The sequence below is a fragment of the Triticum urartu genome, chromosome 7A, assembly GCF_056163025.1.
Source record: "Triticum urartu cultivar PI428250 chromosome 7A, HENAU_Tu73, whole genome shotgun sequence".
Classification (NCBI taxonomy): Eukaryota; Viridiplantae; Streptophyta; class Magnoliopsida; order Poales; family Poaceae; genus Triticum; species Triticum urartu.
Genome location: NC_141879.1, coordinates 743,013,379 through 743,085,467, shown reverse-complemented (window position 1 = coordinate 743,085,467; position 72,089 = coordinate 743,013,379). Strand labels below are relative to the sequence as shown.

General features: G+C 46.4%; 2 protein-coding genes and 2 pseudogenes across 2 annotated transcripts; all 4 read right to left on the bottom strand.

Annotated features, from left to right (window-relative positions):
* Positions 1 to 31,042: 31,042 nt before the first annotated feature.
* Positions 31,043 to 32,299, bottom strand: LOC125519572 (uncharacterized; annotated as a pseudogene).
* A 15,821-nt stretch (positions 32,300 to 48,120) lies between these two features.
* LOC125519571 (uncharacterized) lies at positions 48,121 to 49,288 on the bottom strand (annotated as a pseudogene).
* Positions 49,289 to 49,464: 176 nt separating this feature from the next.
* LOC147962619 (uncharacterized) lies at positions 49,465 to 50,944 on the bottom strand. Its single transcript, XM_087534247.1, has 2 exons — positions 50,870 to 50,944; positions 49,465 to 50,310 (listed from the first exon to the last, which is right to left on the bottom strand). The coding sequence occupies exons 1-2, from the start codon at positions 50,942 to 50,944 to the stop codon at positions 49,465 to 49,467; spliced, it is 921 nt and encodes a 306-aa protein (XP_087390373.1).
* Positions 50,945 to 55,831: 4,887 nt separating this feature from the next.
* On the bottom strand, positions 55,832 to 57,069 carry LOC125519570 (uncharacterized). Its single transcript, XM_087536079.1, has one exon. The coding sequence runs from the start codon at positions 57,064 to 57,066 to the stop codon at positions 55,897 to 55,899; it is 1,170 nt and encodes a 389-aa protein (XP_087392205.1). The 5' UTR covers positions 57,067 to 57,069; the 3' UTR covers positions 55,832 to 55,896.
* Positions 57,070 to 72,089: the final 15,020 nt, after the last annotated feature.

The following is a 72,089-nucleotide window of genomic DNA, read 5'->3' as shown; positions in this document are numbered from 1 at the left end:
CGGCAGTGTTTTTCCATCTGACGGCAACGGACGACGCCGTCAAAAGCGCCGACGAGTCATGGGACGCCACGTGGCAGAGGTACTACGACGGCTTGGCTGTCGGCATAGGTTGGAATCTATGCCGACGGCCTAGCCGTCGGCGTACCTCTGCCACGTGGCGTCCCGTGGTGCGCCTGGTGGCAGTGCTATGCCTACGGCAAAGCCGTAGGCATAGATGGAATCTATGCCGACGACTTTGCCGTAGGCATAGCACTGCCACGTGTCTTTCCTTGGTTTCTCCTGGCGGCAGGGCTATGCCTACGGCAAAGCCGTCGGCATAGATGAAAATCTATGCCTACGGCAATCTATGCCGACGGCTTTGCCGTAGGCATAGATCTGCCACGTGGCAAGCCCTGGTAACTCCTGGGCTTATATATGCCGACGGCTTTGCCGTAGGCATAGTTTTTTTTTATTTTTTTATTTTCCCTGTTTTCTCTTTTTCAATTCATTTGACAGCATTTCAAAGCAGAATAATATGGAATTATGCAGAAATATGACAGTTCATCATCTAAACATACTCAAGTTCATCATCATCATCTAAACATAGTCAAGTTCATCATCATCATCTAAAGATCATCACCGGCGGAAGTTCATGAACATAAAAGTAGTGCAAGACATGGAACATCATAAAAGTAGCAACATGAAAGGCATGGCACGACGGCCACATGCACGGAATCATCATCGACATCAAGCAAGACCACCTCCGCCAAAACCACCACCACCAAGACCACCTCCGCCAAAACCACCACCACCAAGACCACCTCCGCCAAAACCGCCACCGCGGCCACCATCACTCTGCCAGATCGGAGTGACTGGGGTCGACGGAGCAGTAGTCGAGCCACCGGTCCCCTACATGTTTCAGAAAAGATTCTAGCGGTAAATATGATATGATAGTGTTGAATGAACGAGAACTAGTTTGCCAGTAGTTAGGCAAATGTACTAATCGGACCATCACTGCCTAGTGCCACCCATTCATCGAACGTGGGCACGTGTGGGGGTTCTCCCGCAGGTGGTGGTGGGGGTCCCATTTGTGGTGGATCCGTGCGGTTACTCCAAGATGCCAACATAGCTTGGATGTTAGTTAAACAAGCAAACTAGAAGGTCAGAATGAATGAAAGTGCAAAAATTTAGCTTGGTTTTAAGAGGGCAAAACTAACCGCCATCATCTGACGGTTGTAATCATCATTTGCCTTCACTCGTTGCAAGTACTCTCGCACCTCGAGATTCCTATGCTCGACAAAGGCCTTATATGCCTACATAATTTAGGTTGTTTCTAAGTGAGCAATGCTGAAAATGAACTGAGAATGCTAGAGAGAAAAAGATAAAGGGGAAGTACTTACAGCATGCTGGCGGGCTAAGGGAGTCTGTGAACGCCCCGTACTCTCTAACTGGCTCGGGTTGGTAGACCAAAGCCGTGTGTACGAGATCGAAGGAGTTATCAAGCCATCGAAACACGGATACCGGCCATGTGACTTCCCCTGGATGGCCACCACCGCCGTGTCGTCAATCTGAGACTGGGCGACTTCAGGAACAGGAACATCTGGATGCAACTTCTGATAGTGCTGAGTGTAAGACTCCAGGTGCTCCTCGGTCTTGCCGTAGTACTGGCTCTCGCCCTCCTTGGGATGACTGCAACATCAAACAGAAGTTAGCCATACATAAGAACATGACGGTAAAGAAGAACAAAAATGCATCATGCATATAGATATACCTTCATGGCCTTGAAGCCCCAGTGGTTCCTGTTTCCTTGGCCGTGTGTCCCGTCTTTTCCACGGTTAGCCCGGGCCTTGATGCTCTTGGCAGCAAACTCTGCATCGTCGCCGAGCCACCTATCCACCAAACTCGCCCATCCGTCATGCCTTCCATAGCACCAACGAGGAACAACCTATGCAAATTTTGGAAGCATGACATATGAGCACGAAACATATAGTTGACTGCTTGAAACAATGATAAGTTAGTAATAGTTACCATCATGAACTGCTCCCTATTCAAGGTAAGTCGTTGCCTCTGCGCTTGAGTTTTGGTCATCTTTTGTTGCAGGTAGATGTGGTAGTACTGCGAGACGGCAACCCAGCGCACCTCGTACTGCAACTGATGAGCTTTCTTCTTCGCAGCCGCAAGCAAGACCACGTCGGCTCTGGCCTTGTGCTCGTCAAGAACTCTATAGAGTTGCTGCAATCATGCATAAACCAGAAGCAAACAAGGCATGAGTTGAGTGATTCAATGGTAAACTATGAACGAAACTGAAGACAAGTGATTCAGAAGAGAACTTACCCAAAATTTGGTGATCACGGCCTTAGCGGCCGTCCCGTACTCCGCGTTGCTGCAAGCCTCGTAGTGGGCCCAGCTCGTGGCCAAAACCCACAGCTACGGGTCCCTGCCTGGCCACGGGCAGAATAGGCCAGGCCAAAACTCCTTCAATAGGACAGTGATAAGGCCGTTCGGTTTACGGCCCTTTCCGCGAAGGATCCAGTTTCTGCAAAAGAATCAAATGATTGCCATGTGTACAATAAGAAAATGTTGTCATGTGTTGAAAATATGATTGAGAGGCACTTACTCTGTCCCCACAGGTTCAATGAGCCACTTGTGCTCCTCAATAGAAGGTGGTGTAGGTAGTTCGGCATTACCACGCAGCCACCCCTGCGGAGCACCCGGTGGCAAGTCAGCCCACAACTCGGGATCAACCTCCCCTCCACCCTCCTCACCCTCCTCCTCACCCTCCTCCTCGTCCTCCTCCTCCTCGCCCTCCTCCTCCTCACCCTCCTCCTCCTCGCCATCAGGAACATACTCCTCCTCCTCAGACTCAGAAGGTGCCTCTGTATAGGAGGGCATCGAAGAAGACCCTCCTATTTCGGACACTGTCCGGAGTTTTTTGCCCCGGCTGCCTCTCCCCCCACCTCCTCCTCCTCCTCTAGGGTCTCCTCCCCCGACCCCTCCACCTCCCTGTGAGGTGTCATCCTCGCGTAGTCGGGAGGGAACCTTGTGGGCTCGTCCACTCCGAGTAAGTCCTTTGAATTTACTGAGGAAACTGGCGCCGCTGGACTTGCCCATGATTAGCAAACCTGCATTGAGAAGAGAATAAACAATTAGTAAGGATATCAATTAAACAAGCATACAGGAAAAACATTAATACCAGAAGAGCACATTAAGCATACTATTGTAATGATCATTAAAAGAACTTACATTTTCTAGAACCCATATGAATCATCACTATTGTAATCTATTTGTGGACCGGTCTCATCATCACTATCACGCATATCTTCTTCGTTATCTGACGGAGGTGGAGGCTCTTCCTCATCGTCAGCATCTTCATTTAACTTTTCAAGCATAATTATGTCTCTTTGATTCACAACTGCCTCACCATCAATCTGTGCGTCGTCGCCGTTTGGGTCCAGGTCAACATAACCCAAGTCATCATCCTCGTTGTTTCGGACCACTTCATCATGTTCCTCTTGATAGAACACTCCCTCGTATGTCATGGGGTTTATGTTGTAGTAATCATCATCGTTCGGGTCCGGTAGCTTACCATGCGGCGACACCTTGAACACAACTTCCCAACCCTTTAGGTACTCTTTCTGGCATGGGTAAGGCAGATAATATACTTGTGTGGCCTGGGTAGCGGCGAAAAAGAGATCAGCTCCGGCATAGACGGTTGATGGTTTAACTTCAACTAAACCAACAGAAGGCGTATGTCTCAGACCCTTTTTGGGGTCAAACCATCGGCATTTGAACATAGTGAGACTTAGGTGTTCGCGGCCACGTTTGAATGTAAGCTCGTATATTTTTCCTACCCTTCCGTAGTAATCTACTTTATTATCTCCTTAAGTGAAGACTCCGGTATTTATGGTTTTGGGATCAGGCCGACTGTTCTGGTGCTCCTCTGTATGGAAGCGATACCCATTCACATCATATTTTTCGCATGTCATGACAACAGGGTCAAAACCCATGGAAACCCATCTCAATTCTTCATCCATTGATTCGGTCGGATCATTTCCCAACAAGTTTAATTGAAATTATAGGATGCATGAATTTAATTGAAATTATAGGGTGCATGAGTTTAATTGGAAGTGTGAAAAATTACTTTCTCCATGAACCACGCAACGAAATTTTTCCTTCCATCAGCACCCTTTCGGAGAAGAGCAAGTGCCTCCGCTTCAGTAGGAGGCAGCATTCCCGTCCATTCTTCTTCAACGAATCGACTACAATAAGAAAAGCGTTATAAGAACTAGGCAAAGTGAACATAACGAATTGACTAAAAGAATGGTGCAAAGGTATTACCTCATCCACTCATCCTCAACTTCCTTGATGTTGTGCAAGATATAGAACATGACATCCTCCCACTCATCTCGTGGCATGAGATAAGGTTTCGAGCATCCAGCCCTACCACCTTGCCCGATGAATAGAGGCAACTTGGGTTTATTCTTGGGTTCTTCTGTATTGTATCGAGACGCCTTATTGTGCAACGTGGGAACATGGTCCGGATAGTAGGCTGTCCTGAGGTCTGCCACCTCCTCTAGGATAACTGCCTCAGCTATGGAAGCCTCAATCTTAGCTTTGTTTCCACATTTCTGTCTCAGATGCTTGTTCTGTCTCTCAGGGCCGTACTGCCAACGATTCTGCACAGGGCCCCCCAACAATACCTCGTTTGGGAGGTGCAAAATGAGATGTGTCATCGGAGTAAAGAAGCCTGGCGGGAAGATCTTCTCTAGCTTGCATATCAACTCCGGCGCCTTCTTGTGCATTTCTTTTATCTTCTCAGGACATACTTCTTTAGCACAAAGTGTGCGGAAGAAATGGCTTAACTCCGCAAGCACACGCCAGACACGCTCGGGAACATAGCCCCGAACCATCACCGGCATAATCCGCTCAATCCATACATGATAGTCATGACTCTTGAGCCCGGTCACTCTGCCCGTTGAAAGATTGACCCCCTTACTTATATTCGACGCATAACCATCAGTGAACTTCACGACGTGTTTCAGCCACTTGAATGCGTCCATCTTATGATCCTTTTTAAGTACGAAGTCAGCATCTGGCTTGAACCAAGATTTTCGACTGCCTGTGGGAGGCTGCATGTGTAGACGTGGTCTATCACAAATATTCTGTTGATCAACTCTAGCATTAACATTATCCTTTGTCTTATCAGGAATGTTGAGGATCGTGCGAAAAAGGGACTCTGCGACATTCTTTTTGGTGTGCATCACGTCTATGTTGTATGGAAGTTTGAGGTCCTTAAAATAGGGAAGCTGCATGAAGGGGGTAATGTGAGTCCAATTGTGCGTCTCACCATATCCTTCAAAAAAAATTCCCTTTACATTTTCCTTTGCCCTCGCCCTCGTCTTCGCCTGTGGCTTTGCCTTTGCCTTTACCTTTCCCTTCACCGGCAGGCTTAAGAGCTTTCAGCTGAGCAAGCACATCCTCACCAGAAAACGTTGGAATCTCGTTTACTTCATGGACAACTTTGCCTTTTGTGAAGTTCTTCTTGTCTTCCCTATCAGGATGGTCTGGAGGGAGGAACTGTCGATGCAGGTCAAATGCAACATACTTGCCACCCTTCTTTAGCCAAATAAAAATCAAGGCCTGCATGCACACTGGGCAAGGCATCTTTCCACTTGTACACCATCCGCAGAACAGGGCATAACCGGGAAAGTCATGCATGCAATATTGTAGCCAAACTTTCATCAAGAAATTTTTCTGCAGATGTCGGTCGTATGTCAACCTCGGGAAGTACCAAGAATGGTGAAAATCATCCACCAACGGTTGCATAAACACACTCAAATTCTTCCCCGGATATTCAGGCCCCGGAATTATAAGCGACAGGAACATGGTCTTGCGTTGCATTATGGCGCCGGGAGGGAGATTGAGCAGAATAACAAATACGGGCCAACAGCTGTATGGATTAGACGACATACCATATGGCTTGAACACATCACTTGCTATAGCAATTCTGACATTCCCAGCCTCGGCTGCTTCCTCTGGGTACTCTATATCGAATGACTTTCATGCTTCACCTCCTGATGGATGTACAATTTTTTTTTGGATTGTACCTTTTCCCTTCCTTGTGCCACTTCATCATTTTGGCAGACTCCTCGGTGATGAAAAGGCGCTGCAGTCTTTTTATAAAATCAAGATACCGAAGAACCTTCACAGGGATTTTTAGCTGCTGCTTCTGACCATGCTTATCGACCACCTCAATATACCGAGAGGAACCGCACTTCCTACAGTACTTGTCATCCGCACACTCATGCCTAAACAAAAGGCAATTCTTTGGACAAACATGTATTTTCTCATAGTCCATGGAGAGCGCCTTCATGATTTTCTTCATAGCGTACATGGTTTTCGGCAGTTCATGGCCCTCAGGCAGGCTGTTAGCCCATGCTCCCAGAAATGCTTCGAAGCAACCTCGGCTACAGCCGTACTTAGCCTTGACTGCCATCAGTTGCGAGATGAGGCCGTACTCAGCACAGACAGCTTGGCACCCTCATAGAGAGGTTTCTTTGATGAGGCCAAGATTTCCAGGAAGTCCTTTGCGGTTTCCTCCGGCTCCTCCGGTTCATTCGCTGAATGTGACGGAGGTGTCGGCTGTGCAGCAAAGACATCATCTAGCATGTCTCTAACCCCATCGTCCTCATAACCAGCGACGCGTTGTCGTATCACATCCTCTCTACCACGGTCCCACTGGGCAAAGTTTATCGGCATATTAAAGTTGGGCATAAATCCATGCGTGCGAAGGTGCTTAGTCATCTCACTCTTATCTCTGCGGATACGTCTCTAATATCTGGCACACGGGCATTCTGGCACCATCCTCATTGGACTATGGAATATCTCTTTCAAAAACACATCAGTTTTCTCGACCCACTCTGTTGTTACTTGATTCCGGCGGAAAAAACCCACTATACATCCACTGATTATCTGCCATCTCTGCTTTATTGGAAGCCACACAACAAAATTAAGGATTCATTTAAATTACTCACATCAATATTTTATTTTTTACAAGGTTGATGAGAATCGACATTTAATCCACCTACATCTCTAATAGGTAAAGATGGGTCCTAATCCCACCCGAGAATGTGTAGATTGAGTACGTTGTCCATGCTCTACCCCATTCCAAGACAAAATTTCGGCAGCACCTCCCCGCTGTTCTCCAAATACACGTCTCGGCAAAATGCCGAGAGAATGTGCATCCGGAGAACAATAGGGAGGCGCCGCCGAAATCCTGTCTCGGAACGGGGTAGAGCATGAACAACGTACCCAATCTACACATCCTCGGGCTGTCCGTGGAAAGCGCTGGACAATCCGAAAGAGCTGCGGTGATAAATATGCAATTGAATGCATATTTATCGATGCAACCCTTTCGGACGGGAGACCTAGGTTACGCGACTTGATGTGAAAATTTAATCTAGTGACATGGAAAAGAAGTGGACGAGGTCATGGAATTGTTGCTCACCCTCCGATGTAGAGGATGTAGTCGATCAAAGGAGGGACGATCGTGGACCAACACTTCCAACGTCGACGGTCACTCCACGAAGATGGAACACCACAAATCTTGTTAATTCGACCAAGTGCAAAAAAATAGGTTAAGCATTGACACTTTAAACTATGAAAAAAATCATATTTCATCAAGTGTCAAATATTGTCCTTCAATTTTTTTTAGCAAGATAATCATGATTAAATAACCACTCATCATATGCCAATTTTGGAGCACATCTCACACAACTATTTTAGAAACTAAATGTCACATAGCAAGGATTTAGACACAGCTCCACCTCCTATCCATGCCATCTCTAGACGTCAACAACTCAAAGAACATGACACAAACATCAACTAAAAAATTTGTTTTGCATGCATATGTGAATACACTTAGGGGCTGAATACACCATCCATTAATCTCACATGCATATATTGTCATAATCCATTATATATCATATTGGTACAAATATTAGGCTTATGGACATAAAATCTAGAAGAGAACAATGCTAACAATTACATCACTTGTCTTTGTGAAGATAAGTTACACATGTCCATACATAGTAGTTATTTGCAGCAAATAAACATGAAACTATGAATGTCACAGTAGGAAAAATGAAAAAAAGAGCATAGCTCACCGGGCAGAGGGGCGTCACGGCGATGGAGGGGACAGGAGGGACGGGGCTGGTCGTGGTCGGTCGGAGAAGCAGAGGAGGCCGCTGACCGGAGCTAGCACCAGGGCCGGCCGGGCAGGGTCGCGGGATGGCTGGAGCCGTGGCCAGGCGTGCTCGGGGAGGGGCCGAGGCGAGGCAGGGCCCGGTTCGTGGCGGGGCAGAGAGCTCGGGTGGAGGCGAGGCGTGGAGACGAGATGGCGACGATGTGGGTGGAGCGGCGACGGGCGGGCGGGCGGCAGAGAGCTGGCGTGGCGGCGGCGGCGCGAGAAGGGGAGGGGAGGGGAGGGGTGGAGCGGCGGGGAGGGAGGACGGGCGAGGGAAGGGGAGAGTGGCGCGGGTGGAGCGGCGGCGGGTGGGCGGAGGGGAGCGTCACGCGTGGCGCGGAGCAGCGACGGGCAGCGGTGGCAGCGTGGGTCGGGCTCGGGGGCGCGCGGGATCTGCGGGCCGGGGAAGAACGAGTGGAGGGGGTGACTGGGGACAGGATAAGGTAACTATGTCGACGGCTAAGCCGTCGGCATATATTAATCATGCCATGTGGCATATATGCCGACGGCTAAGCCGTAGGCATAGGTGTATTTTTTTATACATATTAATTACAAACTAGCCGTATACATGTTAATTACACACGTGGCATATAGTATTAACTGTCTTCAAATATATTTTTAGTGTATATTATTTTCATACGCATTGAAAAGTTTCGTATATATATAAAATACTTGTACGTACATATTAAATATTTTCAAATACACGTTCTTGAATTTTTTTGAATGATACATGGTATAAAATTATATTAAAAATGATACATGGTATACATATTTTTGACATGCATGAACATTATTTAAAATGTACCATACATTTTCTTTAATGGTTTGAAACATTATTTTTAATGACATGATCTTTTTTTATATTGTACAACAATTTTTCTAAAACATCACGTATATTTTTTTCTGAACCGAATTTTTTCTATGGTCAGCAACATTTCTTTATGATATAAATTTTTTCTATGGTCTCGCGAAAGGTGATATATAGGAGAGCAACTGACTGAGGGGTGCCGTTACCGAGTACATGATCCGGTAACTATGCGAGTGCCTGATCCGTCTACTATCGTGTCATCGCCGTCCGTGAGGGGGGGCCATGCCCCGGAGACGCGTGCCACCTCTTCGGACATGCCACCACACCACCCCGCATGTATGAGGGCCCGGTGCGACGCTCCGGTGGCATTGCTACCCCCCAGGGCCCCCGTCCCACCTAACCCTGTAGCGTTTGACCACGGGATCTACCCCTTTGACTTTGCACGGACGGGCTTTGCCAGCGGACCTCCCCGCCCGGTTGTGTTAGGTCAGCCCATAGGAACACTTTGGAACAACAACCGGGCCAGACCCACAGCAAGATCCCCTCCGTGTAGACCCGACGCGTCCGTTTCCCCCTCCAAGTGCCGGCGGCGGCGCCGTCCGTGAGGGGGGGCACACCCCGGACACGCGTGCCGGGCGTTTGCAACCGCCACAACACTTCCAGACTTGTGAGAGGCCGCCTACGCAAGATTTGGCGGCATGCTAGCCCCCGGAGGCCGCCGGCCACAGCCATAGACGCGCGAAGGGCAATCCGCGTAGAGGGAATTTTTCGGATACATCTCCATCACCAAAAATTATGAAAAAATACCATCGTTCCTATAGCACATGTGCCCACGTCGTGCAAAAAAACTCATGATTTTATCGCGCTCCGAGTATTTAATAATATTCACGCCGCATCGTTACCGCAGAACGTCTACTACCGTGTCATCGCCGTCCGTGAGGGGGGCCCACGCCCCGGAGACGCGTGCCGCCTCTTCGGACATGCCACCACACCACCCCGCATGTATGAGGGCCCGGTGCGACGCTCCGGTGGCATTGCTACCCCCCCAGGGCCCCCGTCCCGCCTAACCCTGTAGCGTTTGACCACGGGATCTAGCCCTTTGACTTTGCACGGACGGGCTTTGACCAGCGTACCCCCGCCCGGTTGTGTTAGGTCAGCCCATGGGAACACTTTGGAGCAACAACCGGGCCAGACCCATAGCAAGATCCCCTCCGTGTAGACCCGACGCGTCCGTTTCCCCCCTCCAGGTGCCGGCGGCGGCGCCGTCCGTGAGGGGGGCACACCCCGGACACGCGTGCCGGGCGTTTACAACCGCCACAACACTTCCATACTTGTGAGAGGCCGCCTACGCAAGATTTGGCGGCATGCTAGCCCCCGGAGGCCGCCGGCCACAGCCGTAAACGCGCGAAGGGCAATCCGCGTAGAGGGAATTTTTCGGATACTTCTCCATCACCAAAAATTATGAAAAAGTACCATCGTTTCTATAGCACATGTGCCCACCTCGTGCAAAAAAACTCATGATTTTATCGCGCTCCGAGTATTTAATAATATTCACGCCGCATCGTTACTGCAGAACGTCTACTACCGTGTCATCGCCGTCCGTGAGGGGGGGCCACGCCCCGAAGACGCGTGCCGCCTCTTCGGACATGCCACCACACCACCCCGCATGTATGAGGGCCCGGTGCGACGCTCCGGTGGCATTGCTACCCCCCAGGGCCCCCGTCCCACCTAACCTTGTAGCGTTTGACCACGGGATCTAACCCTTTGACTTTGCACGGACGGGCTTTGACCAGCGGACCTCCCCGCCCGGTTGTGTTAGGTCAGCCCATAGGAACACTTTGGAGCAACAACCGGGCCAGACCCACAGCAAGATCCCCTCCGTGTAGACCCGACGCGTCCGTTTCCCCCTCCAGGTGCCGGCGGCGGCGCCGTCCGTGAGGGGGGGCACACCCCGGACACGCGTGTCGGGTGTTTGCAACCGCCACAACACTTCCAGACTTGTGAGAGGCCGCCTACGCAAGATTTGGCGGCATGCTAGCCCCCGGAGGCCGCCGGCCACAGCCGTAGACGCGCGAAGGGCAATCCGCGTAGAGGGAATTTTTCGGATACTTCTCCATCACCAAAAATTATGAAAAAATACCATCGTTTCTATAGCACATGTGCCCACGTCGTGCAAAAAAACTCATGATTTTATCGCGCTCTAAGTATTTAATAATATTCACGCCGCATCGTTACCGCAGAACGTCTACTACCGTGTCATCGCCGTCCGTGAGGGGGGGCCACGCCCCGGAGACGCATGCCGCCTCTTCGGACATGCCATCACACCACCCTGCATGTATGAGGGCCCGGTGCGACGCTCCGGTGGCATTGCTACCCCCCAGGGCCCCCGTCCCGCCTAACCCTGTAGTGTTTGACCACGGGATCTAGCCCTTTGACTTTGCACGGCCGGGCTTTGACCAGTGGACCTCTCCACCCGGTTGTGTTAGGTCAGCCCATAGGAACATTTTGGAGCAACATCTGGGCCAGACCCACAGCATGATCCCCTCTGTGTAGACCCGACGCGTCCGTTTCCCCACTCCAGGTGCCGGCGGTGGCGCCGTCCCTGAGGGGGGGCCAAACCCCGGAGACGAGTGCCGCCTCTTCGGACATGCCACCACACCACCCCGCATGTATGAGGGGCCAGTGCGATGCTCCGGTGGCATTGCTACCCCCTCAGGGCCCCCGTCCCGCCTAACCCTGGAGCGGTTGACCACGAGATCTAGCCCTTTGACTTTTCACGGACGGGCTTTGAACAGTGGACCTCTCCACCCGGTTGTGTCAGGTCAGCTTAGAGGGACACCTGGGAGCAACATCCGGGCCAAACCGACAGCTACATCCCCTCCGTGTAGACCTGATGCGTCTGTTTTCCCCCTCCAGGTGTCGGCGGCGGCGCCGTCCGTTAGGGGGGCCACGCCCCGGAGATGCGTGCCGCCTCTTTGAACATGCCACAACACCCTCCGGTTGTGGTAGGTCATCCCATAGAAACACTTGAGAGCAACATCCCCTCCGTATAGACCCGATGCGGCTGTTTCCGCCCTCCAGATGCTGGCGGCGGCGCCGTCCGTGAGGGGGGCACACCGCGGACGTGAGGGGGTCACACTCCGGAGACGGGTGCCGGGCGTTTGCAACCGCCACTCAACTTCTGTCGCATAGCTGTTTTTGATTTTAATAAAATTTAAGGACCTATATTCAAAAGAACATGACAACATATTATTAATGTGCTTGAAAAAAATACAAACTATATATATATATATTCATAATCTATGGAAAAATTACAAACTACATATATATTCATATAATACATAAAAAAGCATGAAAACATATTTTTTTAAAAAGCATAAAAACATATGCAAAAAAATGTATGCAAAAAAAGCATTAAAACATATGCAAAAAAAGTATGTAAAAAATAGCTATGCCGACGGCTTAGATACGGCAGGGTTCTGGTGGGCGCCGTGCCGCGGATCGGTGACGTGGCAACTATGCCGACGGCTGCCGTCGGCATACCTACGCCGCGTATCGGTGACGTGGCATGCGGAGATATGCCGACGGCCGCCCGTCCCGACCGTCGGCATAGGTTTGACGGCGTTAGCCGCTCGTCACGGGCGGGGTCGCCGGGCCCGCCGTTATACCGACGGCTGATTTATGCCGACGGCTGCTGTCGGTATTTCTGCGCGTAGGTCGACGGCCGTTCTGTGCCGACGGCAGCCGTCGGTATAGATCCATGTAACCCGACGGCGAGTGTAAGCCGACGGCCAAGACTAGGCTGTCGGCATATCTCAAACTAGGCCGACGGCAGCCGTAGGCATATGTTTGGCCGTCGGCGTATGCCCGTTTTCCGGTAGTCGACGGCCTGCCAGAGCAAGCGGTCGGGGGCGGCGAGGGCGAACGGCGACGCGGTGGCCGGGATGAAGGTAGGGATGGCCTCATCGTGCCAGTCATGGAGAACCCCAAGCGCGGTGGGTGATGGATTGAGATTGTAAAAGCTGCGCCGGAACCAGCGTTGGGAGACGGCCTCGCTCCAGGACTTACAGACGAGGGAGGCACGGAGGAGGCTGGCGGGGTCGTCGGGCGGGATGCGGAGCAGGATCTCTCCGACGAGCTCGTCCGGTAGGGCTGGCGGCGGTCCTTTTTTTTCTCAAATGATACTCCGGCAGCGGTCCTGGTGCCATGGTGGCCGCTAGCTAGGTTTTTCTCTGTTGAGCTTGGCGGCTGCTGTTGGCCTCGCTCCTGCTTGGCAGCTGCTGTTGCTTACCACGATGTGTCATGTCATCTACTATATCTAAATAGGAGCCCCCCACTACCTGATTTTCCTGCCTTCTCATGCATCCACGTCATCTTAAATTCTGTCAGCCGTTTGATTGACCACAAGTGGCTCAGATTTGCAGCCTGTGCTCCACGCCCCTGCTGTTTTTTTTAAAGAACAGCACGCCCCCAGTTGTCTCATCCTTCTCGGTTCCTTCCTTCCGAGAACGCACCAATTGATTTCCTCAATTAAGATTGACGTTTCTACTGCCCCAATTAATTCCCCCATCAATTGATTTTTGATGCCTCTCTTTACCTTCTATGACTGACCATCTTCATTCTCCATAAAACAGGCAACCTATAGACACAAACCTTGAGGTCGTGCGCCACTGGGACCAGAAGAACCTGCACGTACGCCGAAACCTGCAACATGTAGCTGCGCCCTGCCTCCGGGTGGCTGCCACTGCTCGACCGCCACTGGATTTGGCTCGGTTTAGCTCATCCCGGCCACGCTTGCGTCGTCGCGACCTCGCAGGAGCTGAAGCGGCCACTACAAGAACTCTGGTGAGGACCTCCCTATTCTGCTTCTCACCTTTTCCCTCCACAAAATTCCATCTGATTTTTTTGTTGCGCCAAACCGATACTAAGCATGGACAAGTTTGCCTGATCCAATCAAAATAGTGCCTCTGTTACCAAGGTACGTACAAGCAGAAAAATGAGGTTGCTCCAGTTATGCATTTGTCTAGATCTCCACGCACATGCCTGAGTTGTTCCCCAGAACACATTATTGTCTCATTGTTCTAGCGATTGGTATGTGGCTCAGGGTCATGTACAAATTCTAGGAGGTATGGATGCGTTGCTGTTGTATTTGTTTCGTGGTGGATCTCAGGCTTCCCTTCACAAAGCTTCTCCAGTACTCCTCGCCTTCCAACAGCTTTGGCTAACTTTTGGGGTAAGTAGAGGCCATGGTTTTGCTTGGATTTCATTCCCGTCCAGTGTAGCATCCAGATCGATTTGTTAATTCTGAACCAGTTTTGTGTGATGTATCTTCTGTATGTATTATGTGCTCCTTAATACAGATGGTGATTTCAATATCTAAGAAAATTATAATGTAGAAAAATAGTTAGTACGGCTTGCAAGGTTAAGTCCTATCCATGGATACAGGTGAAATCACAAGGTACAACTTTTGTCATATATTTGTTTCTTGAATTTTTTTAGGCCCAGCTACTATTTTCCATCTACTACAAACCATGAGCATTTCATTTACGTATACATCTTGCAATTGTTGGTATATAAATCACGGTATTCAAATTATATTCATGAGTGCTATTTACTTTCTTTATGAAGTTTTAGATGTCACCAATCGCCTCTATTTGAGAAATTCTTGCATCTTGGTTGGGCTAATGGGATGCGTGACAACCAGGGAGGTGACAAAGTTTTTTCTGTTTTGTGAGCAAAGGGAGGCGATGAATTGTTATCGTCTATCGAACGGTCATACGGCGCCAGCTATGTCTGCTGCATGTGCAATTCTCCGTGGGCATCTGCAACTATAATGAGAACATCAAGTAGTGCAATTGCAGTCAATTACCTCAGCTTATTTTTCTCACCATGCTACGTTCCCATTCAGTTTAGTGGATTTGATGGGATCCAAAGGTGATATGCGTCTTCGAATGCTTTGATGACACTTGATTATTTTGACAAAGATATTTGGATGAATAATATGAGAACTACAACTAAGAACACAAACAGTTATTATGATAATAGAGAAAAACAAAATCTATCTCATCGATAGATGTCAGTCTAGAGAGTCCATCATCTCTCATTAGCCATTTCTCGCACTAATATCCCGCAGCAACGCGCGGGCATCCCCTAGTGTATATATAATAGCTGAGGCAAGCAAGCTAACCGACCACCACTTGGAATCCTGGTGCCATGGTGAAGGTGATGGCTCTGAAACGAGCACGGACGGACGATCGAGTGGACAATTGGGTGATGGCTAGCTGTACGTGTATACGTACGTACGTATGTACGTATGTGGCGCCGATCGAGCGCGCGTGAGTCAAACTTGCGATGTCATGGAATTCGTTTTGGTGTTTTGACCTAAATTAAGGCATTGTATTGCAAGCCGAGTTGATCGGGCATGTCGGTGCCTCGCTTCATCAAAAACAGTTACGTACGTAGAAATGGTCGCGTGTATATATACTCGTTGCGCGAGTCAACCAATTCACAGTTATCATCTTCTCCTGCATCAAGGAAGGAAAATGGAGGACATCCAGCCACCCCTCATGGGCGACGGGCGAACCCTCTGTTCCCCTCCAGCCACCCCTACCCGTCCCTCTCTCCTAACCGCCGCCGCCGCCGGCATGGTCAGCCGGGCCTTGCCCCACGTGGCGCTGGAGGCGGCGGACATGTCCTTCCCCCGTGCGCACGTAGGGGGGCGTGGGGCCCCCTGATGGCGGCAGTGTGGCTCGGTGGGGATCCCGCGGGCCTCGGGTGCCCTCGATGCAACGGGGCAGCATGGTGCTGCTGCTGGCTAGGGGCGCCCGCTCGACCTAGATTTTGGCCCTATTAGGCCCATCTGGGTTGGGGAGGGCCGGCAGTCCGGCGCGCGGCGGCGCGGCTCCCTGATGGTGGTGGCGAGGCGTTGGTGGTCTATGGGTAGTGGCGGCTTGGTCGGCCGGCGTGCTGCAGCATGGCGGGAGGGCCTGTCCGGACCCATTTGGGTCCGGCCGGTCCAGTAGGGGCCTGGTAGGCCCTTGTCGTCACGTCTGGTCGGCTCCGCGGCGGCAGTGGAGGTTGTCCCCTTCGGCCGGCAGAGTTGTGGATGCCCCCAAGCCCGTTGGCTCCTCTTCCCTCCTCTAGGTGTCACGTGTCGGTGGCCTCAGTGAGACGGTGAAGTTGGTTCGGTGACCGTGGGGGCACAGGCTAGTGGGCGGCAGGTTGGGTGGTGCACTACCGATCGTCTGGGGTGGTGTTTGTTGTTTTGGGTCGGGATAAATCCTTGGTGGCTTGTCCGGCATCGACGTGGTGATGCCTGCGGGCGCCACCGGACCTTCCTGGATGACATCGAGTATACCCCTTCCCCACTGTCCTTTGCGTATGGGGGGAAACCCTAGGACTTGTCTGGGCAACAGCAACATCGTCGTCGCATTCCTTTTTGAAGGTGCTGCTCGGTACGCGACGCTTTGAAGTGCTAGGTCCGCGGTGGCACTTCTCCAAATGGTGCAGCGGTTGCTGGTCATCTTCATTTTATTGATCTACCGGTGTAGGCATTTGTTTCTCGTTCTTTCTCTTGTTTTACTTTTAGGCTTGATTGTGCCGCGGCCCCAGCAAGTTGGATGTATCGGATGGTTGCTTTATAATATATAAAACGGGGAAACCCTTTATCGTCAGGAAGGAATATGGATGTCTCATGTGCTACAATGTAACAAATATTATTATTACTAGTCGCCAACCCGTGCGAGTAAGCTAGTACTTTAACTTGGCCTACATTATAAAATATGGATGAATTTGTTTTTGGCTAATTTTATTTGCCAGGAGCAAGAAATTGAAATGTCCAGCATTTTTTTGTGGAAAAGTTACATCTTATCTTACCATTGGGTTTAATATCCACATCTTTTTGTACTAAAGAGGAAAAATGTATATTAAATAATAGAATATGACATGAAGCATATACTAATCTTTTCTCCATTTAGATAAGAGATCAAACTACTTTTGATTTCTGATGATGGTATGTAATGCCTTCACAATATTGATTTTTTTTCTTATTGTCTGTTCACCTCTCACCTATTCTGCACGTCTCTAGACAAATTTAGCAATTTACTATTAGATAGACAATGAGAGAGCCTCAAAGAGTCAATCATAAGAAAAACAATTTGACTTTTTATATTTTTCGAAAGATAATAGATATCAATGCAGACATCAGATGCCATTTTTTTAATTATCTACCTTTCTTGTTCCTTCTTATGTTAAGAGAGAATACAAAAGCTTAATCTTGAACGCATATAGTGCAAATTATAAAATCGATAGAGGAAATAGTCTTGTCATCGAGCTTTTGTACATGCTTTGATGGTTGCACTTTTGTGCACCCCTTTGGTAAATGTGGAATATACTGAAACCAAATAGAAATAATTTGGTATGCACCGTGTCCAAACTGAATTTTTAATCAATATGATAATTACTGAAATACTAATACACTATTATTAAAAAAATCTGACCATGCACATGCCTCATACATATTATCTGCCACCATATGTATGTAGTTACTACCGATTAAAATGCATATTACTATAAAAAAATTTAAACTTCTAATACCAAGATAGACTCGAATTTTCGCACTGTATTTAACTTGGGCGAATCTCAATAAAAAAACTTGGGCTCCATTACATCCAGGAATTCATATTTGGATAGACATACTCCAACTCACTAAAACCTAATCACTTCCAGAACAAAATTGAATGGAGAAGAGTGAAAAAAATATGCAACTATGTTTTTTTGATTGAGATGAATTATCATCCAGTACATGTTCTGCTGGAATTTTATCTATTTATGGGCCAGCCCAATAACAATTTCAGAAATTCCTAATAAATCCTAGAGGTCCACTTAGCCCATTTGTGCAAGGCAAGGGATACTACTAAAGTTTAGTCCCACATTGCTAGTTGAGTGGGAGTTGGATCTCCTTATAAGGGAGGTCTTTCCCCACTTGTATGAGCATGAGAACAAGAGGGACATCCACGCGCGCTCCTCCTCCGCCGCCCCCCGCGCTGCGCCGCGGGTTGCGGGAATGAGCCGAGCCGATGTCTAAATCTCCTCCCAGAGAGACGCACCAGAACCTCTTCCTCCTCCTCCCCGACGACGACTTCTTCCTCGACATCGACAACCTCCTCGACGACATGGCCGGCGAGGACATCGACCCCATGTCCAGTGCAACTGCTGCTGCTGTCCCGTATGTGTCCTTCTCCTTTCTGTTCGAAGTTCTGCCACAGTTCTTTGTTCTGTTGTTTGCCCTACATATGTTAGGTTCTGCTACATATATGAAACTTGTCCTACTGTCTACTGTAGATAAACTTGGCTACAGTTCATATTTGCAGATGTTATTTACCTTCTCTCTGTCAGATCGCATGACTAGTTTTATCACTGTTATATTAGTCATGCTTTATCTAATATTTCTGTTAATAAAATCATTTAGTAAATTGCTCATATTTCCAACAATCCAAAAACATTATTATAGGGAATTTACCCCGAGTGGTTTTGCTGCTTCCATGAGACCTCCTATGTTTGAGGGTATCCACTATAAGAGGTGGCGCGTGAGAGCAGTCTTATGGTTTCAAACCATGAGTTTCTATGATGCCACTCTCGGCAAACCTGAAGGAGAGCTTGATGCTCAACAGGCACAAGCTTTTCAGAAAATGGATACTCTGTTTAAGGCTGCTCTCTTGAGTGTTCTTGGTGAGAACATAGTTGATGCTTATGCGTCAATTGATAATGGAAAAGATATGTGGGATGCACTCGAGGCCAAGTTTGGGGTCTCGGATGTTGGCACTGAGATGTACATCATGGAGCAATTCTATGATTACAGGATGACTGAAGAGCGCTCTGTGGTTGAGCAAGCTCATGAGATACAGTCATTTGCTAGAGAACTTGAGCACTTCAGTTGTATGCTACCGGACAAGTTTGTTGCCGGAGGTATCATCACTAAGCTTCCTCCTTCATGGAAGAACTTTGCTACCTTACTGAAGCATAAGAGACAGGAGTTTTCCGTCCCGGATCTCATTGGTACTCTTGATGTGGAAGAAAAGGTGAGAGCAAAGGACACACATGCTCGAGGTATTGAGGGAGGATCTAGTGCCAATCTGGTACAGAAGAAGAACTTCCAGCCCCACAAGTTCAAGAACAAGGGCAAGTTTGATGGGAAGAACAAGGCTGTGCAACACACGAACTTCAAGAAGAAGAATGACAAGAAGAAAGGTGCTTGTCATGTGTGTGGGGATCCTGATCATTGGGCTCCTAGTTTCCCTAATCGCTATGACAAGTGTCATCCTGGGAAAGGCGGCAAGACCGCTAATGTTGTCATTGGAGACATTGACATGAAGGATGTTGGGTATGGTATATTTCCCACTATTCTTTCAATATGTCATTCTCCTGATTGGTTGATTGACACGGGTGCTAATGTGCATGTATGCGGTGATATTTCCATGTTTTCGTCTTATCAGACCACAGGGACTTCAACCGTGCTGATGGGCAACGGTTCAAGTTCTTCTGTTCGTGGTGTTGGCACGGTCGACCTGAAGTTTACTTCGGGGAAGATCGTGCGGCTAAAGAACATGCATTATGTCCCCTCCGTCAATAAAAATCTTGTTAGCGGATCTCTCCTGTGTAGAGATGGCTACAAGCTTGTCTTTGAGTCGAATAAATTTGTAATATCCAAGTATGGAACCTTTGTTGGTAAAGGCTATGAGTCAGGAGGCCTGTTTCGTCTATCCTTGTCTGACGTTTGCAATAAAGTTGTTAATCATATTTGCAACAATAGTGAATCAAATGTGTGGCATTCACGTCTTTGTCATGTTAACTTTGGTTGCATGTGGCGACTAGCGAAGTTGAACTTAATCCCTAGTTTCACCACTATCAAGGGATCTAAGTGTCAAGTTTTTGTGCAAGCTAAGCAACCTCGTAAGTCTCACACGACTGCGGAAACGAGAAATCTTGCACCACTAGAGCTCATACATTCAGATCTATGTGAAATGAATGGTGTTTTGACAAAAGGTCGAAAGAAATATTTCATGACGTTAATTGACGACTCCACTAGATACTGCCGTGTGTATCTTCTGAAATCTAAGGATGAGGCTTTGAACTTTTTCAAGATCTATAAAGCTGAAGTGGAAAACCAACTTGATCAAAAAATCAAGAGGCTTAGGTCCGATCGTGGTGGAGAGTATTTTTCCAATGAATTTGATGCTTTTTGTGCGGAACATGGTATAATCCATGAGAGGACGCCTCCCTACTCACCTCAGTCAAATGGGGTGGCCGAAAGAAAGAACCGTACTCTAACTGATTTGGTTAACGCCATGTTAGAAACATCGGGTCTCTCCAAGGCATGGTGGGGGGGAGGCGATATTGACGACATGTCATGTCCTAAACCGAGTTCCCACAAAGAACAAAGAGATAACTCCATTCGAGGAATGGGAGAAGAAAAGGTTAAAACTCTCTTATCTACGAACATGGGGTTGTTTGGCGAAAGTCAATGTTCCAATTCCAAAGAAGCTGAAGCTTGGACCAAAGACTGTGGATTGTGTTTTCTTGGGATATGCTTTTCATAGCATTGGCTATAGATTCTTGGTTGTAAAATCTGAGGTACCTGACATGCATGTCGGTATGATCATGGAGTCGAATGATGCTACTTCCTTTGAAGATATCTTTCCCATGAAGGATATGGCTACTTCATCTAATCAGGAGATGCCTAGTTCATCGAATCAAGATCCAGTTACAATTACCGAACCTGCCATTTTGATGGAACACTTTGAAAGTCCTGTGGAGGAGAACAATGAAGTTCCTACTAGGAGCAAGAGACAGAGGACTGCAAAGTCCTTCGGTGATGATTTTCTTGTGTATCTCATAGATGACACTTCCAGTTCTATTTCAGAGGCCTATGCATCTGAAGATGCTGACTACTGTAAGGAAGCGGTTCGTAGCGAGATGGATTCCATCTTGGCGAATGAAACTTGGGAGATAACTGATCATCCTTATGGGTGCAAACCTATAGGATGCAAATGGGTATTCAAGAAGCTTAGGCCTGATGGTACTATTGAAAAGTACAAGGCTCGGCTTGTGGCTAAGGGTTATACCCAAAAGGAAGGTGAAGACTTCTTTGATACTTACTCACCTGTGGCTCGACTGACCACTATTCGAGTTCTACTTTCACTAGCTGCCTCGCATGGTATTCTCGTTCATTAAATGGATGTTAAGACTGCTTTCCTAAATGGAGAGTTGGACGAGGAAATTTATATGGAACAACTAGATGGGTTTGTACTAGATGGTCAGGAAGGAAAAGTGTGCAAGTTGCTGAAGTCTTTGTATGGACTTAAGCAAGAACCCAAACAGTGGCATGAGAAGTTTGAAAGAACTTTAACAGTTGCAGGCTTTGTTGTGAACGAAGCTGATAAATGTGTGTACTATCGCCATGGTGGGGGCGAGGGAGTTATCCTTTGCTTGTATGTTGATGACATACTGATTTTCGGAACAAATCTGAATGTTATTAAGGAGGTCAAGAATTTTTTATCTCGTTGCTTTGAGATGAAGGATTTAGGAGTGGCTGATATCATTCTGAACATCAAGTTGTTGAGAGACGATGATGGTGGGATTACATTGCTTCAATCTCACTATGTAGAAAAGATCTTGAGTGGCTTTGGCTATAGTGACTGCAAGCCCTCTCCAACACCTTATGATGCAAGTGTGTTACTTCGAAAGAATCGAAGAATTGCTAGAGATCAATTGAAATATTCTCAGATTATTGGCTCGCTTATGTACTTAGCAAGTGCTACAAGACCTGACATCTCTTTTGCTGTTAGCAAACGGAGTCGGTTTGTCTCAAAACCAGGAGATGTGCATTGGAAAGCTCTAGAGAGAGTTTTGCGTTATTTGAAAGGCACTGCAAATTATGGAATTCACTACACCGGGCACCCAAAGGTGTTTGAAGGGTATAGTGACTCAAACTGGATCTCAGATGCTTATGAGATAAAGGCCACGAGCGGATATGTATTCACTCATGGAGGTGGCGCTGTTTCTTGGAAGTCTTGCAAGCAGATTGGCTTCGTCGGCTCTTGAATGACTTGCCGGTCGTTGAGAAACCTGTACCGGGTGTCCTTATGAACTGCGACAATCAAATTGTGATCACGAAAGTGAGCAGCTCAAAGGATAACATGAAGTCAACAAGACATGTTCAGAGAAGGTTAAAGTCTGTCAGAAAAATGAGAAACTCCGATATTGCATTGGATTATATCCAAACGTCTAAAAATCTGGCAGATCCTTTTACTACGGGTCTATCACGTAATGTGATAGATAATGCATCGAGGGAGATGGGTATGAGACCCACAATATGAGTTGTTCACAGTGGTAACCTATTCTTTATGATCGGAGATCCCGTGAATTAGATGTGGAAGACAAGCTGTTGGTCAACTGAGAGGAGAGTATCCTTACTATTAACAATACCACTCCATGAAGATGCAATACTCTCCTAAAATTGCATGGCAGGTTGATGTATATCTTAATGTGTTCTAAGTGACTCATTTAAGCAGAGATGTTGTCCTGCAGAACATCTTTTGAAGAACACACCTATGAGTCTGATTATCAAACGTCGCAATCTATGAGAGTAGGGTTCTCTCTAGTAAACTCATGAAAAGTCTCGGAGTATGACGCATAAGCTCCACCCGCGGGGAAGACCCACGGTAGCCACTTATCGGTCAAGGCTTTATGTGAAGCTAGATTCGCAGAAAACTTGCAGTTCAAGGCCCAGTCCACTGTTCAAGTTGCTTACTAGTGTAGCATAGAGTTCTAGGTGGAAGTTCAACTTAACAGTCTCCACTGCAGTACCGGTGTATAAAACAGTGTTTTGGAACTAAAGGCAAATTCTATGTGCCTCTAGGATCTGGTGGGGGATTGCTGGAATTTTATCTATTTATGGGCCAGCCCAATAACAATTTCAGAAATTCCTAATAAATCCTAGAGGCCCACTTAGCCCATTTATGCAAGGCAAGGGATACTACTAAAGTTTTGTCCCACATTGCTAATTGAGTGGGAGTTGGACCTCCTTATAAGGGAGGTTCTTTCCCCACTTATATTTAAGCCAAAGGGTTTAGCCCGTAGAGGGGACTTCAACACAATTGTATTCACCTAGCCCTAGAGTTAGAACACGTCTTACGGTCTCGAGGTAGATCAACTATGTACTTGATACATCTCTATCAATACAAACAAGACCAGGACATAGGGTTTTACCTCCATCAAGATGGCCCGAACCTGGGTAAACATCATCTCTTTGCTCCTGTTACCATCTATCCAAGATCCACATCTTGAGACCCCCTACCCTGAGGTCTGCCAATTTTCACACCGACACTGATGCTTTCATTGAGAGTTCCACTGTGAGATCGGCAAAGGATCGATGGGATCGTCGGTTAACGACTCCAACCTCACATGCACAATTCCCGTTCCCGAAACTTCTGTCACTGAAACACCCTTCCTCCTTCATGAGCTAGAGGCGACTCATGACCCTTCTCCAGCCTCGGCCGAAACCCCTTTCATGGGCGAAGGGCCGAGGTACTTTTTGGAAAGCGATTCAGACAGCGGCCGACTAGACGCAGCCGGTGAATCTGATTTTCAAATCAGTCCAGCCAATCCATGGGTGCCCGGTGTTGCGCGAATCAACGACGGTGGTAGTCGGGTAGAGGCGGCGAAGATGGCGGCGATGGTGATGAAGCAGGGCGATCCAGCTTGCGTTGCTCCGCGTAGACGATGAGGAGGAAGGCCCGCATCTCCTGGACATTTTGGCTCTACGAGGACTGGCTAGTGGCCTTGACTATGACAAGGAGGCGGCAATGGTGGAGCTCAGCGATGCTCCAGAACGATGCGAGGGAGAGAGATCTGAGGTCCAGGGGGTGCTCTAATAGGGCTGGGGCAGCTCTGGATGGGTGTGCGGCGTCGGTGGCCATGGCGTGCGCGCGGCCTTTGCCAGGGTGTCGCGGGAGGTAGGGGAAGGCCGGCAAGGATCGGCTAGGCCGCACTGTGGTTTGGTAAGGCCTAGCCGCACAGTAGTTTCTCTTTGTTTTTTTTTTCTGTTTTCATTTTCTATCCTGATTTGTATTTTTCTTTCAGAACAATCGAATTCTTTTTAAACATGAAACTTGGCTGATAAATACTATGAAGTATTTTGGAGCTTTCCACAAAGTATCACATTATTTGGAAATGCTAATTAAAATATTTGTTTATTTAAAAATGGCCCAATTAGTTGCTACTGGACCACTTTAAATATGGCTAGGGGCACTTTGGGGATTCAAACATGGTTCATTTCTTTAGGAAAATTACTTTGGGATTATTTGTAATATTACCAACATTTTGTTTTATTGTTTGAAGAAATAAATTTTGACTTGCAGTTTGAATTTGAATTTGAGTTTGAGTTGGGACAAGTGGCATGCATTGTTGCAAAACATGATGACATGGAAATAACTAGGGGGGATCACTGTAGCTTTGTTTCAGTCGTCTAGTTAGTAAGATTTGGGTGTGTGTTCTTTCCGGCTTTGTGGATGTATACCAGTCGTGTAAACCTTCTCGTCTTTAATACTTCCTCCGTCCCAAAATAAGTGACTCAACTTTGTATTAGCTTTAGTGCAAAAGTTATTACAAAATTGAGTCACTTATTTTGGGACGGAGGAAGTATAGTACATGCATTGCATTTCTCCTACATGGTTCGAAGTAAAAAAGATTGGAGAAGCAGTTCTAATTCCTGTTGGGTTCCTTCTTAAAAAAAATCCAGCTGGGTTGCATTTACAAACTGAGAAATTTGAAGGTTTAGAAAAGTGAGGTTTGTCGCGCATTGCCCGCAGAAACAGATGGCAAAACAAAATGGAATGCCAATTTGAAAATCAATAAGTTTAAGCAGTCTATTTGAATAATCAATACATTACCTACTAACCAGCATGAATAACCTTTTCGAAAGAATATTATTATAATAAATAATTGAGATTATGCTGATACAGAGAAAGTAAGTCGAAAGTGCTATCCTGTGCTCGGGCACAGATGCACACGTAATCGCTATCCTTCATTTCTCTCGGGATAGCCAACACTCCCCGTATAGGGCCCAGCTCTCTTGCGCGTATTTATATTAACAAACAGTGTCGGTGGTCCACGTCTGACACCACAACGCCGTCGGCCTCTGTCAAACCGGCTCGGGAAAATCTAGACGAGTTGGGCCGCCTCAAGCAAGATTCTATACTAATGGCAACAGTTGGCCCAATTATTGTGTCCTCGGCCCCCCACCACCTAATCTTCTCCGACAAAGTTCGATCCCCGCCTCCAATCGATCTAACGAGGAAGATTTACCAAAAAGAAAATCTAACGAGGAAGAGCTCCCACAGATCCATGCCCAGCGCCTGGACAACAAGCAGCATTTTTTTTTCTTTTTTTCTTTTTTGAGGGAAGCAGCATTTCGTAACCAGAAGAGGATTGGGAGCCAGCGCGTGCTGTACACAAGCTGCCGCCGCAGTCTCAGAGCAATCGTGAACAGCGATTCAGTAGTTTCTAGTGCAGATTGAACTCTTTGTTTCTTCTATCGGGCTTTCATGGCGCATGTCTAGCATTTCTCTGTGACCCTCGCTAGCATCCGAGCCAGGGCCAGGTAAGTCCCACCGGTGTCCTCGGGCTTCCTTGCTCTGCTTCTGCTGCATCAAGGTAGAACACCTACAACCACAGCAGATGGATGTTAGCCCTGTGATCAAGATGTGCAAAATTACTCTGTGTTCACAGTTTGATGCTGGGGAGATATACCTAAGGTTGCATTGTTTGCATTTGTCAGCCCAGGTATGTTGAAATGATCTCCAGTACCATTTATCTGTGCCAGGGGGGTGGTGCAAGCAGTCCCTCAAAACCTTTATTACCCAAACACAGCCTTGTTGAAACCACTGGAAGGCATACTTGCAAATTTTTATAACGAGTGCTTAATGCAAACATACCTTGGGGGTTTATTTTTTCATGGATTTAAACATAATTGTTGCCTTCTCTAACCCGCTGACGCAACCCGGGCATGGTGTCCTCCGTGGTGCAGCAGCTCCGATCCTAACCCTGCATGTAAGACAGGTCGTGAGAAATTTTTCTGTCCAGCAGAAATCTCAAAATCTGCCTACTATGGTACTGAACTTAAGCAATCATTCATGCCCCACCTAATTTTGTTCACAATTTTGCTACTGCTTTGTTACAATATTTCAGTAGTTGGTACTCCCTCCGTCCCATAATATAAGAGCGTTTTCGACACTACAGTAGTGTCAAAAACACTCTTATATTATGGGACGGAGGGAGTAGTAAACAATTATGTTTATACTGCTATATACAGGTTATAACATTTCTGGGCACTAATCAATTTCGTCAGATTTAAACCCAGTGCCAAGGAATGCAATTCAATTATCAGGTCGTAGCAGTTCCAGCGCAGTGACAACAATATATGACTCTAATGTCTAAATCCATGAACAGAGCAATCCATAACAGAGGAATCCACAGCACTAAATATATTGAGATTTCCAAAGCACAAACCACTATAATTACTAGCGCCGTATGCAAAGCGCCATTCATATTGAGATTTCCAAAGCACAAACCACTATAATTACTAGCGCCGTATGCAAAGCGCCATTCATATTGAGATTTCCAAAGCACAAACCACTATAATTACTAGCGCCGTATGCAAAGCGCCATTCATATTGAGATTTCCAAAGCACAAACCACTATAATTACTAGCGCCGTATGCAAGGCGCCATTCATATTGAGATTTCCAAAGCACAAACCACTATAATTACTAGCGCCGTATGCAAGGCGCCATTCAGCGCAGCCATCAACTTGCTAAACGCTCATACCTTCGAGTCCAGGCCGGAGTTTTCGGGTCAATCTGATCCATCGAATGCTCAGATCCTTGTGGCTGATCCGGCCCCTATGCAGCCACCTCTGCGGCACAGATCTGGCCATCCGCACTCTAGGCAGACATAGGTGGCAGGAGATCTCCGACTTGCTGAACCACGCGGTAGTGTAGCGGCTCCATGGCGTCATTGTTGTGCGGTTCAAGTATTTCTCCAGTACCAACTCCACCGCGCCACAGATCGCCCAAGCGAATGGGTAGAACCAGACCCCCTTACAGCATTTACTGCGAAGCAGCGGCATGAGACGTAAAGCATGTTTCCTGATCCATGGATCACAACGGAATTCAGGAACCAAGCCACGGCTCGTGTACTGTGCTTCTCACGGCGACATCTACCCGTCACAATTCCTGGCCCACGTAGCCCATACGGCTCTACTGTATTTCGCGGTTTACTTATTTGTGTGTGGCCTCCAGTGGGGCACAGGAATTTAATGCAACGAATTCCAAAGACCGAACAAGCAGCCCGGATAACGAGCTCACCTGTGCTCGTGACCAGAAAGCACTGCGTCCCTGGCAAGTGCAAATTACATGATCGAAATAGAGCAAGCACAATAGCTGCCACCAGCAAATTAAGCAAAGCGCATACTTACTGACTAGTGAAACATAATCTGGACAACTAGACCAGAAGGTAATGAAACAGAAGGCAGAACCACAAAAAAAAGGCATCTGAGTTCATGCATGCTAATCTACCAACGAAAAATGTAGAAGCTTCTCCTGACATACTTTTGCAGGGAGCTCCACCTTAATACTAACAACCAAAAGAGCATACTCCTACAAAACCAAAACATCATTAATGGAACTCAGAAACTATGTAAGGTTCAATAAAACAACAATTAATTGGTTAGCATGATTTTTTTTAAATGGGGGCTTTCAACAGCACCTGTAAAAGAAAAATGTACTCGACTTAAATATAACTACCAAGACTGAAGTAACAAAACCGAACAAGAAATACATTTGATGCCATCTCCTTATGGATTAATTTTAAAATATGGTAGAAAGTGAACAGAGAAAGGCCATCTGAGCCCGGTTGCAACCACTTTTTGTAACCAATATTTCCTAAAAAATAAGCACACTATCAATTTTGGAGGATACTTAATTATCGACAACATGCATATTGATGAGAAATGCCTCAACATGTAGAGTATCTAGGAAAAATGTTCAAAACAAGAACATTCTTCATGAATGTAGGATGAAGGCAACCAAGAATAAAAATTACAACATTACAAACAACAACTAAATCGACCGGAAATGCGTGTATTTGTTTCTTTCTCGAATGCAAAAGGCAGTTTATTTCATTTATCATTACTGGAATATAAGAGCAGTTCAGTACCACAAGCCAAAATGCCCAATAAGAAATGCAACTTATAACAACAAACACAAAACCAAAAAAATCATACGCATATACCTTTCTCTAGAGGAGTATATATATATATTAGTATGTGCATCAGAAGAAAAATAACAGTTCCGAATACAAAATGCAACAGAACTCAACTCCTCAAGTGCATCTACTTTTAACAACATAGTACATCCTCGAGAGTCGGGTATTGCACAAACGTGCAGCAACTTGGATCCTGGGTGCAGCTATTTTTATCTAGAATGAATCTTGTGAGGTCTACTTTTGCTAAGTATATACTGTTTAAAGATAAGTAGATTCATGAATGTGCATCTCAAGAGAAAGAAAACTGGCCCAAGACTCGCCACTAATACAGATGCAATGCACTGGCCCTACCCTGCTTAACAAACACAGACAGTACACTGGCCCTACCCCGCTTAAGTGCTTTGAGAGCAACAATGGATCCATTTTTCCAACAAATACGACTGCGCTTACCAGATCAACACCAAGATTTTAAAGGATAATACATGTTGAAAAACGACCAGCGACTGCAGCCAACTCAACCAAAAAATGAAGACTGCAACAGGCTGGCAAGCACAACACAACACAACCAGTGACAAACTCAACCGAGAAATGAAGAACTGCAGAGGAACAACACAACCGACAAATAAAGAACTACAGTGAAACACCACAACAGGGGACAGTATGCAAAAACCAAGTGGCCAGCACAATAAAAATCCTACATGATGGCTCTAAGAGAAAGGTTTTGTCACACCAGTAGGGATGCCTTAAAATTATTTGTTATGTCGAAACAGAGATAAAGAAAAGGGAAAAAAATCCTCATCTAAATCAAAAACAAAAACAAATTGTTTTTTAGAAACACCACTGCTTAAGGGGCTGGGTTTTTGTTTTTTGCAGGGTTAAGGGGCTGGTTGTTGTGCTTCTGTTTGAAGCACACCTGCATAAAATTTCAACAACCTAGATTGTTCTACAAGGGGCAACAAGACAAACAGTCTGAGTCAATACATATCAAGCAATATAGACCATACCCACAGAGGATTATATAAGGAAATCTGCATAAAAATACTCGCAATGCCAACAGGGCACATAGTTTTGTAGGTTGACTAGGTTCTAGTCCAATGTAAACCTTGCTACTAAGAACAATAATTCAAGAACACTGTATCTTGAATGGCAGGTCCTATCTTGCAAAGCACAAGTAAGAATCAAATACTCCCTCTATAAAGAAATATAAGAGCATTTAGATCACTAAATGCTCTTATAAATATAAGAGCATTTAGATCACTAAATGCTCTTATATTTCTTTACAGAGGGAGTAGATATCAAAAGGTACGTGCTTATATCATTGCAACATGGACTTCCAAAGTCCAGATACACCAACTCTACATGGACTAACTGAACATGCTTATATCATTATTTCCAAGCACATGCTTATATCATTGCAACCTCGTAAATTCTAATCCTTCTGCTTAATGCACATGGAAATAATGGAAGGGGGCAAAGAGAAAAATTGGAAGTATTTAAGCATACCAACGACTGCAAGCCAACGTCACACATGCCATAAGGTTAATGACAGCTATACAAACATGCTCCGCAACAGGGAAATGGATTCTTGAGCAACGTATCATATAACAAATGTCATACCAAATCATATATAAACACAGTACCAAGTCAGCTACTTTTCATGCTACGGAAGTCAAGTTTTCACTGATTCTAAAATTCTGCCATGCTTTCTCCAAAATAAATAAAAAATTCTGCATGCCATGCATGAGCTGTAAAACAGTATAACTAATAGATGTCCTAGGAAAGCATTCTTGAGCAGAACCTACATACCTAGTTGTCAAAATTAAAGCCAAAGTCGTAATACTAAAGCACCCTACAACCTCACACGGGGTGAATTAATAAGTGGTCAAACAGTATAATCTACAAAAATCCTCGGTACATATTAAGATAAACTGAAGATATGTGCATAACCAAAGGATAACAATCTGAGGAAGTGAATCTCAATTTGTTTAAACCGGTAACTCATTAAGATATTTTGTTTCTAGTAAAAAATAAAATAACCAGATGAACTCCCAATAAAATGAAAAAGTATATCCTATAGGAACAAGATAGCTATTCACAAAATCTAGCTATGCATAATGCATAATTGAATGTACAGGCGGTACAGAAGCAGCATATAGGTTACCCTGAGAATCAGTAAGGCCTTGTACAATGGGAGGTGCTTAGAGAAATAAACCAAGCTTTTTTTAAACACCGGTGTTTATTTGTACAGGATAGACGCTTAACTAAGCGTCTCTCCTAAAGAAATAGGCACCGGTGCTTCAGAAAAACTCGGTTTATTTTTCTAAGCACCTTCCTAAGCATCTCCCATTGTACAAGGCCTAAAGGCCTCGACGACCAGTGCAAAGCAATGAGTTTGAGTGTACCTAAGTAACAATTGAACTGGACCATGCGTTGCTTTGTAATGGTGAACAGGAACAAAAATCTGCAGATAGACACAGCCCAGCATGAGCAAAAATCTACAGAGAGAAACGATAGCAAAATCAGATCAATTCTTTCATGTGACCATCCATCCAACTTGAAACCCACAACAATATATGGTTATACTCCTGGAATTTGATATGTGTTTCCTCTGGAGCAATTCCTCCAAAATTAAAGAACACCACACCAAAACAAATGTAAATCCAGATCCGCCGAGCATGTTCTGTTCGAAACAACATTCAAGGTACAAGAAAGAACTTCCAACTTTGGAGTTCAAAGCACCAGTACAGAAATCGAATCGACGCAATGACTCCAAAAAGTATATTGTCTATGAGAGGACAGCGACAGCGTGGGGCATGGAGTTGGCACAAATGTTATGCTATTAACTACAAGAGCTGCTGCATATAGTGGTTGGGACTCAAACGGTTGCGCAGGGGGATCCCTCCAGCTTCTCCTTGTGGCGTGCATCGAGGAGAAACCACCCGTTGCAGTCAAGCCTCCTCGCCTTCTTGAAGGATGGTTCACCTTCCACCTGTTGAGCTTCATGCACCTGCTTCCATGATAGGCACGATCCAGGCATGGGAAAGGAATCAGATCCAACTTCAAGCAGCAGTAGACGCTTTGTCTTGGTGGAAGCACAGGCCAGCGGAGATGAGGAATGGGCGCCAGGGTTGCCTGCCACTCCAGCGCAGGCACCAAGGAGCTGAGGGTGAGTATCAGCCGCCATCGCTGCTGCATTGGCAGCGGCCAGCTCCTGGCCCTTGGAGGAGGAGGAGGAGGCCCTTCGGCGAGCCTGGGCAGCAGCCCTCCTGGCATCCTTCTGCACCGACTTCCTTGCTTGGTCGGCGGCCTTCTCTTCTTCCTTGGCGACCTTGGCTGCCGCCTTCTCGGCGGCCTTGGCGGCAGCCACCTCGGCGTCATGCGGGGAGAAGTAGACAACGCAGAGAACAGTCTCGAGGTCGGCGCTGCCGGCGACGAGCCCTGCGGCATCTGAGAGGCGGTATTCGCGCATCAGGTGCCCAGTGCGGGTGTCCTTGCCGTCGTCGGCCTTGACCATGTAGGTGAGGCTTCGGACGCTCCCGACATTGAGGTGGCCGGGGAGGGAGACGAGCGGGTGGGAGTGCTCTCCCTTCCAGGTCCCGCCCCCTGTGATGACGCGGCGGATCCGCTGATCCTTGGATCCCAAGTGGCGGACGGTGGTCACGAGGAACCAGGCATTGGAGCCGTCGGCTGCGCTGGCCGGCTGGTGGGCGACGACGAGGTCCTAGGGGCTGTGGCCGTAAACCTCCGCCGGGTGGATCCAGGAGGGCACGGCGGTGGCGCCGCGCTCTGTCCAGAGGCGGAGAAGCTCCACGGCCTCGAGATCCGACGGCAGGACGAAGAGGGGAGGCCCCGCCGGAGGCCGAGGGTCGGGGTCGGGGGCGGCGGACGCCATGGGTGGGAGGCTTCGGAGGTGGTTGCGGTGTTGCGGTTGCGGGTGGAATTGGGGGGCGCATGGTGGCGACGTGCGTTTCGCTGCACGCCCGGGTTGTGTTGACTAGTCCTGACTAGAGTCGGTTCGGGTTTTGCGGGGACGGCGGGCGCGCGGGTGGCCAAACCTGCCATTGAGTAACTGACATGTGGGTCCCAGCAAGTACTGGGCCCACCTGTCAGTGACCGAAAGGCAGGGATATCACGTCCGGCGTGGCCACGTCCCACGTTTGCGCATCACGCGCCGTTAGTCGGCGTCAAAGTCTCCGGTCGTGTAATTCCTTTTTTTTCTTTTCTTTTCTCTCTCTTATTATCCAACCATACTTTTTTTGAGGGGTATTATCCAACCATACCGGAAGTGGGGTTCGTCACCACGCAACTGTGTCCAATTACCCTAAAAAAACTGTGTCCAATTGTGAAGCATGACGACTCCTCGAACACGCACGGGGATGAGACCGACTACCGTTGCAACCCAAACCCGCTCTTCAAGGCGACACCCTAAAGAGGGAAGCGACGATATCGACGTCGTCGCCCGACCCGACCCAGCCGGGCCTTAGGCTTTCACCAAGGGTGTACGGCGGCGCCTCCAAGGAGGTGAAACAACGCCGTCGCCCTGCAAGAGACCGGCAAGCTTTTGCTCGGATCACCGCCAAACACCACACCCCCACGCACTGCACCTCCGCCGGTGCGCACCCCTTCCACCAAGCCACTGCGACATATGACCATGCAGAAGCAACCACAATCCTCATCGCTGGCAGAAGAACCAACGAATCAGATCCACCCGAGCCTGCCAGATCTACCACCCTTCCCCGCGCACCACCACGGGATCAAGTTGAGCCAAAAAGAGTCCCGACTGCCACCTCATCTCAGGCCCGCGAGATCAAGTCATCGGGTCCAAACCCACCTCCTTGGCCCGCAACGACGCCGGAGACTAGAGCCCCCAACCAAGACAGCATCCACACTGACCCACACGAGCCACAAACAGTCCGTCGAGCCGCCACACCCGACGATGAGCTCCGTCACGAGCCTGCATGGGAAGGAAAATGGGGCCGCCACCCCACCTAAACCTCCCAGAGGGAAGCCATCAAGTATACCTGGCCATCCCTCGGGTCGGGCCTAACCAAGCCAGATGCAAAAAACTCAGGCCCGGGCCCGACCCGGCCGTGTAAAACCCCGCCGGGCCCGACTCGGCCGTGTAAAACCCCGCCGTGCCTCTTCGTTAAATCGCTAATATGGCGGGCCTGAGCCCGGCCTGGCAGTGTAAAAGCCCGCCGGACCTCTTCATTAAATCGCTAATACGGCGGGCCCGAGCCTGGCCCGGCAGTGTAAAAGCCCACCGGACCTCTTCGTTAAATCGCTAATATGGCGGGCCCAGGCCCAGCCCGGCCTTCGGGCTCAAAATCTAGGCCCATGCCCGACCCATAGACAAGGTCGGGCCGGGCCCGGTCGGGCTTTTTTAGGCCAGGTCGGGTTAGGCCGTCCGGGCCAGGCTGCCCATGGCCAGGTATACCACCAAGCGACACACAGGGAAACCTCGACGGCACCATGCCACATAGCTTTAAGCCTTTCCAACTCCAACCCCTTTTGTTTCTTCTCCTCGGCAAGCTTGGAATTGGCCGCCGACTATGACAAAATGCAATTCATGTAGGTCACGGCAAAACAAAACAAAAAACCGGTGCTTCAAAATGCTTCCAAAAACAGTTTTTTGAGAATGATTTTGCTTTTTTGCGTAGACCTCCACAATTTCTCACCAGCAGGGAAGGTGAGGCTTCCTGGAGGTGGAACAACTAAGCCTATACCCGGCAGGGTCCACGTATCGCATGCTTTCCAAAGGGGCCATAAGATATGCTCGTGCAAATGCTCTATGGAAAAGCTAGGCACCCCTCTCGGTGCAAGATCTTTATGTGATCAGCACTGCAGTATCGTCCTCGGACCTCTGATCGCAAGGTGAGGAGAGGGCTCCAGGATCAGATTTCGACATGCCATCCCTGCTGTCAGGAAGAGGATACAGCTGATCACATCCTCCTTCGGAGGAATGGTGGTGCGCTTCTCGCAAACGACTTCCCGAAGTCAAGAGTGTTGGAAATATGCCCTAGAGGCAATAATAAAATGATTATTATATTTCCTTGTTCATGATAATTGTCTATTGTTCATGCTTTAATTGTATTATCCGGAAATCGTAATACATGTGTGAATACATAGACCACAATGTGTCCCTAGTGAGCCTCTAGTTGACTAGCTCGTTGATCAACAGATAGTCATGGTTTCCTGGCTATGGACATGTGGATGTCATTGATAACGGGATCACATCATTAGGAGAATGAAGTGATGGACATGACCCAATCCTAAACATAGCACAAGATCGTGTAGTTCGTTTGCTAGAGTTTTTACAATGTCAAGTATCTTTTCCTTAGACCATGAGATCGTGTAACTCCCGGATACCGTAGGAGTGCTCTGGGTATACCAAACGTCACAACGTAACTGGGTGACTATAAAGGTATACTACGGGTATCTTCGAAAGTGTCTGTTGGGTTGACACGGATCAAGACTGGGATTTCTCACTCCGTATGACGGAGAGGTATCTCTGGGCCCACTCGGTAATGCATCATCACAATGAGCTCAAGGTGACCAAGTGTCTGGTCACGGGATCATGCATTACGGTACGAGTAAAGTGACTTGCCGGTAACGAGATTGAACGAGGTATTGGGATACCGACGATCGAATCTCGGGCAAGTAACGTACCGATTGACAAAGGGAATTGTATACGGGGTTGCTTGAATCCTCGACATCGTGGTTCATCCGATGAGATCATCGAGGAGCATGTGGGAGCCAACATGGGTATCCAGATCCCGCTGTTGGTTATTGACCGGAGAGCCGTCTCGGTCATGTCTACATGTCTCCCGAACCCGTAGGGTCTACACACTTAAGGTTCGGTGACGCTAGGGTTGTAGAGATATGAATATGCAGTAACCCGAAAGTTGTTCGGAGTCCCGGATGAGATCCTGGACGTCACGAGGAGTTCCGAAATGGTCCGGAGGTAAAGAATTATATATAGGAAGTGCAGTTTCGGCCATCGGGAGAGTTTCGGGGTCACCGGTATTGTACCAGGACCACCGGAAGGGTCCCGGGGGTACACCGGGTGGGGCCACCCATCCCGGAGGGCCCCATGGGCCAAAGTGGGGAGGGGAACTAGCCCATAGTGGGCTGGTGCGCCCCCCTAGGCCCACCCCATGTGCCTAGGGTTGAAACCCTAGGGTGGGGGGGGGGCGCCCCACCTTGCCTTGGTGGCTACTCCACCCTTGGCCGCCGCCCCCCTAGGAGATCCCATCTCCTAGGGACGGCGCCCCCTAGGGGAGACTATATAAAGGGGGGAGGGAGGGGGCAGCCACACCTTGAGTCTTGGCGCCTCCCTCTCCCCTGCTTCACCTCTCCCTCTCGCAGTACTACGGCGAAGCCCTGCTACGGTGACGCCCTGCATCCACCACCACGCCGTCGTGCTGCTGGATCTTCATCAACCTCTCCTCCCCCTTGCTGGATCAAGAAGGAGGAGACGTCACGCAGACCGTACGTGTGTTGAACACGGAGGTGCCGTCCGTTCGGCACTAGGATCTCCGATGATTTGGATCACGTCGAGTACGACTTCCTCATCCCCGTCCTTGAACGCTTCCGCGCGTGATCTACAAAGGTATGTAGATGCAATCCGATCACTCGTTGCTAGATTAACTCATAGATGGATCTTGGTGAAACCGTAGGAAAATTTTTGTTTTCTGCAACGTTCCCCAACAGTGGCATCATGAGCTAGGTCTATGCGTAGTTCTCCTTGCACGAGTAGAACACAATTTGTTGTGGGCATAGATGTTGTCAACTTTCTTGCCGCTACTAGTCTTATCTTGCTTCAGCGGTATTGTGGGATGAAGCGGCTCGGACCGACCTTACACGTACGCTTACGTGAGACTGGTTCCACCGACTGACATGCACTAGTTGCATAAGGTGGCTAGCGGGTGTCTGTCTCTCCCACTTTAGTTGGAGCAGATTCGATGAAAAGGGTCCTTATAAAGGGTAAATAGAAGTTGACAAATCACGTTGTGGCTATTACGTAGGTAATAAAACGTTCTTGCTAGAACCCTTTTGCAGCCACGTAAAACTTGCAACAACAATTAGAGGACGTCTAACTTGTTTTTGCAGCAAGTGATTTGTGATGTGATATGGCCAAAGTTGTGATGAATGATGAATGATATATATGTGATGTATGAGATCATGTTCTTGTAATAGGAATCACGACTTGCATGTCGATGAGTATGACAACCGGCAGGAGCCATAGGAGTTGTCTTTATTTTTTGTATGACCTGCGTGTCATTGAGAAACGCCATGTAAATTACTTTGCTTTATTGCTAAACGCGTTAGCCATAGTAGTAGAAGTAATAGTTGGCAAGCAACTTCATGGTGACACGATGATGGAGATCATGGTGTCATGCCGGTGACAAGATGATCATGGAGCCCCAAGATGGAGATCAAAGGAGCTATGTGATATTGGCCATATCATGTCACTATTATTATTTGATTGCATGTGATGTTTATCATGTTTTTGCATCTTGTTTAATTAGAACGGCGGTAGTAAATAAGATGATCCCTCATAATAATTTCAAGAAAGTGTTCCCCCTAACTGTGCACCGTTGCGACAGTTCGTTGTTTCGAAGCACCACGTGATGATCGGGTGTGATAGATTCCAACGTTCACATACAACGGGTGTAAGACAGATTTACACATGCAAACACTTAGGTTGACTTGACGAGCCTAGCATGTATAGACATGGCCTCGGAACACAGAAGACCGAAAGGTCGAGCATGAGTCGTATAGAAGATACGATCAACATGAAGATGTTCACCGATGTTGACTAGTCTATCTCACGTGATGATCGGACACGGCCTAGTTAATTCGGATCATGTTATACTTAGATGACTGCAGGGATGTCTATCTAAGTGGGAGTTCATTATATAATTTGATTAGATGAACTTAATTATCATGAACTTAGTCTAAAATCTTTACAATATGTCTTGTAGATCAAATTGCCAACGTTGTCCTCAACTTCAACGCATTCCTAGAGAAAACCAAGCTGAAAGACGATGGCAGCAACTATACGGACTGTGTCCGGAACCTGAGGATCATCCTCATAGCTGCCAAGAAAGATTATGTCCTGCTAGCACCGCTAGGTGACGCACCCGTCCCACAGAACCAAGACGTTATGAACGCTTGGTAGGCACGTGCTGATGATTACTCCCTCGTTCAGTGCAGCATGCTTTACAGCTTAGAACCGGGGCTCCAAAATCGTTTTGAGCGACACGGAGCATATGAGATGTTCGAAGAGCTGAAAATGGTTTTCCAAGCTCATGCCCGGGTCGAGAGATATGAGGTCTCCGACAAGTTCTTCAGCTGTAAGATGGACGAAAATAGTTCTGTCAGTGAGCACATACTCACAATGTCTGGGTTACATAACCACTTGACTCAGCTGGGAGTTAATCTCCTGGATGACGCTGTCATTGACAGAATCCTCCAGTCGCTTCCACCAAGCTACAAGAGCTTTGTGATGAACTTCAATATGCAGGGGATGGAAAAGACCATTCCTTAAGTATTTGCGATGCTGAAATCAGCAGAGGTAGAAATCAAAAAGGACCATCAAGTGTTGATGGTGAATAAAACCACTAAGTTCAAGAAAGGCAAGGGTAAGAAGAACTTCAAGAAGGACGACAAGGGAGTTGCCGCGCCCGGTAAGCAAGCTGCCGGGAAGAAGCCAAAGAATGGACCCAAGCCCGAGACTGAGTGTTTTTATTGCAAGGGAAGTGGTCACTGGAAGCGGAACTGCCCCAAATACTTAGCGGACAAGAAGGCCGGCAAAACGAAAGGTATATGTGATATACACGTAATTGATGTGTACCTTACCAGTACTCGTAGTAGCTCCTGGGTATTTGATACCGGTGCAGTTGCTCACATTTGTAACTCAAAGCAGGAGCTGCGGAATAAATGGAGACTGGCGAAGAACGAGGTGACGATGCGCGTCGGGAATGGTTCCAAGGTCGTTGTGATCGTCGTCGGCACGCTACCTGTACATTTACCCACGGGATTAGTTTTAAACCTCAATAATTGTTATTTAGTACCAGCTTTGAGCATGAACATTGTATCAGGATCTCATTTAATACGAGATGGCTACTCATTTAAATCCGAGAATAATGGCTGTTCTATTTATATGAGAGATATGTTTTATGGTCATGCTCCTATGGTGAATGGTTTATTCTTAATGAATCTCGAGCGTAATGCTACACATATTTATAGTGTGAGTACCAAAAGATGTAAGGTTGATAATGATAGTCCCACATACTTGTGGCACTGCCGCCTTGGTCACATAGGTGTCAAACGCATGAAGAAACTGCATGCAGATGGACTTTTAGAGTCTCTTGATTACGAATCATTTGACACGTGCGAACCATGCCTCATGGGTAAGATGACCAAGACTCCGTTCTCAGGAACAATGGAGCGAGCAACCAACCTATTGGAAATCATACATACTGATGTGTGCGGTCCAATGAGTGTTGAGGCTCGTGGTGGCTATCGTTATGTTCTCACCCTCACTAATGACTTGAGTAGATATGGGTATATCTACTTAATGAAACACAAGTCTGAAACCTTTGAAAAGTTCAAGAAATTTTAGAGTGAGGTTGAGAATCAACGTGACAGAAAAATCAAGTTTTTGCGATCAGATCGTGGAGGAGAATACTTGAGCCACGAATTTGGTACACACTTAAGAAAATGTGGAATAGTTTCACAACTCACGCCGCCTGGAACACCTCAGCGTAATGGTGTGTCCGAACGTCGTAATCGCACTCTATTAGATATGGTGCGATCTATGATGTCTCTTACCGATTTACCGCTATCTTTTTGGGGCTATGCTTTAGAGACGGCCGCATTCACTTTAAATAGGGCTCCGTCGAAATCCGTTGAGACGACACCGTATGAATTACGGTTTGGGAAGAAGCCTAAGCTGTCGTTTCTAAAAGTGTGGGGATGCGATGCTTATGTCAAGAAACTTCAACCTGAAAAGCTCGAACCCAAGTCAGAAAAATGCGTCTTCATATGATACCCTAAAGAAACTATTGGGTATACCTTCTACCTCAGATCCGAAGGCAAGATCTTTGTTGCCAAGAATGGATCCTTTCTAGAGAAGGAGTTTCTCTCGAAAGAAGTAAGTGGGAGGAAAGTAGAGCTTGATGAAGTATTGCCTTTTGAACCGGAAAGTGACGCAACTCAGGAAAATGTTTCTGTGGTGCCTGCACCAATTAGAGAGGAAGTTAATGATGATGATCAAGATACTTCTGATCAAGCTCCTACTGAACTTCGAAGGTCCACAAGGACACGTTCCGCACCAGAGTGGTACGGCAACCCTGTCTTGGAAATTATGTTGTTAGACAAGGGTGAACCTTCGAACTATGAAGAAGCGATGGCGGGCCCGGATTCCGACAAAAGGCTGGAAGCCATGAAATCCGAGATAGGATCCATGTATGAAAACGAAGTATGGACTTTGACTGACTTGCCCGATGATCGGCGAGCCATAGAAAATAAATGGATCTTTAAGAAGAAGACAGACGCGGATGGTAATGTGACCATCTATAAAGCTAGGCTTGTCGCTAAGGGTTATCGACAAGTTCAAGGGGTTAACTACGATGAGACATTCTCTCCCGTAGTAAAGCTGAAGTCCGTTCGAATCATGTTAGCAATTGCCGCATACTATGATTATGAGATATGGCAAATGGATGTCAAAACGGCATTCCTTAACGGTTATCTTAAGGAAGAACTGTATATGATGCAGCCGGAAGGTTTTGTCGATCCTAAGAATGCTGACAAGGTGTGCAAGCTCCAATGCTCGATTTATGGGCTGGTGCAAGCATCTTGGAGTTGGAACATTCGCTTTGATGAGATGATCAAAGCGTTTGGGTTTATGCAGACTTATGGAGAAGCCTGCGTTTACAAGAAAGTGAGTGGTTGCTCTGTAGCATTTCTCATATTGTATGTGGATGACATACTGTTGATGGGAAATGATATAGAATTCTTGAAAAGCATAAAGGCCTATTTGAACAAGTGTTTTTCAATGAAGGACCTTGGAGAAGCTGCTTATATATTAGGCATCAAGATCTATAGAGATAGATCGAGACGCCTCATTGGTCTTTCACAGAGTACGTACCTTGACAAGATATTAAAGAAGTTCAAAATGGATCAGTCAAAGAAGGGGTTCTTGCCTGTATTGCAAGGTACGAGATTGATCTTGGCTCAATGCCCGACCACGGCAGAAGATAGAGAAAAGATGAGTGTCGCCCCCTATGCCTCGGCCATAGGGTCTATCATGTATGCTATGCTGTGTACCAGACCTGATGTAAACCTTGCCGTGAGTTTGGTAGGAAGGTACCAAAGTAATCCCGGCAAGGAACACTGGACAGCGGTCAAGAATATCCTGAAGTACCTGAAAAGGACTAAGGAAATGTTTCTCGTTTATGGAGGTGACGAAGAGCTCGTCGTAAAGGGTTACGTCGACGCTAGCTTCGACACAGATCTGGATGACTCTAACTCACAAACCGGATACGTGTATATTTTGAATGGTGGGGCAGTAAGCTGGTGCAGTTGCAAGCAAAGCGTTGTGGCGGGATCTACATGTGAAGCGGAGTACATGGCAGCCTCGGAGGCAGCACACGAAGCAGTCTGGGTGAAGGAGTTCATTACCGACCTAGGAGTCATACCCAATGCGTCGGGCCCGATGACTCTCTTCTGTGACAACACTGGAGCTATTGCCCTTGCCAAGGAGCCCAGGTTTCACAGGAAGACCAGGCATATCAAGCGTCGCTTCAACTCCATTCGTGAAAGTGTTCAAAATGGAGACATAGAGATTTGTAAAGTACATACGGACCTGAATGTAGTAGATCCGTTGACTAAACCTCTCCCTAGAGCAAAACATGATCAACACCAGAATTCCATGGGTGTTCGATTCATCACAATGTAACTAGATGATTGACTCTAGTGCAAGTGGAAGACTGTTGGAAATATGCCCTAGAGGCAATAATAAAATGATTATTAAATTTCCTTGTTCATGATAATTGTCTATTGTTCATGCTTTAATTGTATTATCCGGAAATCGTAATACATGTGTGAATACATAGACCACAATGTGTCCCTAGTGAGCCTCTAGTTGACTAGCTCGTTGATCAACAGATAGTCATGGTTTCCTGGCTATGGACATGGGGATGTCATTGATAACGGGATCACATCATTAGGAGAATGATGTGATGGACATGACCCAATCCTAAACATAGCACAAGATCGTGTAGTTCGTTTGCTACAGTTTTTACAATGTCAAGTAACTTTTCCTTAGACCATGAGATCGTGTAACTCCCGGATACCGTAGGACTGCTCTGGGTATACCAAACGTCACAACGTAACTGGGTGACTATAAAGGTATACTACGGGTATCTCCGAAAGTGTCTGTTGGATTGACACGGATCAAGACTGGGATTTGTCACTCCGTATGATGGAGAGGTATCTCTGGGCCCACTCGGTAATGCATCATCACAATGAGCACAAGGTGACCAAGTGTCTGGTCACGGGATCATGCATTACGGTACGAGTAAAGTGACTTGCCGGTAACGAGATTGAACGAGGTATTGGGATACCGATGATCGAATCTCGGGCAAGTAACGTACCGATTGACAAAGGGAATTGTATACGGGTTTGCTTGAATCCTCGACATCGTGGTTCATCCGATGAGATCATCGAGGAGCATGTGGGAGCCAACATGGGTATCCAGATCCCGCTATTGGTTATTAACCGGAGAGTCGTCTCGGTCATGTCTACATGTCTCCCGAACCCGTAGGGTCTACACACTTAAGGTTCAGTGACGCTAGGGTTGTAGAGATATGAATATGCAGTAACCCGAAAGTTGTTCGGAGTCCCGGATGAGATCCTGGACGTCACGAGGAGTTCCGGAATGGTCCGGAGGTAAAGAATTATATATAGGAAGTGCAGTTTCGGCCATCGGGAGAGTTTCGGGGTCACCGGTATTGTACCGGGACCACCGGAAGGGTCCCGGGGGTCCACCGGGTGGGGCCACCCATCCCGGAGGGCCCCATGGGCCAAAGTGGGGAGGGGAACCAGCCCATAGTGGGCTGGTGCGCCCCCCTAGGCCCACCCCATGCGCCTAGGGTTGAAACCCTAGGGGTGGGGGGGGCGCCCCACCTTGCCTTGGTGGCTACTCCACCCTTGGCCGCCGCCCCCCTAGGAGATCCCATCTCCTAGGGCCGGCGCCCCCCACGAGGGGAGCCTATATAAGGGGGGGGGAGGGAGGGGGCAGCCACACCTTGAGTCTTGGTGCCTCCCTCTCCCCTGCTTCACCTCTCCCTCTCGCAGTACTACGGCGAAGCCCTGCTACGGTGACGCCCTGCATCCACCACCACGCCGTCGTGCTGCTGGATCTTCATCAACCTCTCCTCCCCCCTTGCTGGATCAAGAAGGAGGAGACGTCACGCTGACCGTACGTGTGTTGAACACGGAGGTGCCGTCCGTTCGGCGCTAGGATCTCCGGTGATTTGGATCACGTCGAGTACGACTTCCTCATCCCCGTCCTTGAACGCTTCCGCCCGTGATCTACAAAGGTATGTAGATGCAATCCGATCACTCGTTGCTAGATGAACTCATAAATGGATCTTGGAGAAACCGTAGGAAAATTTTTGTTTTCTGCAACGTTCCTCAACAAAGAGGAGGGGTTTTGACTCCATGGTCATGCTCACTTGCTGGAGCTTATGGAAGCAAAGGATTGCTAGAGTTTTTTGTAAGCATCAACAGGGTGAAGGAGGAAGGGTTATCTTCTCTCATTCTTCAGGAATTGCAGCTTTGGGCCCTAGCTAGCTGGAGGGAGGGGGGTAGCGGCTCTTTGTGAGTCTAAGTGCTTGGGTGCATGGTTTTTTTTCGAAAAGGGGGTTCACCCCGGCCTCTGCATTAGAACGATAAATACGGCCCTCTTATTAAAACAAATAAATAGGTTCCAACAAGGTCTTAAAAGTCTCGAACTGAAAAAAAAGGCTCACACAGAACCAAAATGGCTAGGACGACAAACTTGCCAGAAAAGGGACGCCACAACCGGCTGGCTAAAGACAGATAGGTAAACTTGGATGCATGGTGTGTGTGTTTCGCTGCTCACCCCTTTGTGGTGGGAGCTATCGTATATTTGGCTCACTCTATTAAGCTAGTTTTACCGGAAACAGGGAACCAGTTAGGTGTACATTTGCCACCCGTGATGTCAACTGCAATCTGTCATCAAATCATTCAACAAGGACCAAATCTAACTTGATAGTTCATCAGCGCAATATATCCTAATTATTGTTACGATGCCTGAGAAATCAAACGAAAAAGGAACTGACTGCATCACACTAAAGTAAACACAAATATACTAACAATGATACTGTATGCACACTAAAGCAGAAAACAATGATACTGTATACACACTAAAACATCAGTCGTATAGCAAGTGAAAACTGAGTAAAACACACTGATTTTCAGAGAGATCACGTACCGTATTCAGTAATGACTTCCGCAAGTGAAGGGTCATTCTTTCTACGCTTGCTCGTTTTCTTCTCATCCTCTGTCAAAACAAGAGCATTCCAGGCTTTTGCTGGCAAAATTGTTCGGATTGTGTTGAGAAGATCTGCCACCTGCAAGAAAACAGAATACAGCAAACTTCATATGAATCAAACCTAAAATAATATCAATAAAGTTCCAACAAGTTCATTTAGAAACAGAAAATTTGAACCAAAGTTAACCTTAAGGAGGCATAAACAGTTAAATTATAAGTTTCTAAAACAAACCACTATTAAGGTATAGGGTAGGTTCGTTTTTCTAGCCAATATTGGACAACTCATAGGCAACCAAAAGCTTTAACGATATTTTGGCTAGCCAAATGTTTGGTACGGCTAACTTGGACTCAAACCAAACCTACCCATAGTAGCTAGTTCCCTACCAGCTTCCAAGGACACAAGATCTTCACTAATCTTTTAGCGGTAAACAGGAGGGGATCAAATTCTCATAATTGTACTCCAATGTTCTGAAGGGTACATATTTTCTCTGAACCTACCTTCCTTTGTAATTTACTTTTCAGCATGAACCAAAACATGAAAATGGAATAACTAAGACGTGCTATTTTCAATCCCAGAAACACTTGTACCCTTTGTGTTGAAGAAGAAACATCAAACAGCGGGTTTGGAAGTTCCAAGACAAACTAAAAGGAAATCACATTACAATGTGTTCATTTGTGATCTGCACAATAAATGAATGGACAATGGAGTAAACTTGTACAGCAACTATCTGTAAACCCTTCTTTTCAATGGACAACGTGTACGTTTGAAAGAAATTTTGCAAGTGCATAGAGTATTGCATTTACATGTGAGGTTTTTGTGGCAATATTTTGCAATGTGGATTTCGTTAGACAGGTGTAGGTGAGCCAGGTATTGTCTGTGATGACCCATACCATTGAATAGATGATTTGAACGACTCTTCACGGATGTTCATAAAAGACTTACGTGATTAACTTCTATCCCCATGCAAGATCATTTAATCACATGATACAGGCTCCCCTTCTTCATTGTCATCCAGAAGTTAACAAGTCTGGCCTCACCACCATTAGCGCTGTTGAAAAGCCTCATTACAGGCCGGCATGTAAGAACAGCAACCTAGAATGAAGAAAAATGCTGAGATGTCCACTCGAGTGGATGCGTGGAAAACAATGGAATCTGCTTGCACATTGAAAAATTATAGAGTGCACAAGATACGAGTGTATTACGTCTGGCTTCATATGATATTTATAAAGAAGATCTTCCAGCAGAGGTACTAGTTGAACACTGGTCGACGGAGTTACAACACTAGAAAGAAACTCACCATACTGAAGTAGCATTCCATGGCATCTATCAAACTGCTCGCTAACCATTTTGATATATGTGGCATCTGCATTTATTATAATCCTGAAAACAATAGCAACATTATTAAGTTAAAAGAGCAATGCAGAGAGTAAGAGCTTAATATGACAGGCTTTTAGGCTAAAACTTGAACCCTAGAATGCCGATAATAAAGCTTTAGTTAATGGTTGCTTTTGGATATTTTCCTTGGCATATATTTTCATAATTGCATAATTCCAGAAATACAGTCAAGAATATTTTTTTCCAATTAGGATGCACCTGTAGTAACAATCAGTCTGTCATCTACGGCTAATTCAGACTAAGTAGAGTAGTGTTTACCTTCTTCACAAGATAATCTGCCAGTGTTGTTGCATCAGATAACTAGCAGGCAGCGAACATTATATTCTCCTTGAGTTAAAAGAGATATTTTGAGCAAACTCACTGCATACTTCAAGCATTCCTAATATGGCCTTCACACTGTCAAAAAAGGGTTCCTTGTCTTCCTGCTCATTAGGAGGGGAACGTTGAATTTCGGGTAAGAAGGTGGCCGGTCGAGTTTCCTTTTAACATCTGAGTTGGAGTTGGTTTCACGGCCGTTCGTTATTAGAACCAAAATAAATATAATTATTTACACTAAATTTTAGTACTTAACTATAAATAGTTTTTTTGTGAAATCACAATAATAAGTAATATACTGCATTTTTTCATAAAAGTTACATTTTTTACACATTGCACCTTAAAAGTAATTAACCAAATCCACTTAGCTGACAGAAAATAGTAAATTAAAAAAATATGTTTTCTCAATTAATTTGTGACGATTGCATGGATATGGCGTGTATGTTTTTGTGTGTATTCTAAAAAAAAGCGATGCACTTCTTTATTTTCAGTCTACAGTCTTATTAATTATAGCTCTGTATATTTTATGATATATGAAATATCTTGATAGCGGTCTTTGATTAGACGTACGGAAATGAAAACATCTAGATTACACAAGATGTTTTCGTAAGATGCCTAATGCACCTAGATGGAGGAAGTATCATTTTTGCTCAAATGTGTGTGACATATAATAGTGCGTTTGGTAACCTATTAGTTATTTTTTTGCGCATGATCTGTTGGTTATGTGTGCCCACTCTCTATCAATGGTAAATCATTCACCCGAGGGAGACTAGCTTAACTTAACTTGCTTTATACTGTGGACTATAATCGAGTCTTTTGTTTTTTTAGACGTTTAATTTTTATTACATATTCGGTAGGCCCTTGAATGCAAGGAATATTTACTAATATTCATATGATTAATATACACACTAAGTATGTGGGTAGGACACCTAAGAAAAGTATGTGGGTAGGCCTCTTCCCTCACATGCTCGAGCTTTTCACCTGTTTGTCCGATCTAATGGAGCAGCGTTGACAACCAGGCAGTTGGCGCTATGTTGAAAAATTAGTAGTGTGCGCAGTAACGGGTGGATGAAACCACCATTTGCAGTGGCTTGGACCGGCACCTTGGACGAGTAAGAGTTGGAGCAGCGCCACCCGCAAGGTGCGGAGGTAGAGGTACCACCTAGTGTTGACATGCTGGGAAGGCGAAGAAGGTGCTGGTGCTCCCCGTCGCATAGGGGAGATCGCTGCTCTTACCGTATTCACTGAGAAATAACCAGACCTAGAAGATGAAGATGAAGATGGTCATCAGGTTAGGCTAGATAGAAAGAAAGAAAGAAACAGGGCGGTGCCGCCACATCTGCCTTCGAGTTCTTCATCCATCAGTTAGTTGGCCAAACAATGCGGCGAATCGGTACATTCCTCAGCGATCAATGTTGTATGTGTCTTGTTGGAGCTAACTCTCTCAGCTCCCTGAAACTCTCTCTCCCTCTGCTGCGTCAAACAACTGATAAAAGATGCAAAAAGTTTTGGCCTTGCGCTGTATCACACAGCCACAAGTTTTCTTCTCTATTCTCTTGACAAAAGGAAGCATGCTTACACATCTTTAAGTAGACTCACGCACGCACAGCCTGGGCACCGCATTCGCCCACTAACACCACTAACTAACTGACTAGCCCACGTCCACAACATGTGAGGCTACTCCACTAATGCAGGTACATGCAAACTCCACACCGGCTAACAAATCTTCTACTTGACCGAGTCACTCGGCTCACACACAACTAACTCTACGTCTATGCAGCCTGTTGCATTATCCAGCTTGCATGCAGCGCCGTGCATCTCACACGGCGATGTCCCCTTCACACGGCACCTCAGCACTCCTTAGTACATGCTTCTTTTTTTTTTTGAAACTCTTAGTACATGCTTCTAGCTGACTACGTTTCAGACGTACATCTGCTAATGCATTGGCCCTACACAACGCTAACTCATGCAGAAATAAAATGACATGCAGATACATAGTCCATCAAGATTATATCTAACATGTCTGACATGAAGGGCTGGGAAGGAAGGAAGAAGAACCCTGCAGCCAACGTAGGTGGAGACCGAATGTTTGCATGTACATTATCATTCTAGAACATGTGCGTTTGAAGACATAACAACTGTACTCGTTGTCCATCCCGAAATTGGGAACAGGTTTGTTATTCTGTATGTAAGCGTATATATTTGTACAATATGGTTTGGTCTGCAAAAGTGACAAAATATGACGTGATTTCTAAACTTTAGAAGGACATGGCGCTCAAGGGGGATCATTCAATGAATACAGGGGCGATCGATCCTACATGTAGGGACATAGATCAAGGAGGTGCCGTAGACTAGGTCCTGCAGTTACATTGGAAACACACGTACGTGTAGAACACAGTCACCTTACAACTCAAGCAACTCCCAAAGCCAACCAGACACCGAAGTAAAGTTGCCATCGAAGGAGAGCTAACAACTGGAAGCCGGCAATTTCCTCAAGTGCTCGCATCGGGGCATAGCCGATGATTGGAATCAGCTTGCCGTAGCCATGATCATCGCACACCTTGGTCGCCTTTCCTAATTTTACTTGGATTGCAAAGAGACCGGCGGCCGTGGTCACGAAAAAGGTGTTTGCTCCCTCTGCGAAGCCCAACACATGCACCGGACATGGTGCACCCACTCGAGCACCATTTAGTAGGGACACATTTTCCAAGAAGATGATTCGGCCTGGTACCCATCGAGCATCCGTCACCTCCCATGACCACAATTGCAGATGCGGATGCAGTTCTTCGACGAGTCCTAGTCCACCGTCCTCCGCCAGCATGAGGTTGCAAGTGGGATCATCCTTAGAGTGGCAAGAGTCTGGTGTGTCGAACCAAGTCAGCCCATGCCTTGCCAAGTCATACTCCAGGATCAACGCACCACATGTCATGAGGTACAAGAAAGACCTCCCAACAAGCACGCTAGAATAAAATGTGAAGTCCACGATGAAATTGTGGTGCATTAAGGTCGGCTCGCCCCAGGCGGCAGCCTCAGACGAGTAGACGCACACCGACGTGATAAACGGGTCGTCGTGAGCATCTTCGGCATAGATGGAGGAAACAAAGACCACCCAGAAGGGAGCCCCGTGGCATTCGTGGTGGTTGCACCCGTCCGTTGCGCAGAACACGGCTGCGGTGGTGTGGCCGAACTGGAAGGCCAAGGGCACAGCTACGCGCTGCTGGGCACCCGTGATTGGCTCCCAGACAAGGAATTCTTCGGTACGACCCTCGGAGAGGAAGAGGGTGCGGCCGTGGCGGCAGTCGACGGCCTGCCAAAGCAAGCGGTCGGGGGCGGCGAGGGAGAAAGGCGACAAGGTGGCAGGGATGAAGGTACGGATGGCCTCGTCATGCCAGTCATGAAGAACCCCGAGCGCGGTGGGTGATGGATGGAGATCGTGGAAGCTACGCCGAAACCAGCGTTGGGAGACGGCCCCGCTCCAGGACTTGCAGACGAGGGAGGCACGGAGGAGGCTGGCCGGGTCATCGGGCGGGATGTGGAGCAGGATCTCTTATACGAGCTCGTCTGGGAGGGCCGGCGGCGGTCCTTTTTTTCTCAAATGATACTCCGGCAGCGGTCCTGGTGCCATGGTGGCAGCTGCTGCAGGCCCAATCAAGGAGGTTCCTTAGGACTAGCTAGCTAGCAGTTACAACGGAAACACACGTACATGTACTACAGGACAGTCACCTTATTACAATGCAACTTTGCGTTATTACAACTCAACAGCAACTCTCAAAGCTAACCTCCCTTAGGGAAGTTGCCATTGAAGGAGAGCTAACAACCGGAAGCCGGCAAGTTTCTCAAGTCCTCGCCTCGGGGCATAGGAGTGTAAAGGCCGACGATCGGAATCAGCTTACCGTATCCATGATCATCGCACACCCTGGTCGCCTGCCCTGATTGTACTTGGATTGCGAAGAGGCCTGCAGCAGTGGTCACAAAAATGACATTTGCTCCCTCGGCAAAGCCCAACACATGCATCGGACATTTTGCACCCACTGGAGCACCATTTACTAGGGACAAACTTTCCAGGTAGATGATTCGGCCCGGCACCCATCGGGCATCCATCACCTCCCATGACCACAATTGCAGATGCGGATCCAGTTCTTCGACGAGTCCTAGTCCACCTTCCTCCGCCAACATGAGGTTGCAAGTGGGCGGATTACCCTTAGAATGGCAAGAGTCTGGTGTATCGAACCAAGTCAGTCCATGCCTTGCCAGGTCATACTCCAGGATCAACCCACCACATGACATGAAGTACAAGAAAGACCTCCCAACTAGCACGCTGGAAAAGTATTCGAAGTCCATGAGGTATCTGTCACGCATTAAGGTCGGCTCGCCCCAGGCACCAGTCTCAGATGAGTAGACGCATGCCGACGTGTCATATAGGTCGTAGCCAGCGTCTTCATCAGAGACGGAGAAGACAAAGACCACGCAGAACGGACCGCGGTGGCAGTCGTGGTGGTTGCACCCGTCAGCTGCGCAGAACACGGCTGCGGTGGTGTTGCCGAACTGGAACGCCACAGGGATAGGTACGCGCTGCTGGGCACCCGTGATTGGCTCCCACGCCAGGAATTCCTCAGTACGCGCTGCTAGGTTTTGCTCTGTTGAGCTTGGCGGCTGCTGTTGGCCCAATCTCACGTGTACGGCAATGAGACGTCCTCGCTCCTGCTTGGCAGCTGCTGTTGCTTTTCACGATGTGTCATGTCATGTATATATAATAGCTGAGGCAAGCAAGCTAACCGAGCACCACTTGGAATCCTGGTCTAGCTAGGTGAAGGGGATGGCTCTGAAACCAGCACGGACGGACGAGTGGACAATTGTGAAACAAAGATCTCGATCGACATAAGGCTAGCTGTACGTGTATACGTACGTACGTATGTGGCGCGGATCGAGCGCGCGTGAGTCAAACTTGCGATGTCATGGAATTCGTTTCGGTGTTTTGACCTAAATTAAGGCTTTGTATTGCAAGCTGAGTTGATCGGGCATGTCGGTGCCTCGCTCCATCAAAAACAGTTACGTACGTAGAAATGGTCGCGCGTATATATACTCAACCAATTCACAGTTATCATCTTCTCCTGCATCAAGGAAGGAACATGGAGGACATCCAGCCACCCCTCGTGGGCGAACGGCGAACCCTCGGTCCCCCTCCAGCCACCCCTACCTGTCACTCTCTCCTAACCGCCACCGCCGCCGGCATGGTCAGCCGGGCCCTGCCCCGCACGGCGCTGGAGGCGGCGGACATGTCCTTCCCCATGCGCACGTAGGGGGACGTGGGGCCCCCTGATGGCGGCGGTGTGGCTCGGGTGGGGATCCCGCGGGCCTCGGGTGCCCTCGATGCGGCAGGGCAGCATGGTGCTGCTGCTGGCTAGGGGCGCCCGCTCGACCTAGATTTTGGCCCTATTGGGCCCATCTGGGTTGGGGCGGGCCGGCAGTCCGGCGCGCGGCGGTGCGGCTCCCTGGTGGTGGTGACGAGGCGTTGGTGGTCTATGGGTGGTGGCGGCTTCGTCGGCAGGCGTGCTGCAGCGTGGCGGCAGGGCCTGTCCAGACCAATTTGGGTCTGGCCAGTCCAGTAGGGGCCTGGTAGGCCCTTGTCGTCACGTCTGGTCGGCTCCGCGGCGGCAGTGGATGTTGTCCCCTCCGGTCCGCTGAGTTGTGGATGCCCCCGAGCCCGTTGGCTCCTCTTCCCTCCTCTAGGTGGCTCGTGTCGGTGGCCTCAGTGAGACGGTGAAGTTGGTCCGGTGACCGTGGGGGCACAGGCTGGTGGGCGGCAGGTTGGGTGGTGCACTACGGATCCTCCGGGGTGGTGTTTGTTCTTTTGGGTCGGGAGAAATCCCTGGTGGCTTGTTCGGCATCGACGCGGTGATGCCTGCGGGCACCACCGGACCTTCCTGGATGGCGTCGAGTATACCCCTTCCCCACTGTCCTTTGCGTTCGGGGGGAAACCCTAGGACTTGTATGGGCAACAGCAACATCTCTGTCGCATTCCTTTTTGAAGGTGCTGCTCGGTACGCGACGCTTTGAAGTGCTAGGTGCGCGCTGGCACTTTTCCAGATGGTGCAGCGTTTGCTGGTCATCTTCATTTTATTGATCTACCGGTGTCGGCATTTATTTCTCGTTCTTTCTCTTGTTTTTCATTTAGGCTTGATTGTGCCATGGCCCCAGCAAGCTGGATGTATCGGATTGTTGCTTTATAATATATAAAACGGGGAAGCCCTTTATCGTCAGGAAGGAATATGGATGTCTCATGTGCTACACTGTAACAAATATTATTATTATTTTTGAAAGAAACGCAAGAGAAGTGCGCGATTCATTCAGTACACTATAGCAAATATACGTAGTAGAAAACGGGGTTCTTATCTGGCAAAAAAAAATGAATGCTTGATTCCTTACAAACAACCTAATCTTGATCTAATAACTTGCAGTCAACACCCTAATGCTTTTCTTTCCTTACAATTTGAACGGAAAATTTCGGCAGTATAACACGTCGGAAAGAAACGCATCCGCCCGCCAGGGCACCACACAAGTGAAAAGCAATTCCTGCGACTGGAAAGGATGGATCAATACATGAGCCAAAGCCGATTCATTTCTAGCTAGCTAACTAGCTACTAGTGTGCAGCAAATAACCAACAATAGTTTTCCATTTTGCCATCAAAAGGCATCCCAATCTTTATAACTCAAATAGCCAGGGCTCATGCATTATTCACTAGGAGAGCCATAGCAGCGCGTCAAATTTGCCTTGCAAACAAAACATTTTCTACTGTACAAAGTAATTTAAAACTGCGGCCATGTTTTATAGTTGAATCAATTACAAGGAAAACAAATTACTGTCTACATACAGATAAAAAAATCAAAACCACTTTGACTGCATCTTTCTTTACCAACAGTTTGAGCATTAGTATTATCTCTAAAGTTTTACAACTACTGGAGTTCAGCTAAGATCAAGACAACTAATTTTCTTTACCAATTCTTTTATCAATTGATTTGTGGCCGTAAACCGTCAAATGGCCCTCACTACCTCTAAAGTTTGAGCTATTGTACTGTACTGAACTGAATAATTCAACAACCACTCTTTGCAACTCTAAGGTCAAGATATGGCATCAGGAAAACATCTCGACCAACGCAGGGAAGGAAGTAGTGAACAAATGCCGATGCATATATCATTTCCACACTAACCTTTGCTTGCATTGGCTTATGTGAATCTTCCGAAACAAACACACATCAACATCCTTGACAGGAACATGTTCCATCCATATCTCACCCAGCGTCGGGGTTTTCGCTTCTGTCACACGCTTGGTGTCGGCATATCATCTCTGCCATCACAAGGAAAGTTAGATCCAAAAAAGGTGTGCTCCCACAGAGTGCTAGGCAGCAGGCACGACAAATATGGCCGTAGCTTCGACGACACAGTGTGTGTGAGGGACTCGATATGTAATCTCTAAGAATATAAGGTGTGTTTGTTTTTTCAAAAGTCAAACAAGGTCATGTTTGACCAAGTTTTTAGAAAAATATATCAATATCCACAATACAAAATTTATATCATTTGATCCATCATGAAAAGTAGTTTCATATTTTATCTATTTGGTATTTCAGATGTAGTTTGTTTATTCTATAATCTTTTTTTAGCAAACACAGTGGGGAAAATCCCCACTGTAACTCTATTTTTCATTAACATGGTGAGACAGTTATAAATGGCTATATAAGTATGTGATCAAATAAAAGGCAAATCTACAAATAATCTAGCCAAGATGGCATCCCTTCTTTCAAACTAGGTTTTGCCTTTTTGATAATCATTTCAAAGTGCTCCTTGAAGCTAGAGATACAGAAGACCGTGCTCTTTACTTTGTGATCAAAGATGATGTTGTTTCTGTGTTTCCACAAGCTCCAGCAACCTGCAATTAAACATTATTTGAAGCAATTGACATTGTTTTATCTCTTTCCATCCAAGAGAATCTCCATGAGATCATAATTTGTATTCCATTGGAAACAAATGGCTAGCCAAAAATTCTGACTGAAATCACAACTGAAACATAGATGTATCAAATGTTCATTGGGCTCTTCATCACATAGAACACATCTGCTTGTCTCAATGTAGAAGTTTTTCCTTCTAAGTCTGTCCTGAAGTAGTAACCAGAAGAATAATTTCTGCTTGGCCAAAGAGCAAGACTTCCATATCCAGTGGAAAGGATTTGGAGCATGAGTAGGGTTTCCAATATATTCCAAGTATACTCTTTTGTTGGAATATTTAGTTCCACCCCAGTAAATTGCCAGGAGTCCAATTGGTCCTGGTTGTCTCTGCTATCAATCAATACTCTTAGGTTGTTGCTTTGTTGGACAACAATGGAAGATTTATTCTATAACCTTGGTCAAACATTCAAGTGGTTGACTTGCACGACAAACAATACACCTTATATTCTGGAACGGAGGGAGTATTTCAGTAGCTACAAGATTTGATATGGTGGTGATACCAATTCGGGATTACACGAATTGGGGAATCAGGGAAGGAAGAACATGCGAGGGAGGTAAGTGGGACCCGGGTGCCGTGCCATTGATGTCGTGATCCTCTAGATGCCTTGATCGAGTCGTCACTTGGTCTTAAGCAATCGCCGCCACTTGGTTCACCCACTCGGGCCCACTTGTCATAGTGTTGGGTCGTCCCTGCCGAGCGAGCCTTGGTGCAGGTGGGGTTGCCTTGTCAAGGGTGGTAACATCCCCCTCTTCTTGAGTGGTGGCTTGCCCCCGAGCCGTGGTTGCCGGAAAGCGAGTGTGGAGCTCCAGCTTGTCTTCCCATGTATCAGTGACAGCATCAGAGTTGGACCATCGGAAGCGTACTTGCTTGATCATGGAGCCGTGCCGTTTGCGCTAGTGTGTTTGCAGGATCTCTATAGGAACAATTGGGACGTCAGTATTGGTATGTAGATGAGTGGAACTTGCGTACAAGGAAGGATGGTTGGCACAGTTGCGACACATGGAAAAGTGGATGCACTTGTGCGTGGCCGGCAACTAGAGTTCATACGACACGTCATTGACATGCCAGATGACATGGTCGGGGCCATAGTAGCGGAAAGCAAGCTTGTGGTAGGCACAGGTTGCAACTGAAGTTTGCAAATACAATTGTAGCTTCAAAAAGACCATATCGTCAACGTGAAATCTGCGGAAGGTGCATTTCCTATCAGCTTGCATCTTCATGCATTGTCTGGCGCGGTTCAGCTGAGGCTGAATTTGTTGCTACATCATTGAACGTTCCTCAAGCCAGGCCTGGAGGGACAGTAGTATGATCACGTTGGTAGCTGTGATCCCCCACTGTTGCGGCTGTCGATTGAACATAGCCTTGAAAGGAGACGTCCCGATGGTAGAATGAGGGGCAGAGTTATACCAGACCGGGGCGAGTGGCAGCCAATGACTCCAGCGTTTTGGGCAAGACTTGGTAAAGAGGTGCGGAAAGGTCTCGAGACATTGGTTCACTCGTTCTGACTGGCCATCTGTTTGAGGGTGGTGCGCCGGGCTCATGCGCATGTTTGTGCCAACGTATTTGAACAACTCTTGCATGCATCCATATCCGGCCAGCTAGCTAGCTGTTGTCTAGCCACAACATCTTTGCCTGATAAGTATCTACAACCATCGACATCACAAGCAACTCATCACCAGCTTGAGTTGTAAGTACCATATATCCCAAGATTTCATTCTTTGAAAGAATGAAGAAGGTCAGATCGAGAGAAAGGGTGTGCTCTTACCACAAGAGGGCAGGCAGATCAAACATAGCCATGGTGACCATGAATTGTGTCGAGAGAAAAAAAACAGACGAGAGATTGTGTCGTCGTAAACAACGTGCACGCGTATCGTTCCTTTGTTCTTTGTTAAGAACCGGCGAGAGAGAGTAGGTTAGGCACGCAGGCATGCATGCTCCGTACTGTTGGCGCATGCACGTAGTTGGCAAACCCATCGATTCGGACGAGAGGAAAAAAAAACAGCGATCGACTTGTCAAGCAAACTTATCGAATACAGATCCCTCCTAGATGCAGCTGGGACATAGATGTACAAGAGTACAAGACAGCTAGCTAGCAGACCTCAAAACTAGCTAGGTCCTACAGTTACAACTGAAACACACGTACATGCATCTACAAGAGTACAAGACAGACACTGTACAACTCAACAGCAACTCCCAAAGCTAACCTCCCTCAGGGAAGTAAAGTTGCCATTGAAGGAGAGCTAACAACTGGAAGCCGCCACTTTTCTCATGTGCTCACCTCTGGGCATAGGAGTGTACAAGCCAGCGATTGGAATCAGCTTGCCGTAGCCATGATCATCGCACACCCTGGTCGCCTTCCCTGATTTTACTTGGACTGCGAAGAGGCCAGCAGCCGTGGTCACGAAAATGGTGTTTGCTTCCTCAGCGAAGCCCAACACATGCACTGGACATTGTGCACCCACGGGAGCACCATATAGGGACGGCAAACTTTCCAAGTAGATGATTCGGCCCGGCACCCATCGACCATCCACTACCTCCCTTGACCACAATTGCAGATGCGGATCCAGTTCTTCGGCGAGTCCTAGTCCACCGTCCTCCGCCAGCATGAGGTTGCAAGTGGGTTCATCCTTAGAATGGCAAGAGTCTGGTGTGTCGAACCAAGTCAGTCCATGCCTTGCCAGGTCATACTCCAGGATAAACCCACCACATGTCATGAAGTACAAGAAAGACCTCCCAACAAGCACGCTGGAATAATATGTGAAGTCCACAATGAAGTTGTTGTGCATTAAGGTCGGCTCGCCCCAGGCACCAATCTCGGAGAAGTAGAGACATGCCGACGTCTCATATAGGTCGTAGTCAGTGTCTTCATCAGAGACGGAGAAGACAAAGACCACGCAGAACGGACCACCGTGGCAGTCGTGGTGGTTGCACCCGTCAGCTGCGCAGAACACGGCTGCGGTGGTGTTGCCGAACTGGAACGCCACGGGGATAGGTACGCGCTGCTGGGCACCCGTGATTGGCTCCCACACCAGGAATTCCTCAGTACGGTCCTTAGAGAGGAAGAGGGCGCGGCCATGGCGGCAATCGACGGCACTCCAGAGCAAGCGATCTGGGGCGGCGAGGGAGAATGGCGACGCGGTGGCCGGGATGAAGGTAGGGATGGGTTCATCGTGCCAGTCATGAAGAACCCCGAGCACGGTGGGTGATGGATGGAGATTGTGAAAGCTGCGCCGGAACCAGCGTTGGGAGACGGCCTCGCTCCAGGACTTGCAGACGAGGGAGGAACGGAGGAGGCTGGCCGGGTCGTCGGGCGGGATGCGGAGCAGGATCTCTTGTACGAGCTCGTCCGGGAGGGCCGGCGGCGGTCCTTTTTTTCTCAAATGATACTCGGGCAGCGGTCCTGGTGCCATGGTGGCCGCTAGCTAGGTTTTTCACTCTTGAGCTTGGCAGCTGCTGCAGGCCCAATGTGACGTGTACGTACGGCAATCTCACGCGGCTGAGCTTGGCGGTTGCTGTTGGCCCAATCTCACGCGTACGGCAATGAGACGTCCTCGCTCCTGCTTGGCAGCTGCTGTTGCTTTTCACGATGTGTCATGTCATGTATATATAATAGCTGAGGCAAGCAAGCTAACCGACCACCACTTGGAATCCTAGTCTAGCTAGGTGAAGGTGATGGCTCTGAAACCAGCAGGGACGGACGAGTGGACAATTGTGAAACAAAGATCTCGATCGATATAAGGCTAGCTGTACGTTGTACGTGTATACGTACGTACGTACGTATGTGGCGCCGATCGAGCGCGCGTGAGTCAAACTTGCGATGTCATGGAATTCGTTTCGGTGTTTTGACCTAAATTAAGGCTTTGTATTGCAAGCCGAGTTGATCGGGGATGTCGGTGCCTCGCTCCATCAAAAACAGTTACGTACGTAGAAATGGTCGCGTGTATATATACTCAACCAATTCACAGTTATCATCTTCTCCTGCATCAAGGAAGGAAAATGGAGGACATCCAGCCACCCCTCGTGGGCGACGGGCGAACCCTCGGTCCCCCTCCAGCCACCCCTACCCGTCGCTCTCTCCTAACTGCCGCCACCGCCGGCATAGTCAGCCGGGCCCTGCCCCGCGCGGCGCTGGAGGCGGCGGACATGTCCTTCCCCGTGCGCATGTAGGGGGCGTGGGGCCCTCTGATGGCGGCGGTGTGGCTCGGGTGGGCATCCCGCGGGCCTCGGGTGCCCTCGATGCAGCGGGGCAGCGTGGTGCTGCAGCTGGCTAGGGGCGCCAGCTCGACCCAGATTTTGGCCCTATTGGGCCCATCTGGGTTGGGGCGGGCCGGTAGTCTGGCTCATGGCGGCGCGGCTCCCTGGTGGTGGTGGTGAGGCGTTGGTGGTCTATGGGTGGTGGTGGCTTCGTCGGCCGGCGTGATGCAGCGTGGCGGCAGGGCCTGTCCGGACCCATTTGGGTCCGGCCGGTCCAGTAGGTAGGCCCTTGTCGTCACGTCTGGTCGGCTCCGCGGCGGCAGTGGAGGTTGTCCCCTTCGATCGGCTGAGTTGTGGATGCCCCCGAGCCCGTTGGCTCCTCTTCCCTCCTCTAGGTGCCTCGTGTCGGTGGCCTCAGTGAGACAGCGAAGTTGGTTCGGTGACCGTGGGGGCACAGGCTGGTGGGCAGCAGGTTGGTTGGTGCACTACGGATCGTCCGGGATGGTGTTTGTTGTTTTGGGTCGGGAGAAATCCTTGGTGGCTTATCCGGCATCGACGCGGTGATGCCTGCGGGTACCACCGGACCTTCCTTGATGGCGTCGAGTATACCCCTTCCCCACTGTCCTTTGCGTAGGGGGGGAAACCCTAGGACTTGTCTGGGCAACAGCAACATCGCCGTCGCATTTCTTTTTGAAGGTGCTTCTCGGTACGCGACGCTTTGAAGTGCTAGGTCCACGGTGGCACTTCTCCAGATGGTGCAGCAGTTGCTGGTCATCTTCATTTTATTGATCTACCGGTGTCGGCTTTTGTTTCTCGTTCTTCCTATTGTTTTTCTTTTAGGCTTGATTGTGCCGCGGCCCCAGCAAGATGGATGTATCGGATGGTTGCTTTATAATATATAAAATGGGGAAGCCCTTTATCGTCAGGAAGGAATATGGATGTCTCATGTGCTACACTGTAACAAATATTATTATTACTAGTCGCCAACCCGTGCGAGTAAGCTAGTACTTTAACTTGGCCTACATTATAAAATATGGATGAATTTTTTTGGCTAATTTTATTTACCAGGAGCAAGAAATTGAAATGTCCAACATTTTTTGGTGGAAAAGTTACATCTTATCTTACCATTGGGTTTAATATCCATATCTTTTTGTACTAAAAAGGAAAATTGTATATTAAATAATAGAATATGACATGAAGCATATACTAATCTTCTCTCCATTTAGATAAGAAATCAAACTACTTTTGACTTCTGATGATGGTATGTAATGCCTTCACAATATTGATTTTTTTTTCTTATTGCCTGTTCACCTCTCACCTATTCTGCACGTCTCTAGACAAATTTAGCAATTTACTATTAGATAGACAATGAGAGAGCCTCACAGAATCAATCATAAGAAAAATAATTTGACTTTTTATATTTTTCAAAAGATAATATATATATCAATGCAGACATCAGATGCCAATTTTTATTATTATCTACCTTTCTTGTTCCTTCTTTTGATAAGAGAGAATACAAAAGCTTAATCTTGAACGTATATAGTGCAAATTATAAATCTATAGAGGAAATAGTCTTGTCATCGAGCTTCTGTACATGCTTTGATGGTTGCACTTTTGTGCACCCCTTTGGTTCTGTATTGCTCTGAACATGCTCACTTCGATTATATTAGCCACTTCCTAAAATTAAAATTCTCAAAAAAAATTAACATATGGACAAAAGTAAAATATGGTTTCCTCTTTCTTGAATTCAGGTCAATTTTGGTAAATGTGGAATATACTGAAACCAAATAGAAATAATTTGGTATGTACCGTGTCCAAACTGAATTTTGAATCAATATGATATTTACTGAAATACTAATACACTATTATTAAAAAAATCTGACCATGCACATGCCTCGTACATATTATCTGCCACCATATGTATGTAGTTACTACCGATTAAAATGCATATTACTATAAAAAATTAAACTTCTAATACCAAGATAGACTGGTACATATGTACATGAACTAAAAAAGGAATCTAACTCGGATTTTTGCACTGTATTTAACTTGGGCGAATCTCAATAAAAAAACTTGGGCTCCATTACATCCAGGAATTCATATTTGGATAGACATACTCCAACTCACTAAACCTAATCACATCCAGAACAAAATTGAATGGAGAAGAGTGAAAAAAAAATATGCAACTATGTTTTTTTATTGAGATGAATTATCATCCAGTACATGTTCAAACTTTTTATGTCATGTTAGATTTACCCTTAAACTTGGTAGACCTGAATCCTATTGCATCCAATTGGGGGTAAGGCAGGTGTATTGGCATTGACTACAATGTTTTTTTTCTTACTTATGCATATGTTTGGGTTAATGGACAAATATTCTGATTATGTTGTTAAATCCTGAACCAAACATTCACCCGCAAAACCAAACAAAAAAAATCTTGAACCAAACATGTTTACAATAGTTGTCTCCACTCTCAACTGGAGCATGCATTCATCATAAGTTTAACCTTAAAATATTTACAAAGTTACAATGCATGGACTAAGGTGAAGGCCAATCCTTACTGAGAAGCAATTCAAATTCCGCAGTACAAAAATCCAATAGCAAAAAGATCAAGAGAACATTGCCAAGTCTAACATGAGCCTCCCATCCATTAGGCAACATATTGGCGACCTGCTGACGTGGTGACATGCATAGCTCATAGGCCCTATTTAGCACGACATGGTTGCCATAGTTCTGCTCCAACTCGGTCTTCAACTGTGAAAAAAAGTTAACTAGAATCCTTGCATGGATAAGGTCCTTAGCTATAAACTTTTAGAACTCCATCCATGTGAACAATGTCGATAACATTAGAACATTTTCTGTCAGCAGGCAAGGTCTATTGCCTGAAACATGAGTAGTTACAGACAATAACCTGTGTCCAAGTAAGATGCTAGCTCGGGGGGGGGGGGGGGGGGGGGGGGGGGGGGGGGGATTGTTACCTGGAGACAACCATAGACAGCCATTTATGGCCTCACCAATCAACTGATCGCCTTCCAAAGAAATAACTGGAAACAACATACTCTGACATGGAAATCATATATGTACGTGATGCCCTAGCAAGCCAACACATGTACGCCTAGATCCAGAACTTGGCGAGCTGAATGCACCTGTGACTGGAAGCATTGGCGTTGCATGTTGACCGGCCGTGCAGGGACGGTGTTCCAACCAAGAAGCAGTAGCGTGATGAATCCGCCCATCACGATGGTGGCCAGCTGCAATGGCGGCCATGCAATTTTTTTATTGTCTGATACTTGCACGGATTAACAACATCATAGAGATACACATGCAGCTAAGCCAATATAGTGCCATGTAATGCAGCGAGAAGATGCCTCTATATTTATAATAACTACTATAACTCATAGTACCATGTTTCTGTTGGCAAATCATATAATTTTACCAATAGGCCGACCTCTTCATCTAGTATCATGTCAAGTCAAATAAGTTCATTGCTGTCGACGTTAATGGCGTTCCATAGACGAATTACTCCGGCCTTCCCTTTCTAGGAATCTTTCTCGTAGGTGTAACTACCCATTGGTGTAACTACTCTGGCTTTCACTTTGCATGGGAATCCTTCTCCATTGAGGTTAACCGCATTTTTTTAAACCTTATACTACGAAAACAAAAGAAAGTATAACTCGAATATAACAAATTAAAGGAATAGAAAAAGATTAACACGTAAAAGATCATGAAAATTCTTAAGATTTGTACTTGTTTACTCTCAAGGGAAGCTGTTGGCAAATCCAAGGCTTTAATTAGAAAAAGAGAGTAGACCCTATGATCAGTCGTTGAATCTGCACTATGTAAGCAACATGTATGATCTAACAAACAGAACAATGACAGCAACAGATCAGAGGCAAGCTTGGCACAAAGTGGAAGAATCTTGAGAAGATGGGGATAGTTGGTGTGCTCCTACCTGATCTCCATGAGTCATCCCAGAATTGTAGGTGAGAAGACAAAGGATCCAATCCGTGGAGAGCACAAAACTATGAGAGGACATGGTAGAGAAAAGGTTGAATCCGACTCCAATTAAAAAGTCACGGTTGATCTAACTGTGGACCTGCGCCAAAACAAATCAGAATAAGTAGTTTGAGAAAATAGGAAACTGGTACAGGCGAGGAAAACTATTTTGATGCAAAAACCTCCTTGAGTACACGGAGTCCATATGCCTTCTGTTAGAGAGGGACGACCCTTTTGTTTTCCATTGGGGGGAGAGAGATAATCGATAGAAGGAGATCATGGATTATGGGCATAGTTGGTGTGCTTTTACCAGATCTCCATGAGACACCCAAAAACTGTACATGAGAAGATTCAAGATCCAATCCGTGGAGAGCACAAAAAGTTGAGAAGACACGATAGATAAAAACTTGAGTCAAAATCCAACGGAAAACCCACATTCAAACCTGCAAGAAAACAAATTCCATGTGAAAATACTAATCTGGTACAGATGAGGAAAACTATTTGATGTAGTACGTGTATACTTAATTAGATGAAGAGATCTCTAAAAAATAGAGATAGAGATTTTTTTGTTATTTTTTACGGGTCTTTATATTAGATAATGAGAATTGCTGCCGGGCCGATTAATAGTATAGGCCCAATTGAGTAAAATCTTGGACTTCAATTTTTTTCTCTCAATAATTATATGTGTCACTAGTAGAAAAAGGGGCTTTGGTTCAGCCAGAAAAGAGCATTAATACCGGTTGCATTACGAACCGGGACTAATGTGAGCATTAGTCCCGGTTCGAGCGGCGAGGGCACCGTACAGGCATTACTCCCGGTTCAAATGGAACCTTTAGTCCCGGTTGGTGCCACGAACCGGTACTAAAGCTAACCTTTAGTACCGGTTCGTGCCACGAACCGGTACTAATGGGGTTGAGACCTTTAGTACCGGTTCGTGCCACGAACCGGTACTAATGGTGCAATTTTCAAATCCTACCCCCCCCCCCCCCCCCCCCCCCCCCGCGTGTGTATCGCCTTTTCAGTTTTCTAAAAAGCAAAAGAAAATGATAAAAACTTCAAAAGTTAAAATCCTTCGAGATGTAGTTATGTTACCACATCTACTAGTTAGGAAAATTTAAAAACTTAAATTTGGACATGTTTTGCAAAAAGTGTAGGGAAAATGTAAATCGGCTATAACTTTTGCATACGATGTCAAAAAAACGTATAATATATCAAAATATTCAGCACGAAAATCCGCATCCGATTTTGACGGCCTACGGCCTGTTTGCAAATTTTTAGAATCCTCAAATTCCAAAAGGAAAAAAAGTTATGCTCAAATTTCAGTTTTTTTTAAATTTTCGTTAAATCTGGTCAAACTATGGTCAAACTACTTATTCAAGAAGTATTAGTGTTATTAAATAATTATTCAACATATTAGTGTTACTAAATAATTATTTCAGTTTTTTTGAATTTTGGTCAAATCTGGTCAAACTGTGGTCAAATAATGGTCAAACTACTTATTCAAGAAATATTAGTGTTACTAAATAATTATTGTTTTTTAGAACAATAGTTTCAAACTCAAACAGTGAAATGTGTGACTTCATGCTCAAGCTAAACTCCTGAGGGTTAATAGGATTGACATCTTACTATTGTCAGAAAAACAACAAGTGCAGACTTGGAAACGACGGAGAATAGAACTCAGAAGTTAAGCGTGCTCAGGCTGGGGGAGTGGGAGGATGGGTGACCGTTCCGGAAGTTAGATGATTTGGAATGATGAAGGGTGATTAGAGATTAAACTGAGCAGTGATGAGGGTGATTAGATTAGAGGTTAAAAGAATTCAGAAATTTGGAAATCGGAAAAAAAATTCAAAAAAGATTCAAATTTTTTTTAGAAAAACAACCCTTTAGTCCCGGTTCCAGAACCGGGACAAAAGGCCCTTTTTCTACTAGTTTGTAGATCTAAACCGTAATAATTCGGTCTCACCAGATGAACGACTCCTAATTTCTAATTAGCGTGGTAATTTTTAGGGAGTGCCTAATTAGTATAAGTATAGATAGATAGATTATTGAAAGAAACGCAGGAGAAGTGCGCGATTCATTCAGTACACTGTAGCAAATATACGTAGCAGAAAACGGGGTTCTTATCTGGCAAAAAAAATGAATGCTTGATTCCTTACAAACAACCTAATCTTGATCTAAAAACTTGCAGTCAACACCCTAATGCTTTTCTTTCCTTACAATTTGAACGAAAAATTTCGGCGGTATAACACGTCGGAAAGAAACGCATCCGCCTGCCAGGGCACCACACAAGTGAAAAGCAATTCCTGCGACTGATCAATACATGAGCCAAAGCCGATTCATTTCTAGCTAGCTAACTAGCTACTAGTGTGCAGCAAATAACCAACAATAATTTTCCATTTTTCCATCAAAAGGCATCCCAATCTTTATAACTCAAATAGCCAGGCTCATGCATTATTCACTGGGAGAGCCATAGCAGCGCGTCAAATTTGCCTTGCAAACAAAACATTTTCTACTATACAAAGTAATTTAAAACTGCGGCCATGTTTTATAGTTGAATCAATTACAAATTACTGTCTACATACAGATAAAAAAATCAAAACCACTTTGACTGCATCTTTCTTTACCAACAGTTTGAGCATTTGTACTATCTCTAAAGTTTTACAACTACTGGAGTTCAGCTAAGATCAAGACAACTAATTTTCTTTGCCAATTCTTTTATCAATTGGTTCGTGGCTGTAAACCATCAAATGGCCCTCATTACTTCTAAAGTTTGAGCTATTGTACTGTACTGAACTGAATAATTCAACAACCAATCTTTGCAACTCTAAGGTCAAGATGTGGCAACAGGAAAACATCTCAACCAACGCAAGGAACGATGCAGTGAACAAACAGCGATGCATATATCATTTCCACGCTAACCTTTGCTTGCCTTCGCTTATGTGAATCTTCCGAAATAAATACACATCGACATCCTTGACAGGAACATGTTCCATCCATATCTCGCCCAGCAACGGGGTTTTCGCTGCTGTCACATGCTTAGTGTCGGCATATCATCTCTGCCATCACAAGGAAAGTTAAATCCAAAAAAGGTGTGCTCCCACAGAGTGCTAGGCAGCAGGCACGACAAATATGGCCGCAGCGTCGACGACACAGTGTGCGTGAGGGACTCGATCTATAATCTCTCTAAAAATATAAGGTGTATTTGTTTTCCAAAAGTCAAACGAGGTCATGTTTGACCAAGTTTTCAGAAAAATATATCAATATCCACAATACAAAATTTATATCATTTGATCCATCATGAAAATTAGTTTCATGTTTATCTATTTGGTATTTCACATGTTGTTTGTTTATTCTATTATCTAATTTTTGAGCAAACACAGTGGAGAAAATCCCCACTGTAACTCTATTTTTCATTAATATGGTGAGACAGTTACAAATGACTATACAAGTATGCGATCAAAGAAAAGGCAAATCTACAAATAATCTAGCCAAGACTGCATCCCTTCTTTCAAACTACGTTTTGCCTTTTTGATAATCATGTCAAAGTGCTCCTTGAAGCTAGAGATACAGAAGGCCATGCTCTTTACTTTGTGATCAAAGATGATGTTGTTTCTGTGTTTCCACAAGCTCCAGCAACCTGCAATTAAACATTCTTTGAAGCAATTGACATTGTTTTATCTCTTTCCATCCAAGAGCATCTCCATGAGATCATAATCTGTATTCCATTGGAAACCAATGGCTAGCCAAAAATTCTGACTGAAATCACAGCTGAAAAATAGATGTATCAAATGTTCATTGGGCTCTTAATCACATAGAACACATCTGCTTGTCTCAATGTAGAAGTTTTTCCTTCTAAGGAGGTCTCTTGTATTAAGTCTGTCCTGAAGTAGTAACCAGGAGAATAATTTATGTTTGGCCAAAGAGCAAGACTTACATATCCAGTGGAAAGGTTTTGGAGCATCAGTAGGGTTTCCAATATATTCCGAAGTATACTCTTTTGTTGGAATATTTAGTTCCACCCCTGTAAAATTGCCAGCAGTCCAATTGGTCCTGGTTGTCTCTTCTATCAATCAATACTCTTAGTTTGTTGCTTTGTTGGACAACAATGGAAGATTTATTCTATAATGTTGGTCAAACATTCAAGTGGTTGACTCATGGAAAACAATACACCTTATATTTTGGAACGGAGGGAGTATTTCAGTAGCTACAACATTTGATATAGTGGGATTACACGAATTGGGGAATCAGGGAAGGAAGAACAGGCGAGGGAGGTAGGTAGGAGCCGGGTGTCGTGCTGCCGATGTTGTGATCCTCTAGATGCCTTGGTCGAGTCGTCACTTGGTCTTAAGTAATCGTCGCCACTTGGTTCACCCACTCGGGCCCACTTGCCATAGTGTTGGGTCGTCGCTGCCGAACGGACCTTGGTGCAGGTGGGGTTGCCTTGTCGAGGGTGGTGACATCCCCCTCTTCTTGAGTGGTAGCTTGCCGCCAAGCCGCGGTTGCCGGAAAGCGAGTGTGGAGCTCCAGCTTGTCTTCCCATGTATCCGTTGCAGCATCAGAGTTGGACCATCAGAAGCGTACTTGCTTGATTATGGAGCCGTGTCGTTTGCGCCAGTGTGTTTGCAGGATCTCTATAGCAACAGTTGGGACGTCAGTATTGGTATGTAGATGAGTGGAACGTGCATACCAGGAAAGGATGGTTGGCGCAGTTGCGACACATGGAAAACCGGATGCACTTGTGCGTGGCCGGCAACTGGAGTTCATACGACACATCATTGACACGCCGGATGATATGGTGGGGGCCATAGTAGAGGAAAGCAAGCTTGTGGCAGGCACGGGTTGCAACTGAAGCTTGCACATACAATTGTAGCTTCAGAAAGACCGTATCGTCAACGTGAAATGTGTTGAAGGTGCGTTTCCTACCAGCCTGCGTCTTCATGGATTGTCTGGCACAGTTCAAGTGATGCTGAATTTGTTGCTGCATCACTGAACGTTCCTCAACCCAGGTTTGGAGGGACGGTATTGTGATCATGTTGGTAGCTGTGATCCCCCAATGTCACGGCTATCGATTGAACATAGCCTCACTAGTAGAAAAAAGGTCAAATGTCAAGCACATTAGTGCCGGTTTGCTTTTGAGCCGGCACTAATGTGTGCATTAGTGCCGGTTCCAACGGCTAGCCGGCCGCTCTCATTAGTACCGGTTCGTGGCCGACCTTTAGCACCGGTTCGTGCCACGGACCGGTACTAAAGTGAGTGGTGGCAGGATGTTGTCAGTCCGGGGCCCCTCCAGCACCTTTAGTACCGGTTCGTGGCACGAACCGGTGCTAAAGGTCGTCCTACATAAACCCTTCGTCCACCCGAGCTCGCTCTGTTCTTCCCCTTTTCCCTCTCATCTCTGTTCTTCCCCTCTTCCTCTCGAGCTCATCACACACTTTGCCCAAAATTTGTCAAGATTCGAAGGCCCCCATCCATTCAAATGATCACAAAGGTTAGCAACTTTGTCCTCTCATCTCTCATTGCTAGATTAGCTCTTGCAATGCTTTGTATAGTGATTAATTTATGAGTTAGTAATTTGGGAGGAAATATATGTGCTAGTATTTGATTTATATGCAATTTGAGGTCAAAAATAACACTTAGTTTGCATATGTAGGTGTGGTTTACTTAGTGCCTTCTAAATCTCCGTCATAACCACAGTCAATTGCCCGCACCGTTCCGTCGCCGGCACCACCTTGTGGTGAGCCTCTTGTTCATGAATGTTCTACATTACCAAATTGATGTTTGTGTGATTTGGATATATAGTTACTCGTATAATTATCTTACCCGTACGTTCTTTGTTATACATAGTGTCATGGTTTTGATATCTGTCCCCGTCGGCCCTCGTCCTTGTTATGATTCGGATGTGGTATATTCTCTTTTAAAACTAGTTGTTGCATTTCGTGTTTATGACAAATTATGCCCATCAAGTTGACATAGATATTTTTGTCTAGGAGGTTTGTGAACTGGAAATTCCAACCGATCCTATTGTCGAGAGGTTAAATTTAGTTGAAAGAGAAAACGAGTATTTGAAAGAAAAATTGAAAAGAATTGAGGGGGAGAAGATGGAATTGGAGTTGCATGTTGCCGATGTCGTGGATGATCACAAGATCAAGATGGAGAAAATGCGCTTGAAGATTAGAAAGATTAGAAAATATGCCATTGATAGTGAGGTTTGGTATCATTATGCCATTGGATCAATTGTTACCTTAGTTGCAATCTTGATCGCATTTGTTGTTGCATTTAAATGCTTTAGTTAGAGAGTTATTTGTTTGTTGCATTTAAGTCTTGTATGAACTTGTATTAATTTGGTCTTTTCGGTGTTGTGTAATGAAGATAAGCCGACAATGGATGTACGATGACGGATGCTCTCCCGAGTTCATTAATGGCGTGCAAACTTTTCTGCTTGCGGCTGAGGCAAACAAGCGGGCGGATGGTTTTATGCCTTGTCCATGTTTATTCTGTAAGAATGATCACAATTACTCTACGTCAAGAACCATTCACGTCCACCTGTTTAAGTCCGGTTTCATGCCCCACTATAATATTTGGACCAAGCACGGAGAAAGAGGGGTTATGATGGAAGACAATGAAGAAGAAGAGGACGACGACAGCTATCATGGCCATGGGTTCCCTGAATATGATGATACAACAATGGCGGAAGAAGCTGAGCCGACAATGCGGGAAGAAGCTGAAGAAGAGGCATCAGATGAGCCCGCTGATGATCTAGGTCGGTGAGTACGAGGATTTGAACGCTTGCCCGGTATGCGGTGCATTGCGCTATAAGATTAGGCGCGATGACCCTGGTGATGTCGAGGGCGAGCGCCCCAGGAAGAATATTCCTGCCAAGGTGATGTGGTATGCTCCTATAATACCACGGTTGAAACATTTGTTCCAAAACAAAGAGCATGCCAAGGCAATGTGATGGCACAAAGAAGACCGTAAGAAAGACGGAAAGTTGAGAGTACCCGCTGACGGGTTGCAGTGGAGAAAAATTGAGAGAAAGTACGGGAAGGAGTTTGCAGATGACGCAAGGAACGTATGGTTTGGTCTAAGCGCAGATGGCATTAATCCTTTTGGGGAGCAGAGCAGCAACCATAGCACCTGGCCTGTGACTCTATGTTTGTATAACCTTCCTCCTTGGTTGTGCATGGAGCGGAAGTTCATTATGATGTCAGTGCTCATCCAAGGCCCTAAGCAACCCGGCAACGACATTGATGTGTACCTAAGGACATTAGTTGAAGAACTCTTACAACTGTGGAATGGAACAGGTGTATGTGCGTGGGATGAGCACATGGGGGGAGAATTTGACCTAAAGGCCTTGCTGTTCATGACCATCAATGATTGGCCTGCTCTCAATAACCTTTCAGGACAGACAAACAAGGGATACCGCGCATGCACGCACTGTTTGGATGATACCGACAGTATATATTTGGACAATTGTAGGAAGAATGTGTACCTGGGACATCGTCGATTTCTTCCGAGCAGGCATCCCATAAGAAAGAAAGGCAAGCATTTCAAAGGTGAGGCGGATCACCGGACGAAGCCTCGCCACCGTACTGGTGCTGATGTACATGATATGGTCAAGGATTTGAAGGTAGTCTTTGGAAAGGGTCCTGGCGGACAACCTGTTCCGAATGACGCTGACGGACGCGCACCCATGTGGAAGAACAAATCTATATTTTAGGACCTGCCCTATTGGAAAGACCTAGAGGTCCGCTCTGCAATCGACGTGATGCACGTGATGAAGAATCTTTGCGTGACCCTGCTTGGCTTCTTGGGCGTGTATGGGAAGACAAAATATACACCTGAGGCACGGGAGAACCAGCAACGTATGCATGGAAAAGACGGCATACATCAGGGTCATGCCAGCTACGCTCTTACCAAAGAAGAGAAAGAAATCTTCTTTGAATGCCTGCTCAGTATTAAGGTACCGTCTGGCTTCTCGTCGAATATAAAGGGAATAATAAACATGGCAGAGGAAATGTTCCAGAACCTAAAGTCTCATGACTACCACGTGATTATGATGCAACTGCTTCCGGTTGCATTGAGGGGGCTTCTACCGGATAACGTTCGATTAGCCATTGTGAAGCTATGTGCATTCCTCAATGCAATCCTCTTCGAAGGTAATCGATCCAGAAATCATACCAAGGTTAGAGAATGATTTGGTGCAATGTCTTGTCAGTTTTGAGTTGGTGTTCCCACCATCCTTCTTCAACATCATGACGCACGTCCTAGTTCACCTATGCGAAGAGATTAACGTTTTGGGTCATGTATTTCTACACAATATGTTCCCCTTTGAGAGGTTCATGGGAGTCTTAAAGAAATATGTCCATAACCGTGCTAGGCCAGAAGGAAGCATCTCCAAGGGCCATGAAAATGAGGAGGTCATTGAGTTTTGTATTGACTTTATTCCTGACCTTAAGCCGATTGGTGTTCCTGAATCGCGGCATAAGGGTAGACTGGATGGAAAAGGCACGCTAGGAGGGAATCAAATAATATGTATGGACGGACATTCTCTCACTGAAGCACACTACACAGTTCTACAAAATTCCTCCTTGGTGGCTCCGTATATGGACGAACACAAGAATTTTCTACGCTCCAAACACCCGGAGCGGTCTGATGACTGGATTACACGTGAACAAACCAGGAGTTTCGCCGGCTGGTTGCAGACATGTACCATGCATGACACCTCTATTGAAGATGACCTGTACTCACTGTCCCAGTTACCATCTTCGAATATAATGACTTTCAAAGGTACAAGATAAATGGTAATACATTTTACACGATCGCCCAAGATAAGAAGAGCACCAACCAAAACAGTGGTGTCCGCTTTGATGCAACAACCAAGACGGGAAAGGAAACATATTATGGTTACATAGAGGAGATATGGGAACTTGACTATGGACGTGGTTTGAAGGTCCCTTTGTTTCGGTGCAAATGGGTCAATATGACACGAGGTGGGATAACGGAAGACCCGCAGTATGGAATGACAACAGTGGATCTCAAAAATCTTGCGTATGCAGACGAACCATTCGTCCTAGCTAATGATGTGGCACAGGTTTTCTATGTGAAGGACATGTCTACCAAGCCGAGAAAAAGAAAAGATAAGGAAGCGAATGCATCATACGATGAGCCAAAGCGCCACATAGTTCTTTCTAGGAAGAGAAACATCGTGGGAGTGGATGAAAAGACAGACATGTCAGAAGATTATGAAAAGTTTGATGAAATTGCTCCATTCAGAGTGAATATTGACCCGAGCATCCAGTTAAATGATGAAGATTTTCCATGGCTACGGCGCAAAGGGACACACGCGAAGAAAAAGTTTCACACCCAAAGATCTGGGATGTGATCGGCTTCACTACCATCACTTTCTTCTGTGTTTCACACCCAGGAGGGAATCTCTATAATAGTTAGGGTAGTTATGTGTTTTGGCATTTGAAACGCGAAGAAATTTTATGTGCAAACAAATTCTTTCATGCATTTACTGATTTTTTCAGCTAAATGATCCTGAAATTGAAAAGCATTTCAAATGAACTCAGAAAAGGTTGAAAGTTGGCATGGTATCATAATTTCACCCACATAGCAGGTGCAAAAAAGTAGAGAGGGTTACCGCAAAAACTGGATGCACTTCGTGTACAAAATGGACAATCTCTTTCGAAGTATCAGGGTTTCGGACGAAAACTCATCCGTTACAAAGGCATTTCATTTTTTAAATAACCTAAGCATTACCAAATTGAATATACTGATAAAACACACTAATATTAAACATAAGAAAAAAGAATCACTGAAAAATCTATTTTCAAAGTTAACTTATTCACAAACTAGTGATTCACACAAATTTCAAATAATTCAAAATGTAAACTATTCAAATTTGTAAACTACCGGCACTAATAGAAAGTTTGTAATTTTTTGTACCTAAAGCAAAAATATTCACAAAGAAACTCTAAATACAGCAAAAAACAACTCAAAAATAAATAAAACAAAAATAAATAAAGCAAAAAATAAGAAAATAAAAAAAGCCCGCCTACTGCGCCACAGCGGCCTGCATACAACTAGAAACCCAACCTGTAATTGGGCCAGGATGCAGGCCCGCAAGCCCAGTAGGCCCACATGCAGAGTAGGAGAGGTAGGCCCAGAAGGCCTGCTGTTGAGAGGAGCTCAATGCAGTGCCCGCGCCGGGGCTTATATACTGGTCCTGGCGCTCCTCAAC

Excerpts from the sequence above, each read along its gene's own strand:
- LOC147962619 (XM_087534247.1), bottom strand. The coding sequence starts at position 50,944 with ATGGGGAAGGACATGTCCGCCGCCTCCAGCGCCGTGCGGGGCAGGGCC. Across the intron at positions 50,311-50,869 it reads CCATGCCGGCGGCGGTGGCG|CAGCCGCCAAGCTCAACAGA; the intron begins GTTAGGAGAGAG and ends TTGGGCCAACAG.
- LOC125519570 (XM_087536079.1), bottom strand. The coding sequence starts at position 57,066 with ATGGCACCAGGACCGCTGCCCGAGTATCATTTGAGAAAAAAAGGACCG.